A 72,089-nucleotide genomic window follows, 5' to 3' on the forward strand; every position below is an offset into this window, starting at 1 on the left:
TAGCCAAACATCAAGAAGTTACTTCAAATAAGCCAGAGACAGTGTAAGATGAATCATCACCAAGGATTGGTGCATACATCACTGACCCCAGAGATAAAGAGGCCACAGGCTCAGGAACTACAATCTTCAGTTGCAGGGGTTAATCAAGAAGATTCTGAGAGGAACAAAAGAACCATAATAGTAGTCCCTTCTTCCTTCCCTCAGTTCCCTGACACCAGAAAGATGTATTAAGCTTCCCCTACACCCAGATTCCATCTTGTGGAGGATAATGGTGAAGGAGTTCAACTCTAGAAGGCTAAAGGGATAAACTAAATTGAAAGAGACTGTTTAAATAGAGACCAACAAAATGCTCGTTAGAAAGTTAAAATTTCCTACCATCCTGTGTTGGTGGAAGAGAGATTAAATAAAAAATAATATAAATAAATATTCCAATTCTCTTTGTACATCTGAATATAGTGCATTAATTTTCAACCAATGTAAAATGAATAAATACTCCGTGACAAGCTAGCTTCTGGACTTGCCTGAGTCCATGTCCGACCAATAGTAATATTCCTGAAGACCCTGAGTTTTTTAACATCTTCTTTCCTCAAATTTGCATTATATTTGGACTGAATAGATAGGCATGAAGAAAGTCAGGCTGAACTCATCTATGCTTCCCCCATGGCGTCCTTCTGTTTAAATAACTCTAAATTTCCTCCATTGGAGTCACACATTTTTAATTAAAAAGCAAAACAAAACAAAAGCAGAGACACCACCTCCATAAGACAACTGAAAAAGCATGAGAGTTATAAAAGCACTCTGGAATTAGTGCAAGAGACCATAAGAATTTAAGCATTTGGAACCTGAGGTCCTTAGGTATCATAACAATAGTGTGAAGGAGGGCATCCTCCATGCCTAGTTTTAGCCTAAGGCCTCCAAACTTAGAGTGATGGGATCTTTTACTACATAGAGAAGCAAAAATAGAAGAATGTTTAGAATACAACTTACTTACTTCCATCGAATTATTCTAATCACTGTGGGTGCTTGTTAAAAATGTAGGTTCCTTAGTCACACATATTCAATCAAGATCCCCAAGGGAAATCTCTTGAGAATCTATATTTTTTAAAGTTTCTTGAATGATTTCCATCAATGGTCAGCTTTGGAAATCATTGACTTATTTCAAAATTTGAGTTATGACCAACTCTAACTAGAGGAACCAAAAAAACCGACTTTTTTTGTTTTTAATGCGGAAATATTTAAACCAACAAATCATTGCCAAGATTACTAAAATGTGCCCCATTTTCTCCTTGGAAACTTTAGAAGGGCTTTTATTGACATCATGGTAATTCCTTTGTTGTGTAAAGGAAAAATTGGGGTGTGGTTGGAATATAATATGTTTGGGTGAGTATCCAAAAATGTATATTCTGCAGAAAGGAAGCTTAAGAGTGCACTAACATTTTCAACATTGAAGTGATTATCATAAAAACATCTTTGTGGTTTATGAATAAGTCAACTACAACTTGTATTTTAAAACCCCAGAGCTGTTTTCTGAAATTTCCTTCTGAAGCTTAGGGTAAAACATATAACTCTGGAAAATGTGTATCATATGAAAGTATATTAACTACTTAATCTTACAAGTCAATCATTTTCTGGCAAATATAACTGATCAAGGATATTTGTAATGAAAGGTACATATTAAATTTCAGGACCAAGGCTTTCAAGACTAAAATAATGAGTACTTATACCATTTGCTGTCAGAAGTCAGTTTGTTTTTAGTGGAACTTATTTTATAATGAGTCAACATTATGTCATTTTCAAAACATGCCACATGATTTGGGTACTAAAAAACACACTTTAGGATTATTTAAGTCTTCAAAGTTTTCTAGTTTTATGAGGATATGCCTACTGTACTCCTAGAAAAGTGTTCATTTGCAAGCAGATTAAACCCAAAATGTTTTTAACCTCATATATTATCTACACATAGTTAAATCTTCAATTAATTTAGCTCTTTTGAAAATAAAGTGTTTTGAATCATTTTGAAGCATCATAAAATTAATCAGAAGAAAAAGGGATTTATTTTAACTTCGAATATATTTACAGACCTTCTATTGATGAATAATCCCCAGCCAAGGGGAGCCAGTTGACCACCAAAAGTATACGCTCCTCCATTTCTTTGTATCTTTTAAAAGCTTTTCCTCTGCCTGGAATTGTGTGAACTATTCTCTCCTTCGATAACTCCGGCTCATGCTTTACCGTAAGGCTTCATCTTGATTTTCACTTCCTAATGTAAAACCTTCAGTAAATCAGGGTTGGTTCCGGTGTTGCTGCTCAGTGAAACAGTAGTGTCTTGTTCTCCCTCCTGTAGAAGAAGTTGCCAGACAGTACCATAACCACATGTTTATTTGCATCTCTTCTACCAGATTTTGTGCTTCTTGAGGACAGGAGCCTGTTTAGTGCAACATCGTGTCTAAGCCTTTATAAACACTTGTCTGTGGACTGATGAATGAATGATTGGGTTCTCTTTTAAGAGGAAAATCAGAATGTTTTAAATTGTCTCACACTTAATTTTCAGTTAAAAAATAATTCTTTTTAATGATTAGCACCTGAGCCAACATCTGTTGCCGAACTTCTTTTCTTCCCCTTCTTCTTGTTCTTCTTCTTCTCTTCCCCATAGCCCCCCAGTACATAGTTGCATATTCTAGTTCTAAGTCCTTCTGGCTGGGCTGTGTGGGATGACACCTCAGCATGGCCTGATGAGCAGTGCCCTGTCCACACCCAGGATCCCAACCGGCGAAACCCGGGGCTGCCGAAGCAGAGCCTGTGAACCCAACCACTCAGCCACAGGGCTAGCCCCCTATTTTTCAGTTTTGTATTGATTTTAATTTGAATTGCATGTTGAGGAGTAGCTTCCTAAGATTTTTTTCAGTGCCTGCAGTCTTTAAAGTAATTAGATCCCAGCTACAAAGGTTAGAAGGGAACATTTTTATGCAGTTAATCCATTCCCTGATTATATTGCCATTGTGTGTACCAAGTTCTATCCATGTCCATTGCCACACCTCTTGTTCAAGCCACCATCTCAGTTTCTTGCCTGGACTAGTGCTGTTGTGGCCCATTTGGCCTTTCTGCTTCCTTTTGTCACTCTATTACTTATAAACAATCACTAGCACCCCAAAACACTTGAATGGAAATCCAAAATTCATAGTGTAGACTATTATGACCTACAAGCACTGATCATCATTACATGTCCAACTACAATTTACATGTCACTTAATCACCAGGCTTTTACTATGTGTCTTTTATTCAAAAGTTTTGAAACTTCTGTATTGCACACATTTTTCTCCACTTCCTCACCTTTTCCTACCCAGCTTAAATGTCAGTTTATTCAGGAGGGAGTCTTTCTCATGCTTGTATCCTCTTTCGCTGCATCCTATTATTTTATCTTATAATAGGATGGACTGTAATTTGTATTTGTTTTTGCATGTTGTTTAATGTAAATATTAGTATAAATATTAAGCATTTGTTAATATTAAACCTAGTTTCATATGTGTTAGCTTACAAAAGTCACCATATACTTAAAATGTTCTAAAGTACTTTAATGTATCAGCTTGTTAATCCTCTTAACATCACTGGGATGGAGGTAATTAACCCTATTTTAAAAATGTGGAAAGTGAGGTTTAAAGAGTTTACGTACAGTAATCGCCCCTTATCCACAGAGGATATGTTCCAAGACGCCCCCCCAGTGGGTGCCTGAAACCACAGATAGCACCTAACCCTATACATACGATGGTTTTTCCTATACATGCATACCTACGATAAAGTGTAATTTATAAATTAGGCAGAGAAAGAGATTAACAACACTAACTAATAGTAAAATAGAACAATTATAACAATATACTGTAATAAAAGTTACTGTAGATCTTAGCAACTTCAGTATATGAATTTTTTTCTTATTAAGTCAAGAATTTTCATATTTTCACTTAAAGGGAACACTTTACACTTTCTCTTTAGCATATCCAAATTGCCAGCATCACTACTTTTGCATTTTGGGGCCATTATTCAGTAAAATAAGGATTACTTGAACACGAGGACAGTGATACCATAACAGTCAATCTGATAACCAAGAGGCTACTAAGTGACTAACAGATGGGTAGTGTACACAGTGTCAATGTGCCGGACAAAGGGATGATTCACATCCGTGGCTGGATGGAATGGGAGGGCAAGAGATTTCATCATGCTCCTCAGAACGGCACTGAATTTAAACCTCAAGATTTGTTTGTCTCTGGAATTTTCCATTTAATATTTTCTGACTGTGGTTGACTGCAGGTAACTGAAAGCATGGAAATCAAACTACAGATAAGGGGGACCACTGTACACAGAGAGTTAGTTGCAGAGCAGACAATAGAAGAGACAGAAATGAAGGTTCCTACCTCAGAGAATTTCTGCCCCTATAAAACACCCAGCCTTCCATGTCCCCCTCTCTCACACATGCTGAAAGTGGTGGACCTCTATAACTGTAGTAATAGCTAACATTTATTGATTGTTTACTGTGTGCAGGGAATTGTTCTAAGAGGTTTACACACATTAACTTATTCGAGTTTATGATTAAAGCTTTTTGAGATAGATACCATGACCATTTCCATTTTAAAGATGAGCAAACTGAGGCAAAGTAAATGCTCAAGATCACACAACAGATACGTTGTAGAGCACTCTCAACTGCTAGAACGTATTTGGTAAACACGCACACACACACACACATGCTGGTTATTGGGGGGTAGAAGAAGGCAGGACGCCCGATGTTATCACTTTTCTATTTTGAGTTGGTATAGTACAATCTTGAGGTACTTTTTAATTTTCATATTTGAAATGATTGTTACCCTTCCTTTTTCACTCCACTTAAATCCAATTAAATATGTGTAATCATGATATACATGACACTAGACATCTGTAAAACCATAACATCTGGCAGACACGCTTCACATACAGTGACTTGTATCTGTCAGGAGAGCTTTCGAGGAAATGTCAGAGAAACTTCTAGGTTTGAGCTTTGAACTTTTTGAAACAAAACTATAATGCCATGGGCATATTTCTTGTGCTTTACCTGCTTTCATGAAAAACTAAGGGAAGTTTAATTCTTTCTTGCTTATCCTGTCAACAAAATTCAAATCCACATCATAGAAATATATTTTCTACCTTTGGTTGATTCATTGATTGAGATGAGATAATCTGAAGAAAACTAGATCTGAATAAAATATTACAATTCTCTAATGGTAAGGGTGGGATCATGTTGCACCATGATTCTGTCAACAGGGAGTTTTCAAAAGTTAATTAATTTACTATACAGATTCAGTTAAAAGCTAGGTATTCATGTACATACAAAAACTACTTAGATAAATGCTAAGGCGATCTATACTTAGATGTCAAAATACAACATTTTAAAAATGTCAGCTATTCCTCAGCTGATTTATAAAATCATTGTGATCTTATTTAAATACAATAGTATTACTTTTGGTATAACAAAATAAATATATGAAACTCCATCTAAAATTAGGCAAGGTGAGAATAACAAGCAATATTCTGAAAAAATATTTTGTTCACTCAAGAAATATATATGGAAGACCTGTGCCAAGTCTAAGGGAAAGATAAAATCCTTATTCTCTTGGAACTGACAGTCTGGAAAGTCAAAGTTACAAAATACACTCCTCAAAAATAAACAAACTAAAAATAATTCCAGAGAGTGGTAAATGGCAGGAAACTATAATATGTTAAAATGGTAGAGAATAACTAAAGGAGATCACTTCTGTCACGGATTACTTCTGTTCGTATGGTTACAAAGCTCATCTGAGGAAGCTGAGAACTAGGTGACACGAAGTCAACAATTAAAAGACCTAAGGCAACAGTTCTCAAAGTGTGGATCGTGAACATTTGAGTAGGTCCACAATGTAAAAGTCATTTTTATAATAACAATAAGATGTTATTTTCATTTTTCACTTCAATTCTCTGAGAACTGAAAAGCAGAGTTTTCCAGAGGCTACTTACATGATGATGCCATTGTATTGATGGCTAATAGAATACCTGCTTGGGTATTCTTGTGGTTTCTAGAATTTTCCATAGTGGTATGTTTAGAGTATAAATGTATTTTCAGGGATTGATTCATTTTGTTCTCAGTAACAATACTGTATTCCTGCTATCTTTGGTTACATCTGCTATTACTTCTATAACTTAGTTATTGTGCAATCAATCATCATTTTGTAATTCTCAAATTTTCCTTGTGTCTACACAAGTCAACAAAAATAGGTAATTATATTTTGTTGCCTTGTTTTGTATTAACATATTTTTAAGTTTTTCAAGAATGTTTCTAAATTTTGTGTAAAATTATTAGTATTTTGAATTCAATGTTTTATTCTATGATAAAATAAAATTATAGCATATTATTATATTTAAGGATGCATCATTGTCATAAACAAGGGAAATTCGAAGACTTTCTCAACCCACAACTGCACTGCACAAAACTGGCATGCTAGAGAGTTCTCTATGTCAAGGGAAGAAGGAATCTACTCCAAAGAAAGTGGGTGAAAATGGAAATAAACAACATAAATATGATGAAAGTCATGTATTCCTTGACTTTATGGATATTAATAACACAACTTATTTTGTCTTATACAACAGATCATTTCAAATTGTTTTATGGTACCAATTGAGTTGTTGCACCATTTTGAGACCAATCATTCAGAATTTAAAGAAAAATGAACTAAATATTTAACTGGAGATGCAACAGACTCTAAAAGTAAAAAATTATTTGTTGTATCTTTTCAAACTAGAAATGAAAAGCCACAGAACATTTTCCTGGATAAAGTACATTGCATGGACCGAGACGTACACACAAAAGTTGAAAGACTAAGATGATATTGCTAAATGCTTACTGGATGAAAAGTCTGTGAAAGAAATCATAGTGAGCCACTTACCAGTGATACAATAACTCATCAAAATACAAATTTATCCAAAACATGAAACTGACTTAATATTGCATCTGAACAATTGTCTTTTTTGCCTTAACAAATGGGCAAATCTATAGATGATTCTGGCTGAACTAGTCACTTTTTTTTTTTAATGGAGTACCATTTTTAATTAAACATAATTGACATACAAACTATGATTTGCCAGAATGGGATATTTGACAAATATATTCTCAAAAAACAAAATGCATCTTTCACTTTCAGGAAAACAACTGAAACTATCTGATAAAATTCAAACTATCAAGCAAAATATTAGAATTTTAGAAACCAGAGCAGAAAGTATTCCTTGGTATGATTTCAGGTTCCACATTACAATCAAATTTTAAGAAATGACCACTTTTTGAGGTTTTATGCTTTATTATTAAGGAAGAGTATTTAAAATTACCTTTAAAAAGCTATTAATATACTTTGTTTCCCAATTAAATAGCTGCATAAGATTTTCTTTATATGAATGAACTATAGCAACATATCACACTTGGCTGAACAAAGAAGCAGCTATAAGAATCCCTCTCTCATCTATTAAGCCATGTATTAAATAGATTTGCAAAATATAAGGTAATTCCACTTATCTCACTAAGCAGTTTTTGGAAAATATAGGTATTTTTCAGAAAAATATGTTATTTACGTTAACATGTAATGGATTCACTATTGTTATCTTAGTGAATTACTTAAGTACTTAAAATATTTCTTAGTTTTAATTTTAAATGTGGTAAATACTGATAAGTGTCCCCCACATATATCCTTGAGATCTTCAAAATATCAATAATTTTGAAGAATATAAAGCATCTTGTCAAGGCTGCTGGTTTGTGGGAAAAACATTTCAGTCCGAACAGCTGGTAAACGCTCTGAAGTAGGAACAGCCTCGGTTTATTCGAAGATGAGAGAAAAATTCAAAATGTCACAGGATAAGGGAGGAGAAGAAAGAAATGAGATGGCATTAGCAAGTTCAACCAAAGTCAGATCCTTTAAGGTCTCACAGACCAAAGGTAAGGAATGCAAAAGAAGTGGCACTACCAGACATGATTTAGGAAATAAAACTTCAACAATGAGATCACAGAAATTTTAGGCTTGATTATATCCAAGATTCATGAATGCTCAGTGAAAATATATTCTCATGTACTATTGGTTGGAGTGATAACAAGAAGAACACTTTTGAGACAATTAGACCATAACTGCAAAGTCTAAAAACGTGCATGCACTTTTCTCCAGAAATTCCATTTTTGGAATTTTCCTATTGCACTAGTGCACAAAGTTTGCTAAATAGAGTATTATTTGTCATAACAATTAAATAATCAAAACAACAAACAAAAAATGTTGAAACCACTGAATCCCTCACTGTTGATCAAAAACATAACTTTTGATACTTGCATACAAGGCTGAGCTCTGTGACTATACAAAATATTAATGAAAAATAAGATAAAAATATTAGGTAAAAAATGCAGGGTATATAAGACAGGAGAGAGAGACAGAGAAAGAAAAGGAAATGAAATTCTGTTGTGTGTATATGCCTGAAATTTTTGAAGTAATAAACAAAATCTGAAAAACGATTCCTTCTAGGGAGTGGGATTGGAAAGCCAGTTGGGTGAGGGATTATTTTATGTTGAACCTTATATCCTGGAATGCTGTTAAATGTTTCAGCGTGTTATACCATTCCTATATATTACTTTCATAATGCAAATGAACTAACCCAAAAATATAACAAATCCTATTGTTGATAATTCTAAAAATTTATTTTCATGTAAGATGCCAAGAGAAATGAAAGCAATTGTAGAAAGAGTTTAAAAATATGCATCCAGGCCTGGCCCAGAGGCATAGTGATTAAGTTTGCACTCTGCTGCAGTGGCCCATGGTTCGTGGGTTCAGATCCAGGGTGTGGACCTCACACCACTCATCAAGCCGTGCTGTGGCGGCATCCCACATACAAAATAGAGGAATATTGGCACAGATGTTAGCTCAGGGACAATCTTTCTCAAGCAAAAGGAGGAATATTGGCAACAGATGTTACCTATGGGCCAATCTTCTTCACCAAAATAAATATATATATATATATATATACATATCCATATGAGCATAAAGACTATGAAGATAAAAGATAGTTCCATGGTTTGTAAGAAACGCTAAAATTGAGAATGGCAATAAGATTGATTTGAGGGAGGAAAAAATTCAAATCCACTCCTACATTGTCTGATTGGAAAACAAACCACTTACTAAAAAGATATTTTCATTTAAAATGTGTCCATTGAGGTAAGCAGAGTAGACAGATTTAGTACAACCAATTTGAAGAACAAAATTCTATCATACGTTATAGTGCTTTTCAACTTATAAGAGAAAGCAAATGTTCACTGTAATGGGAAAAAATAACAACTGCATTATGGTACATCTATATAATAGAATTTCATCTAGTAAATAAAAATGACATTAGAGAATAATATTTAATGATATAGAACAGTGTCCACAACTTACTGTCATGTAGAAAAGGATACAAAACTATCTGCACAATGTTGTAATATTTTTGTGAAAACCAAAGTGTCTATGAGTTTGTGTGTGTACACTCACAGTCTAAGATAAAACAATTAAACATGATTATCTCTGGGTTAGAATAGTTACTTTCATCTTTTCTCATGTAATTATTCTCCAAATGTACTAAAATTCTTATTTTCTTCTTTTCCTCTCCTTTTTCCAAATGTGGTAAAACAAACTACTTTTATGAAATTTCTATTAAGAAAAAGGTTGAGTTTGAAATCCCAATGTACAGAATGATAAAAGTAGAACTTTCTCCTCTACTAATAGGGAATTGTCACATTTCATCATATTCGATGCTTTCAGATGACTTCACATACAAAGATGCACAGTCATACATCACTATCTACAAAGTGCAGGGAAAGGTGAAATGCCATCTGTCCACCATGTGGAAAGGGAAAACAATGTTACAGGTGGTTTGGATGGAGTACTGACAACACACTAGCTTTAGCTCTTTATAGGAGAGAAAAAGACCTACAACAGAACTTGGGGAATTTGTTTCATAGCACCCATCAATTAAATGATCTCTGAGATTCATTCCAAATCAGTGGTTCTATGACTCTATGAATAATAACTAAAAACAGCTATAAGACGTTAAGTATTTCAATGTATCAATCACTTATATTATGCCAAGCCTTATACCAATGGCATTATACACACCGTGTCCTTTGATGCTCTTAAGTTTTCCTATAGACATCAACACATCCACTTGGAAGATGAAGACACTAAAGCTATCAAGATTACATAATTTTTTCATTTTTACTCCTGGTAGCTTGCTTGAAAAAATTTCCAATCTTTCCACAAAGTCTGGGCTCTTTACTACTTTCTTATTCCAGGATCTACTTTTCAGAGTTCACCAGCTAGGGTGGATCAAGCAAGATCTGCCATCAAAATAGTTAGGACAAAGGAAATAGTCAAGATCTGGTGAGCCTGGGGTTTTGAGAAGTCCAAGATTGATTCAGAATGAGTTGGGTGAAATAGTCATAGTGTTCCTCATCATCTTGGTTGGTCTCAAGTGACAGAGGAAATCTAACTGTTGGGATGAGGGGACAGCTCAATTATTTTAACACGAATATGAATGAAATCTCCAACATCCATTGCCACAAATAAACTGAATCTCCATTTGCCAGGGTGGAAAGCTCATACCTTACCCAGAATGTCTAGCATGGATGTGAGCGTGTACACGCATGTGAGTGTGTGATATACAAGGAAAGAAACTATTGCTTAGATAATTTGTGGCCTTTTTAAAAAGATTGCCTAGTTAATATTTCAGTTTTCTCTCAACTGGCAATGATATTGCCTGTAAAATATTTTGAACTGCTTCAATTAGGTACCCTTATCGCGGTTCCATCCTGTTCACCCTCTTCCCAATGGGTGCAGATGTTCATGATTTTGTTCTTCCATTTTCTTGTTAGGTGACTTTTAGCAAATTATTTAGATTTTTCTCAGTCTCTCCATTTCTACTTCTGAAAATGTGATAATAATACTTACATGGATTATAAAGCATGAAATTTAAAGTTAGAAATATGTGAAAACTCTGAGAATAAATCATGGGATAAAGTAGACACCCTCTGAACATCAATTTCATTTCTTTCTAATGGGCCCAAGAAACATGATTTACAATGTATTACATTAGCCAATTGTGGGTCTCACAGAACTGATTATATTAAATAAATGTATAGGTTAACAATATCATCTTCACAAGGAGCTAAATCCAATGTAATGCATTTAAACTCCACTACAGACGCTACAACACATTTATTGGTTTATAAAGAAAAATTCTACTAGTAGATAGCTAGAAGTTTTCCCAAAAAATCTCAGGTTATAGAATTTGACCCTCTCAAAGTTAACGCTTAGAATTGTTTTAACTATCCTAGAACAAACCACTTTGTTCTATTTGTCTTTCTCTTTTTTTTTCTTCGAAGTTTATTTTTTTCCTCTATTACAAAACTAAAGCCTTTCTATAATGTTCTTAAAATGATAATAATAAAATGTCATACTGTGAATCACCTTACAATTCTGAGTTACTTAAGGAAGACTATCTTTTGTTTTCAAACAGTTCTATGACAAAAATAAGGTGTTTATTCTAATACTAATTTTTAAGACAAATGCATTAGAGTCACAGAAATTAAATAACTTTCCAAAGGTCTCATAGCTAAAAAGTGACATATTTAAGTTATTTTAAAAGGGAGAGATCTTACAATGTGGCAACTTATATTAAAATATCTGGTACTAAGAGTTCTTTTAAACATGAGGAAATGAAAATTCTGGAGGAAAAAGATCCTGTAAATACAGCTGATACAATCACAATGGAAATAGGCAAGGAATTGAGTAGATCTTTCACTTGCTAGAAGCATGCATCAGAAACTGACAATAATAGATAAATCAAACAAGCCTTTGGGCGATTACAGCTTTGCATAACTTTTAGTTTTTTTAAAAAAAAATATATTGCTAGCATGCAATGACAGTATAAAAGATTATTGCCTTGTGATATTTTTAGTACACATTTTTTTTCATGTTCTTTTATGCTTTTTGGCATTAAGCTATAGAATACTATCCCCAAGTAAGGTTTTGGATGAATTCCTAAATTAAATCCACAAAATAAGAAACAGGCAGGACATAGCTGATTGGTTCCAGACCTGAATAGCATAAAATGAGTCCCCTTAACATAATAAGCAAACCAGAAATGTTGATATTTATCACTTGTATCAGAGAGTAAATGAAGCATTTTTCATATTTTAGAAACTAGTGTAGTTACCTTCCTGGCCAAAATTAAGTTATTCCAAGTAAATCAATATAGATTTCAAGAGTAGTGGGCAAAAAGGATTCAATTCCTCTAGACCCTGCTTTGTATTTGTATTTTCCTGAAATTATTTGATCTATGATTTATTAAACCTCTATGTGAACACGATAGTTGGTTGAGAGAATCACATTTAATTGTTGCCACAGCTACAGAAGGAAAGAGCTTTGTAAGAGAAATGTTCTCACTGTAGAAACCTCCTTCGCAGCAGGACTCAGTTCTTGGTTAAAAGCTATGGTATTTGAGCTTGTTAAGCACGTATCTCCCATTCCATAGGGAATGAGCCGGGCAGCCTTTGCTCACGACGTCCACCTGCACTTCGTTAGAGAGCAGAGTGTTCACATGCCACACCACAAGATCCCCACAATGACATAACTCCATTCAGAGACTGGCGTGACTGGGCTGGATTTTCCCCCCTTCAGCTCTTGTATCACTAAGAATCTGGCAGCCAGTTCCGTCCTGACAGAGTTTACAGCATATATTGGTGGATTCTTGTCCATAGTGCATCTGCTTTAAGAATTAACGAAAGCAGTGTCAAGACAGTAAGGTAAGTGCTGTTTTAACTATAGCACTGGGGATGCTGTTTGGGACAGTGTTTATTGTAACAGGAACAGAAAATATTCCAGAGCAACTTTACCAACTGCGAGTCAACAGCAAATCCAGTTTTGAGCATTTACTTTCACATTTTGCTTAATATGCATTCTATGATTTATGGATTTGAGATAAATTTTATACAGTATATACTGTATTGCTTGGCAAAGGAAGTTATAAAAAGTTTCAAGCTTGGAATGAGAAAATATTTAAACTAGACAGTGAAATAGTGTAGCAATTAAAATGTTTGTTATTTTTATGCTAATTAGTTATAGAGAGATGTTAGTATTGTTCAAACCTACTTTTGGAACAAAGAAAAGCCACTTCCATCAGTATTCAAAATATTTTGCAACAAGTATATTGTTATCTTTTGTTACAACTTGTCATAAACATTTTATGTTGTAAAATGTGAGCTAAAATACATAGGCACTTATGGATTATTTATTTCTACTTTGTTACTTTTAAAGAGTTTTTTGGATGTGTATCTTAAGGAACATGTTTTAAAGAAATTCTGGGAAACATGATTTACTTTTTGCAAAAAGCATTTCCTCCATAGCCACAGGTATTTGAAAAAACTGAGGGGAAAGTAGAGTGTGATTTTCCTTCACAATGGAGTCACTATATGGTTACAAACTCTCTGAATTCAGAGCCTGTGTTTTTACTCGGCCAAAAAATATGGAAACATTTTTTCATCACTATTCAATACACGTATTATAGTTACCATGACTATTTTGGTTTATACTTTATTTGAAATAAGGTGGAAGCTTATTAATGAAGCAAGACAAATCATTTACATCCTGTAACTTATAAAGAATCTTATAATTACGTTAGTACTGTGTAATTGTTCTCATGGCTAAGTCCTGTCAACTGAATTAAATGATTCCATCATAATCTTAGGGAATAATTTACTATAAATCTGGCTACATGTTACATTATGTCAGCTATCAAAGTGATTCTAACAACTTTTTGAGTGTGTTTCATCTGCTAAAATAAAGTACTTCATAATCCTAAATTAAAGCAAAGAAAAGTATGTTTAAAATTCTGGATACTAAAAAATCCTACTTATCTCAAACTACCTAGGTCCAAAAACTTGTAGCGCATTTCTCACAGGAAGATATATTATTTTATGGTTATCTATTGGAATGTGGATCCTGCTTCACATGAATGAGCTCCTTCCCAGAGTTACCAACTTCTCCTCAGCCATAACTCTTCACTCTACAAAAGTCCAATTCTTATATCTTATTTCTCTTTACCTTGATTGCTGACCCATACTTCCCCAAGCAACTGAAATGTACTTTACTGAGCCTCACCTTAGAAATGTGTTTCACTGTTATAAATTGTTTTTAATTTATCTAGTCTCAGTTTTATCCTTTCCTACATGGCTCCTAATGCCACTGTTACATACAGACCTCCCTCAGTTCCCATCTCTCTCCCACTTCCATTCTGTGAGATCACTAAAATCCAGAGAAGTGAATCATGCCATCTTAAATTTTGGCATGAAGGGAGTAGAAAACTTCTGAGTTATTGAGAGAAAAGAGAACTTTAATTCAAAACTTGGAAAAGAATCTTTCTCTGCCAGTTAGATCTCTTTCTAGGTTTAAACATTTTTAGAATTTGTGACATTTCCCTGACTAATAAGCAGTAGTTTTGCTAAAACTAATAGACTAAGTATTAATTGCAGAACACAGTTTTGTAATGTGCTTTAAAGTATGGAATGTTAAACCAAAAATGGAATAATATGCACACGCACCTCCACAAAGAATTCTGATCCCCTTTCTCAGAACCAACAACAATAACCAGATGTTTTTAAAGGAATGTCAACCCCCCTGCTCTGCCCTCCCCCAACACACACACATAAGAACAGCTTTCCTCCAGGCAAAACCACAGATTGCCCATGTTCCCAGGAAGGGTCTTCTTAATGAGACATTTTAATGATATTGAATGATAAGGTAGTGGGTACAGTTGACAACTGTCTTCTCATTTTTATTTCTTCTGGTTTTGAAGAGTGTTCTGAAAGCAATGTTTTACCATGGTGGTCAATGGGCACCACCCAGAAACCTCTTGTAGGAAGGCATTTAATTAAGGAAAGACCTAGAAAGACTGACGGGAACAATAAGGCCTGACTCACCCAGAAGGGGGCGTATGTATATGCAATCTAATCTGAAACTTGTTCACCACCCCACAAGTTGTAAATCTACATCCTTATCCTCACACTTGAATAAAAATTAAGACATTGTTAGATGCACTAAAAAAGCACTATAAAATAGTAAAATACACCTTTGCTGGTGCATTGAACATTGCAAATCAAATATCCTTTACCTGAAACTATACTATCTTATAATAATATGTTTCCACTTTATTTAGGATTCAAAGCATTTCCCAAAAATGAATCCAGGTGCGTTTATTTTCCTCTTGGCATTGATCAGTGGTACCAGCGGCTACTACTACGACGATTATGATTACAGTATCCCCCTATCGATTTATGGGCGATCATCACCAAACTGTGCACCAGAATGTAACTGCCCTGAAAGCTATCCAACAGCCATGTATTGCGATGAACTGAAACTGAAAAGTGTGCCAATGGTGCCTCCTGGAATTAAGTACCTTTACCTTCGGAATAACCAGATTGACCATATTGATGAAAAGGCCTTTGAAAATGTAACCGATCTACAGTGGCTCATTCTAGATCATAACCTCCTAGAAAATTCCAAGATAAAAGGAAGAGTTTTCTCTAAATTGAAACAACTGAAGAAGCTGCACATAAATCACAACAATCTGACAGAGTCTGTGGGCCCACTTCCCAAATCTCTGGTGGACCTGCAGCTTACTCACAACAAGATCACGAAGCTCGGCTCCTTTGATGGACTGGTAAACCTGACCATGGTCCATCTTCAACACAATCAACTGAAAGAGGATGCCATTTCAGCTGCTTTTAGAGGTCTTAAGTCCCTTGAGTACCTTGACTTGAGCTTCAATCAGATGAGCAAACTGCCTACAGGTCTCCCCGTCTCTCTTCTGACTCTCTATTTAGACAACAATAAGATCAGCAACATCCCTGATGAGTATTTCAAGCGTTTTAATGGACTGCAGTATCTACGTTTATCTCATAATGAGCTAGCTGATGGTGGAATACCTGGAAATTCTTTTAATGTCTCCTCTCTGCTTGAGCTGGATCTCTCCTATAACAAGCTTAAAAACATACCGACTGTCAATGAAAACCTTGAAAATTATTACCTGGAGGTCAATGAACTTGAAAGTAAGTAGAAAGCTGTGCCTGTGTTTCATTGCTATTTCCTCAAGTTTTAAATGCCTAAGCTGTGTAACACAAATATTGCATCTGTCTCTGTTTTTAAAAAAAGAAAAAAAAAACAATGAAAATGCCAATAAAATATCCCTCCAATTCAAAGATGGAAGAATTCTAGCTCAGTTATTTATCCAATATCTGGCCTTTCTTTGGAGTATCCAGATAAGAAACCATTGAGATCATAGAATTTAAACACTAATTTCTTCAAATTTAATATTCAAGGCTAATTAATCCTGCTGAGTTATCTCTTGCCATTTATCTGTTACTATTTGCCTCCTTCATGACTTAGATTTGTGTTCTACATTTTTTCCTTGGCAAGATCTAGCTGAGGGAGGAATAAATAAGTCCAGAAGAGGCACAGCTAGGAGAGGCTTCAAATCGCCCTTCTGCTTGTCCTCAGAGCAGCCTGTCTGTACTCATGGTCTTCTCTGACATGATTACTTGGGACTCAACATATTACTATCATGATCATCGTCTCTCTTTGTTCCCTGGTATGGTGTGCATGCTCTTTACTGTGTTCTTATGAGGACTGAGAATGATTAAGGAGGGAAGGAATATGATGAGGGTTTGGAACATTTTTGTAATAGCATTACAGAGCCCATTTTCTTATATACAAGCCTTTGCCTCATTTGATTTTGCCACAGCTTCTCCTTCCTTTCTCTTGTTGCCATAGTTTATTTCCATTTATCTTCTGAGTGGGAGTTTGATCCGATCCACTTGGGCTGTTTATGCACTCATCTGGTCTTCTGGGACATTTTCAATTTAAGCTATACAAATTCAGGTGGGAAACTGACATATCCCATTCCCCACCTTACTGTTTAATAAAGGTTGGCAGAAGAGAAAACCTATTATTCATGGATAAAGTTTGTTAAATCAAAAATCAATTGGGAAGCACTGATTCACACATAAAACAATTCTATCTGAAAAATAGTCTATTGAAATTGAACATTTTTATACCATGAAAGTCGGTTCACTTGTTATAGGATAAGGATATTGACATACGTATCAGAAAAATTACAATGTGCCTTGTTAATATGATACTTTGTAATTCTACAACAATTTTATGTAGCAGAATTGGGGTGTTCTCATGAAGCAGTCCATGATTGCCAACTCTGAAATGCCACCTGTTCTTTCTCGTATCTGGAAAGCTTGTTTGTCATACAATACACAGTAAAGCTATCAGAGCTGAACTCTTACAGTCCTTTCCAGTGGAAAATTCACTATGTGGCAATATACGGTCCCACATTATAAACATTTGTGGTTAAGAGGAAGGATACTCAGGCCAAAACGTTAACCAGATTTAAGGTGTGAGAAGGCGAAGAAATCCATTAGATTTGGTGGGTGGAGGTTAGCCGAGAGCGAGACTACCTCCTACTCTGAGACAAGAAAGGGGAGAGATACAGACATAGGAGCATTTGGAGGTGTAAAGACCAGTTTTCATTGCATGAGTAAAAGAAGGAAGAGCCAATGAAGGAGATGGGAAAGGTAGTCTATGGGACAAATGCCAACAGCCACTCAGTGCCAAGCTGAGATTTGAAACCACCGTGCCTAGCACATGTGGTCATTTGAAAACGAGTTGTTACTTTTCTTCCTTCCTTATCCTTGATATTTAGGTATATACATTTTAGGTATTCTTGTCATTTGACTTTGCATGTATGTCTTCAATATGGCTTATTTTGCCACATAATAATTATGCATATCAATTGTCTGCATTCTTTTAAGATAAAAGGAGCCTCTTAATATTTTTCTAATACTAGGAAATATATAGCCAAAAAATATTTCTCGTATTTCAAACTTGCAACTGTAAGCATTAGCCTAATTGTAGATGTTCCTAATGTAATTTGGAAAAAAGAAAAAAATTAAAAGGAGGCCAATAATTATTTATTACATATTATGTGCTAGCACTTTGTGAAGTGCTTTACATATTTTAGTTTAATCTTCATGCAAAACAGTGTGATAGATATGTTATATCTAACAAACAGATCAAATAAATGTTCCACAGTCACTTGGATGGTAAATGGCAGAGGCAGAAAACTAATGTAGGCTTAAGCCCATGTTTTTTCCACTGTTCCATCCATTCTCAGAGGTAGGTACCATAAGAAGAATCTCTGGAATTTGACTGACGAGTTATTTAAGACAACATCTTAAGGAAAGTGTGTTTAGGCTTTCACTCAAGTCACTGTTAAGTAGAATTTGAGAATGAAAGAAAATAACAACATAGAAGATCAGATAATGTTAATCTGAAATAGACTTGGGCAAAATAGACCATGTATACACATAGATCATGCCGTCTCGTAAATCTTAGTTTCTCTTAAGAACTAAATCAGTTTTTCATTTGTGGCAGCTTTTTGACCACAGAAAAAAGAACATGGGCTCAGATGGTGGACATTCCATGCTTTGGTTTTTGCTTTGTAGTTTTGAATCATTGCCATAGAGTGTGGTTGTTGGAAAACTCTTTAGAGTTTATCTAGTTAACCTCTCTTATTTTAAGATGAAAAACTCCAGGGTGTTTATATTGGTGAGATTGTTCATACAACAGCACCAATCTGAGATTTCTTCAGGCTAGACTAAATATTTTGAAAGATTGCTTAGATAACATGATGCACTAATTGAATGTCTTTCTAAAATCAAATATTTCTAAATCAAGAACCTAAATAAGTTCTGTTCTTTGAAAAATTCCATTGAATGTCCCGATCTACCATGGGAATTCTTTACTAAATATTGCTGTGTCATTTGGTAGCCTGACATATACCTTTAGTAGCTTCAAATTCAAAGATACATCAAATAAGTGGGAAGAAGTCCTATTAGATATTATGGATTTGAGGAATTTTTTAAATGATTATCTCAAAGCCTGTGTACTCAAAAAAGAAATGATTAAAGTTTTCCATTCTTTAATTTACAGAGTTTGAAGTAAAGAGCTTCTGTAAGATCCTGGGACCTCTATCCTACTCCAAGATCAAGCATTTGCGTTTGGATGGCAATCGCCTCACCCATACTAGTCTGCCACCTGATATGTATGAATGTCTACGCGTAGCAAATGAAATCACTGTTACTTAATATCAACTAATTCCAATTATATTGAGGTGTATCCTGGAGCAACATTTTATGGTTATGTTTTTTTGTGTGTCAGTTTTCATAATATTTCATAATGTTTCATAATATTCATTTTTGTTGTTTATTACTTCCATGAATTTTAAATTCCGAGGGAAAATGTTTTGTAAACATTTTACTACTTTTTTTAAAAGAAAAGATGAAAGGCAGGCCTATTTCATCACAAGCACAGACACATACACACACACAGACAACAAACTTAATGCTGTATTTGTAAATTTAGTGTTTTCCACATCTCTACCGTCAAATGATGTACAAAGCCTTTTACTGGTTGTATGGAAGTCAGCCAAGTTTTGTAATTCCTTAATCTTAAGTTAATGTGCCAAAAAGCATGGACTACATACAAATGGGTGTTTACTGTCTTGAGCAAACCATCTCAATTTTTAAATGCTCAAATTTTAATGTTCAAATTTGTTTTGCTGAAAAATAGGTGGTAAATTTTGAGATCAATGATTATGCAAAGTACTAGACAAAATTCATTAAGCCGCATACACTTAAAGCAGTATTTTTAGTATTAAAAATTCATGTAGTTACCTAGTGAAACTTTTCTTTTCTAGAATTATTTCACTCTAAGTCCCATGTATGTTTCTTTTTGATTATTTGCATGTTATGTTTAACAAGCTAATAGCAAAATAAAACATAGCAAATGGCATCACTGTGTTTGACTTTTTGTGAAATTCCAATCTCTCATTTCTAAAATATATAAAATAATAGATTCGAATTCAAAAAAATATGTCTAGCCTGCAATAGTTTACTTATCTTAAGTAGAATTTTTAAATAAACTGTCTGCTTCTAGCATCCACATCCTAAGAGTTTCTAAACGTATCTTACAATAGTGTCCTTAAAAGTGTACAGATCCGATTCCCATTTGCAGGGTGGAGGGATTTCTCCTCTTGCCCCACCAAGCAATTCTCTGGACATCAACTGGGTGTCCTACAATTCAATTCAATTGTGACACTATCTACCTAGAGACAGCCTCAGATTCCATGGATGAAGGGTTCAGTCCTACAAGACTGCACCTCCCTCCACCCCCACTTTAGATGCCAGTCACAAGCTCGGGTAGTTTACCTGTACTTCTGACCAACTGGCTATGGATGAGAGGTTCCCAAGACCCCCTCCTTCAGTTCGGTTAATTTGTTAGAGCAGCTCACAGAACTCAGGAAACATATTTACTCACTAGAATACTGGTCTATTAAAAGGATATATGTCAGGAACAGCCAGACAGAAGTGAAGTATAGTGCAAGGTATGAGGGAAGGGCACTGAGCTTCCATGCCCTCTTCAAGAGCTCCAGTCTCCCCAAATCTCCACTTGTTCATCAATTTGGAAGCTCTCCGAACCTTTCCCTTTCGGGTTTTTATAGAAGCTTCATTACAAACACGTGATGGGTTAAATCACTGGCCACTACAATTGAACTCATCTGCAGCCCCTCTGGCTTCGCTGGAGGTGAGGAGGAGAGAATGAAAGTTCCAACCCTCTAATTACTCAGTTAATTCTCCCGGCAACCAGCTCCCATCCTTAGGTTACCTAAGGGCTCTCCAAAAGTTACCTCATCAACATAAAAAAGACATATTTGTCAGTCTTGTCACAGGAAATTCCAAAGGTTTTAGAAGCTGTGAGCCAGGAACCATGGACAAAGAGCAAATATATATGAGAAATGTAATTTGGTCATCTGAGTGACCAAATATGTATTTCTAATAAATCACAATATTGTAGTTCTTAAATCTCACACTTTGCTTGGGTATTTGCCATTATTCTCATTTCTGTGGGTTTACTAGTTCATACGCAATGATGTTCTATTAAATAAGAAGCTGCCGTGAGATCTCATCAATCACTGCTTGATTCTTAAGCAAAATGGTGGATAACTCCCAGGATTGAAAATGTTGAAGATATATAAATGTTTCTGAAAATGAGACTTTAAAAATCAATTTATTTTGAAGTCAATATATTAGTAACAGTTTATAATCCAGTAACAACAGGTTTCAGCTTTCTGTATTGTGGATATCTATGATTCTATACAATGGGAAATAGTAGGGTATATAATTTATAAAACTAACTTCTACCTTATCAAGTTAACAATACAGCATACGTGCAGAGCCAAATGTTGTGCAATCAAAACTATACTCATCCCTTATGAGTGCATATATAGTATCAAATCTGCCTAAAAGAAAGAAAGTGTTACTGAGCCCTAAGCTACTGGTGACCTGCAAGTGGGTCTTTTTGCCTAGAGCCACTCTTGCTAATAAAATGAGGATAGCAGAGCAGAAATGTTATTCATTCATCCACGAATGGAGGCAGTAGAGCTCATGCTCTAAAACACCTTCTCCTGGAAGGGAAGGTGAGCAGTGTCTTTATGGGATGTGAAGGGCAAGGAGTCTCCTCGTCATCTCTGGGGCAGGGGCGTTTGGGGCATGCACAGATCTTTCCTTCTTGCCCATGACACCTTTGCACACAGTTCCTTTTGCATACAGCACCCCATCACCATTCTGGACCTTTCTGGTTTGGACCCTTTCTGTGGTTTGGCCATGTGGCAACGTTCTGCCTTGGTTCCTGTAAGCAAGTACAACTTGAAAACAAAGCACTAGACATGGAAATTGATTTGGGGTCTTCCCTAGGTGACTGAAGCATCTCTCTAAAGCATAATGTGTTTTAACAGAGCATTTTTAGTGAACTCTATCCTATGATAAAATGAGCTATCATCAAAAGCCCATTATCAATTAAGACTAAGTTGACTGGCAGATGTGGAGGTGTACATTATGTTAAGTACACTGTGTAATTTTTATTGTCTTGTCTTTTCTACATAAAGGTAAGTTCCTTGAGCTGTGATAGTACTTTCAGGTCATTTCTTGGTATGAGCTTAAAATCTATTTTCTCTCATTGAAACTATAACACAGAAGAAATGGAAATAAAATTTCCTTGCCCTATCTATACCAATTCACCATCAATCTCTTGGTAGCTACTCTGAGGTAGGTAGTAGAGAATGTGCCATAAATTCTCTTTTAGAAAGAATGTTACAGACTTGAGTGAGCTTTGTCTCTATATCACTTAGGGAAAACATCTTGTTAGCTGACAGCCTACATGTGTAAAAGCCTTTGATTTCTCTCTTTCTAAAGTCATATGTTGTTCTTAAGCCTAAAAAGCAAAACTGTAACTTTTAAAAGAGCAACTCCTTTTGTAGTCATGGTTAGTTGACAAGGACCAAATGAAGCACAAAGTGACACTTTCTTGCAGAAGCATCTGGGGAAGACACTGGTTAGATCCTGTTTTGTCACAGCTCCCCTTTCTAGAAGCCAGACTCCATTTCTCCAGAGCAGAGCTGGAGAAGAGAAGCTTCCTGCTTGCTCCTTCACTCATTGTGACAGCCCCAAGGAGGAAAGAATATTGGAGACTATCTTTATCTACTCTTCCTCATCCCCCCACTTCCACCCCACTTAGGGTAGTGTTTTTCAACATTTCAGTGTATAATTGGCATGTTGAAATGCTTTTCTAAATGCAGATTACCAGACATAACGTCCCAGATATACAGACTCAGTAAGTTATGCAATGCAGGATTCCACATTTTTAAAGAACTTTCATGGCTATCCTTATACTGGTGGTCAGTGATACATATCTTTAGAAACACTGACTTAGTGGGACCAAATCATTGAAATTCCAAATAGATAAAAAGCAGAGGAGACCTTTTCTCTAGGGAAGCAGAACAGAAAGAAGCCAGTTTTTTGCAATATACATACATGAGAGTGAATATTATTTTTCCCATATTCTAATTGATTTAAGCACTCTAACCCTCAGTTTCTTCATCGCTAAGCAAGGAATAAAAATGCTAACTTCATAGGGCCGGACCCGTGGCTTGATAGTTAAGTTTGTATGCTCCACTTCGGTGGCCCAGGGTTCGCCGGCCCAGATCCTGGGCGAGGACCTATACACTGCTCATCAAGCCATGGTGTGGCAGGTGTCCCACATATAAAATAGAGGAAGATAAGCACAGATGTTAGCTCAGGGCTAATTTTCCTCAAAGAAAAAACTTCATGAAGATGTCATGAGACACTTCTGCCCCTCACCTACCTTGAGAGCTGCTTTATAGATATTTCTTATGTACTAGGCTCCTTTCTCTCCAGAGTGGCCCAACTGGTACTCTATCAGGAGAGATATCTTAGGATTTACTTTGATTAAATTTTTAAGAAGGCACCTAGGAGAAATCGTCACCAATATGGTGAATTTAAAACAGGAAGTTCTCTCTACTGTCTCACTAACAACAATGATTCTGACTTTGTCTCTTAGCTAAACAACCCCATGAATGGATTAAAGCAATGATGCTTATGGATTTTTTTTTTCCTAAGACTGATTGATGGGAGACTTAACTGTAGACGCTACTTGAGGAAAAAATGGAAAAATGAGAAAAGCCCATCTTTATTCTCAACACCTCCATTGAAAATCAGGGCTAGGTCGTGTCTTTATGGTGAAGGAGAACTGTGATGTTCTCAGGCTTTGAGAGGAATTATCATGCCCTAATAAGTACGAAAAATACAGATGGATGATAGACCACTAAATGAGTCAGAGGAATGTTGATTTCTTAGTTAAAAGTTTCCCAGCTGGTAATAGCTGTTTTCAGAAATACTGGAGAGTTTAAAAGGTTGGTTTCACAAAAGATTATGAATTTTTTTCCTTGTGATCTTTTAAGTTTGGGGTTCTGTTTTTTCTATGGCTGTAATTTTATCATAATGATGGCCTTGGATTTTTCCTTGGTTGAATTTTGCAATCATCCTAAATACGTGCTTAGCATTTTACTTACAAGTAAAAGAAAGTGCTCATTCGATTTGAAGTGAACTCTAAAGCAACTTTACTAACTAGAACCAAAAATGTATTTAAAATACAATGTTAAAAAACTTAAAGTAGATATGCCATATGTATATGAAATAAATAAAAATACGTTTTTAAAATATCTCATTAGTTATATTTATTTATTCACTCATGCATTCAGGAGATTTTATTTCTTAATAAGGTATAAGAAATTGAACTACAATACAGGTAGGGAAAATTACAAATCTAGACCATATAAAATGTGTGAGTTCCCATGCATCTTCATCTCACTTTGATAGCCCCAAGCTTCCACTTCTACTGTGTAGTAGCTCCTCTTTCACATATTGCTTGGCCCAGAGAGTATCACCTACATGTGTGTCTTGTCCCTTTAAAATATACCTGCCATTCCACAAAAGGAAATATTTTCTATGTTTTAAAAATATTCGGGCCAGCCCTGGTGGCCTAGAGGTTAAGTTCTGCACACTTCTCTTTGGTGGCCCGGGTTCAGTTCCCAGGCACGGATCTATGCCACTCCTCTGTCAGAGGCCATGCTGTAGCAGTGGCTCACACACAAAATAGAGGAAGATTGGCAACAGATGTTAGCTCAGGGCAAATCTTCCTCAGCAAAAACAATATATTCAAGAACTTTAGCTGCCTTACTTATGGATTGTGCCTCAAATAAACCCCTCTATCTCCCCACTGCCACTGCTTTATTTTAAGATTTGCTCAATTTTCATCTATATTTCTGAAGGTTCTCATGTTTTGCCTAACTTCGTTATCCACAAAGTTACTGGAGTGAGTTTTCTAATATATAAACCTGGCCCTTTGTTATTTATCTGCTTAAAACTATTTAATGATAAACCATCATTTTCAGGATGAGACCCAGGCTCCACAATGCAGCATTCAAAACATCCCAGGATATCAAAGACCCTTTATGATCTAGTCCTTTGTTGTCTCTAGAGCCTCATCTCTTACCAGGCCTTGCCAGACCCCACCATACACCGTATTAAATCACTTGATACTGCAACCATACTTACCAATTTTCAGCTGATTTTGCTCTGTGTCTATGAAAACTCTTTGCTTCCTTTCCTCCTGGAGTCTCTTTATGCCCCTGCACTTGGAAACACCTACATGTCTTTCAAGACTCACCTTAAGCTACTCTGTTGCTTTGCCATAAATCCCTTTGAACCTCCTCAGATAGAATTAATATCCTTTATCATAAAAAGAAAATCCTTTATCATAAAAATCAAAATTCTTTATCAAAGTTCTGAGCTAGAATTAACAACTCCCTCTGTTGTGCCTCTGTCTGTAACTTTTCCATTAATGCATTCAACAAATTTTTTATTGAGCTTCTACTAAACCCCAGGAATGGCTTAGATGTTAGGGATTCAGTAGCGAACAAGACCAACAAGGTCCTCTCCTAAGAAAGTTGACATTTGTAAGGAATTCAAACAATAAGCAGACAAGCACATACTTTGTGACATGACGTCATGTAGTGATAAGTGTTATGACAAAAAATAAACTACCTGAAAGGATCAGAGGGAGTGGTGATTTTTGATTAGGTGATGAGGAAAGACTTTCTGAGGAAGAAACCTATATTTATTTAAATTTTGTTATCTATTAGATACTTCTGGAAATGCTCTTTATGTATAACTTTAGTTCAAATAACAGCTACATAGTACACTCCTACTTATCAGGGAGAAAAAACAGGACGTAAGGTCAGACATGTTTTAAGTGTTGTAACCCTCCTTTGAGAACAGATCTCTACTGTCGGAGTGCATGTTCTAACTCTGTAAGTCCCAGGGGAGCTATGGCATTAAGAGGTGCTTAGATGTGTTTCCATGTGCATCTGTAAATTCCCTCTTCCCAGCTCTGAGAAAATACAGGGCCTAGTGGTAAGCTCTGAGGAAGTGGGTGTTGAATAGAGTTACTGGAATCAAGCTGTGGTGGGCAAAAGCAAATCACAATGGTCAATCTTGAGCCAGGCCTTTTCTGGCAAGCTCCAGTACAACTGCTTCTGTTTTGGTGTCTTTAACTTTACATAAAACCTCTCAATTTACTTTATTCATGGGGATCATCCACTTCTCTCTAGTAAATCTATTTTTAACAGTGTTCTCTGCTTCAAAACTTGGGATATAGGATATAGGAATACTAACCTATTTTCTCACATCCAATCTCTCAACAAATTTTCTGGCTAGATCCTCAAAATATGTCACAAATCTGACTGTTTGCCACTGCTAGTCCAATCCACCGCCATCTCTCTTCTGGACTAATGCAATAGTCTTCTAATGGATTTCAAACTGGACTCAAAGGTGGAATCTTACAGTTTACTCTCAAATAACAGCCAGGAAGAGCCTTGAAAAACGTAAATCAGATTATGTCCTACCCCAAGGTACTTACCTGGAATACCTTCTCATCACACTTAAAATTTGAAGCCCTTATCATGACCTTCAAGGTGATGTTTCCTTATCACTCTTCTTGCCCACTCCTCTCCAACACACTGGTCGCCTTGTTCCTTGAACATGCCAAATATATTCTTGGCTCAGGTTTCTTGCCTTTGTCTCTGCAGTGCCCCAGCTATAGATACAGTGTATTTCCTAACTTAATCTGATCTCTGTTCAAAGTCATCTGCTTTGAGTGGCTTTCACGAATCACCCCATATAAAAAAGCACACTTGGTCACTCTGTTCTTCACCCTGCTTTATTTATTTATTTACTTTAATATTCGTTAGAAAATGACATTATATTAAGCACAATATATGTATGTATGTATTCATATCCCCACAATTAAAATTACACTCCACAAAGGCAATGTGCTTCTTTCCTTCAAGCTTTCTTCCTAGTGCTCAGGAGAATGCCATACATAACAGGTTTTCAATAAATTTATGTTGAATGAATGAAAAATCTTCTATTTGTATGGCACTCTCACCTATAGGCGTTCATTGAACATTTCTCACTGTCCAGTGTGGATTATCATAATTTTAAAACTGAAACTGAGAGGATGAAGCTCTCTGCTAGCATGACATAGCTATTAAAATGCAGAGATGAGGCTCACTTGTAAGAATTTTGCTCTTGTTGTTCTTATCATTAAAGCTTTTCACAACATCAGTGCTCCTGTGACTAACAATTTGTTATACAAAATGGATTAATATAATTAGAGAATTAGCATTCTTCTCAAGTTCAAATAGAGCATTTATAAAAATTGATATATACTTGACCACAAACCCAAATTTGTTTCAACAAATTTCCATTCGCAATTCATAAATTATATCAGAAGTTGAAAAAATAATAAAAATATAATTCACATATATTTGGAAATTCATAAAACAAATCTAAAACACTTATTGGTCAAAGAAGTAATCAGAATAGAAATCTAAAATTATAGTAAAATAATAGTGAAAATATTGCATATCAAAATGAGTTTAAATCTGTGATATTAGTAATTCAAGTATAATTTATACCCTTTGATCCTGTTACTGAATTGGAAATTAATTTAATAAATATTCAATTTAGATGAAAATGATTTCCTTTAAAATATGGAATAAAGAAAAGATATTCAATATCACTACCTCTGCTCAACAGATTATTGGCAGAACTGCGCAACACATTAGAAAAAGAAAAAGAAATGGAATGCATTAAGAAGTAAAAGAGGAGAATACAGCTCCAAAGTTTTGCAAATCATGTAATTTTATACATAGAAAACATAAAAGATTCTACAGCCACATTATTAGAAATAACGAGAGAAAGTGCCACTTATTTATTTATTGCGTCTCAGATCCAACGCCATATCTTTATAGTCTCTGTTGCTGGACATTGGTCTCCATGAACTACAGTTCCTAGATGTTTTTGTCTGCAGAGGCCTGCCAGGGGAGACACTAGAGAGAAACTGACATGTACAAGAAGCAGAAAAGACTTTTGGTGTAGTTATTTTGGGAACTTGACAACTGATTCTAAAACTTATGTGGAAAGGCAAAGGACCAAAAATAGCCAAGACATATCTGATGAAAAATGATGGAAGACTTGTCCAACTATAAGAAAATGTAAAGTTATAATAATTAAGATAATGTAGTACTGGCCAAAAATAGGAAAATTGACCAATAGTATAGAATAGAAAATGTATCAGCATATTCACATTTATATGGAAATTTGATATATGAGACACCATTGCATATCACTAAGGAGAGTAGAAACTAGTCAGTAAAAATAACAGGAAAAATTGGTAACCCACAAGGAAAAAAGATAAACTTGGATTTTTCATTTCATATACAAAAACCAATTCCAAATAGATTAAAAACTTAAATGTCAAACACCAAACTTTAAAAAGTTTAGAAGAAAAGAAAAATGAATATATTTCTGATGTGGGGTCAGGAATGTTTTCTTAAGACAAATCATTAAGGACGAGATTGATGAAATTAACTATGCTATTATTAAGACCTTCTATTCATCAAAAAATATTGTAAAAGGAAGTGAATGCAAAGACAAATCAAGATAAGATAATTACAACATAAGTAACCTATCAAGGATTAACAACAAGAATATATAAAGAACCTCTCCAAATCAATAAGAAAAAGGCAGACATTCCAATTTTGAAATGGGCAAAAATCCTGAAAAAGGGTTTGACAGAAAATACTGTGACTCCACCTCCCCCCCAAAAACATGAAGGGATGTGCAACTCATTGTAAATTAGGGAAACATAAGTTAAAAACCACAAAAAGACATTATTTTTGCTTATTCAATTGTCAAAAATTGTTTGACAATTTAAAGGATTGGAGATGTAACCATTCTTATTTATTAATGGTATGAATGTAAATTAGTACAACTCTTAAATAAATAATTTGGTATTATTTTAGAAACTTAAAATTTCATATAACTTATAACCCAGTAATTCCCTTTCTACAGTGTTTCTGAAATCTTAAGGTGCATAAAAATAGAATAGAGATCTTGGTAAATTGCAAAGTTTCAGGCATGAGCGGAAATTCCATGTTTTTGCTAAGCTCCCAGGTGATGCTGCTGGTCAGGTCACAATTTTGAGTAGCAAGACAAACCCAACACAAACTTTGCATATATGCAAAGGGAGACGTGTATAAAATATCCATAACAGTTCTTTAAAAAATAGCAAAAGACAGGCAATAACCCAAATTTGCATCAATAGAAAAATTAATAAAATGTACTGTCCAATGGAATATTATATTATAGTAAAAATGTATGAACTATGTCTAAACACAATATCATGGATTTAATCTTAGTAAAAAAACATTGAATGGAAAAGTAAATCTTGAGTGATCTCGTCAAGATGGCAGTGTAGGCAGACTCTGAATTCACCTCCTCCCACAAACACAATAAGGTGACAACTATTTTTGGAAAAATTATACTGGAGAGAAAAGTGAAAACCACATGAAAAGAACCCCACAAGATGGGACAGTCCTGACTGAGGTGGGAGAGGCAGAAATTCCTTTTGGAGTGGAAAAAGCCACCTTGGTGAGCAGCAGAGCTTCCCATCCAGCCAGGTGGGAGCCATCCTAAGGTACGCAGCCCTCTCTGGAGAAGTGGGGACCTTATCTTGGGCATTTAACTACTATAAACATTCTTTACATTCAGCACAACTGAGATGAGTGTCCTATGATCTGGCTTCCCTGACTATTAACTGCAGCAGGGAATAGCCCCAAAAAGCTGTTGGAGGAAAGCCAAAAAAACCTGACTCTTAAAGGGCCCATGCACAAATTCACCCATCTTGGAGAGCAAGCTAAAATCACCAAAAAGACAGCTGCAAAGTTCTTTGGTGAAAAGAGACTCATCTGGTAGGCTCTGGGTGCATCTTAGTGAGAGGTGAGACCTCTCCAGAGACTGAAATTTGGTGGCAGTCATTGTTGTGTCCTAGTACAGGAATACTGACACAGACACTGGCAAATGCCATTGAAGTTCTTCCTCTGGCCTGATAGCTAAGGGGTCTGCCACACCTACTAGAGTGCAGATTTAATCCAGTTCAGCCAGGGCAGGCAGCCTGCCATAAAGACTGGCTCCACCCAATAGCAAGCCCTCAGGCTACTTGTTGGACTGCATAGACTGGGTACCTTGATCCTCTATAGGCAAGGGAGTGTCTCCACATCTATAGGGCAGGGACTGTGTGAGGACAAGGTGAACTGTGGGGGAGTTGGTGGAGAGGTGGGGGCCTCTTCAGTGGAGCAACTAGGTATGCTCCAGCGGGCCAGGAAGTATGCACAGAACAGGGCTGCATTGATGGTGTGTGTGGACCTGTGGGGGGGTGGGGCTTATCAGTGGATGAAGACCTGTGCTTCACAATCAGCCACAAAGAGGACTGACTGTACCTTCCAAAGCCTGAAACAATTGGGTGCTCCCATGCCTAGAGCCAGCCCCACTCAGCTACAATCCTAAGAGATCTGAAAACAGCCTTACAGGCCTGAGGCCTGCAGCAACTGTAAGCCCCTGAGTCTAGCAACCAGCTATACTGGGTACATACTCAATTAACAGGAAAACTGCAACAGGAGTGTGCTATTAGACCTTGCATCCAACAGTGCTGGGGCTCCCCAAATCCAATTTACAATCAGCCAGCCAGGGAGAGAATGACTTAACTCCCTGGGTACCTGCAGTAAGAGCAACCCTGCCACAGCAGAAGGACACAAGTAGCCCAAACAGGGGTCACTCCTGGATCATTTGGACTAGTGATGAGAGAGAAGCACACTGCTGAGCCTCAAGGCCATCTCTTACATAACGCCACTTCTCCCAGCTCAGGAGACATAGACTCACCTAATACATAGATATAAGCACAGATAAAGATGCATAATGAGGAGGCAAAGGAATATATTCCAAGCAAGGGAATAGGGCAAAACCCAGAAAAAGAACTAAATGAAACAGAAGTAAGCAATTTACCTGACAAAGAGTTCAACCAAAAACTCATAGGGATGCTTACAGATATTGGGAGAAGACTGGATGAACACAGCGAGAACACTAACAAAGAATTGGAAAATATAAAAAAAAAAGTTAGAAATGAAGACTCAATATTGGAAATGAAAAATTCACTAGAGTGACTCAATAGCAGAGCAGATGATACAGAAGAACCGATCAACAAGTTGGATGAAAGACTAGAGGAAATCACCCACACAGAACAGATAAAAGAAAAAAAGAATTAGACAGAATGAGAACAGTCTAAGGGAACTCTGGGACAATATCAAGTGCACTATCATTCGTATTATAGGGGTCCCAGAAGGAACAGAGAAAGACAAAGGGGCAGAGAATCTACTTAAAGAAATAATAGCTGAAAACTTTCCTAACCTAAGGAAGGAAACAGACACCTAAGTACAGGAAGCACAGAGAGCACAAAGCAAGATGAACACCAAGAGACCCACACCAAGACACACTATAATTAAAATGTCTAAAATTAAAGATAAAGAGAGAATCCTAAAAGTGGCAAGAGAAAGGCAACAAGTGGCATACACAAAGGAAAGCCCATAAGGGTATTGGCAGACTTCTCAGCCAAAACCCTACAGGCTAGAAGAGAGGGGCATGACATATTTAAAGTGCTGAAAGGAAAAAACCTCAAGCCAAGAATACTCTATCCCACAAGGTTATCATTCAGAATGGGAGGAGAGCTAAAGAGCTTCACAGACAAGCAAAAATTAAAGGAGTTTATCACCAAGAAGCCAGTTCTACAAGAAATGCTGAAGTGACTTATTTAAGTGGGAAAGAGAAGACCACAAATAGAGATAAGAAAATTATCGCCCCCCCCCCAAAAAAAAACGCCAGGAAATAAAATCACAAGTAAAGGCAAAAATACAATAAAGGTAGCAGATGAACCACATATGAAGATGATACAGAGGTTAAAGGCAAAAGTACTAAAATTATGTATTACAATGATAAGAGGGTGATGGATAGACACACACAAAACAGGAGATTAGATATGATTTCAAAAACATAAAATGTGGGAAGAGGGGAGTAAAAGATAGAGCTTTTAGAAAGAGGTCAAGCTAAAGAGAGCATCAACTCAATATAGATTGCAATATACGTAGAGTATTATAGAGAAACCTTAGAGCAATCACAAACCAAAAACCTATAATAAGTAAACAAATAAGTAAGAGGAAAGAAATCAAGCATATTACTAAAGAAAGCCATCAAACCACAAGGGAAAAGAGCAAGAGAAGAAGAAAGGAACAGAGAAGAACTACTAAAACACCTAGAAAAAAAAGCAGCAAAATGGAAAGAAATACATTTTTATCAATAGCTACTTTAAATGTCTATGGACTAAATTCTCCAATCAAAAGACATAGGGTGGTCAATTGGATAAAAAAAAAACAAGACCTGTATATATGCTACATACAAGAGACACACTTCAGAACTAAAGACACTCACAAACTGATAGTGAAAGGATGGAAAGAGATACTCCATGCAAATGACAAAGGAAAGAAAGCGGGAGTAGCAATACTTATATGAGACAAAATAGACTTATAACAAAACTGTATCAAGAGATAAAGAAGGACACTACATTTATCCCTTTATCATTTATTTATTACTTATTGTACCCTTTATCATTATAAAGGGAACAATCCAACAAGAGGACATGACAGTTGTATGTAACTATGCACCCAACATAGGAGCACCTAAATATATAAAGCGACTATTAACAGACATGAAAGGAGAAATAGACAGTAACACAACAATAGTAGGGGATTTTAACACTCCACTTCCACCAATGCATAGATCATCCAAAGAGAAGATCAATAAGGAAACATTGGCATTAAATGACACATTAGATCAGATGGACTTAGTACATATATATAGAACACTCCATCCAAAAACCACAGAATACACATTCTTTTCAAATGCACATGGAACATTCTCTAGGATTGATCACATATTAGGCCACAAAACAAGTTTCAATAAATTTAAGAAGATCAAAATAATACCAAGCACCTTTTACGACCACAAAGGTATGAAACTAGAAATCAACTACAGGAAGAAAATCAGAAAAGTCACAAAAACGCGGACATTAAACAAAATGCTACTGAACAACGATTGGCTCAATGAAGAAATCAAAGGAGAAATCAAAAAATACCTAGAGACAAATGAAAATGAAAATATGACATGCCAAAATCTATGGGATATGGCAAAAGCAGTTGTAAGAGGAAAGTTTATAGCAATTCAGGCCTATCTCAACAAACAAGGAAAATCCCAAATAAACATTCTAACTGTGCACCTAAAGGAAGTGGAAAAAGCAGAACAAACAAAGCCTCAAATAAGCAGAAGGAAGGAAATAATAAAAATCAGAGCAGAAATAAATGAAATAGAGACTAGAAAAATAATAGAAATAATTAATGACATCAAGAGCTAGTTCTTTGAAAAGATAAACAAAATTGACAAACCTTTAGCTAGATTCACCAAGAAAAAAATAGAGAAGGCTCAAATAAGTAAAATCAGAAAGGGGAGAAGTTACAACAGACACCTCAGAAATACAAAAAATTATAAGAGAATATCATGAAAAGCTATATGCCAAAGAATTGGATAATCTAGAAGAAACGGATAAATTCTTAGAATCATACAAGCTTCCAAAACTGGATCAAGAAGAAGTAGAGAATTTGAATAGACCAATCACCAGTAAGGAGATCAAAACAGCAATCAAAAACCTCCCAAAAAATAAAGGTCCAGGACTAGATGGCTTCCGTGGTGAATTCTACCAAACATTCAAAGAAGATGTAATACCTATCCTTCTCAAACACTTCCAAAAAATCAAAGAGGATGGGAGGCTTCCTAACTTATTCTACGAAGCCAACATTATCCTGATACCAAACCTAAACAAAGACAACACAAAAAAAGAAAATTACAGGCCAATATCACTGATGAACATTGATGCAAAAATCCTCAACAAAATACTAGCAAATTGAATACAACAATACATTAAAGAGATCATATATAATGATCATGTGGGTTTTATTCCAGGGATGCAGGGATGGTTCAACATCCACAAATCAATCAACGTGATACAACACATTAACAAAATGAGGAACAAAAATCACACGATCATCTCAATAGATGCAGAGAAAGCATTTGACAAGATACAGCATCCATGTATGATAAAAACTCTAAATAAAATGGGGATAGAAGGAAAATATCTCAACATAATAAAGGCCATATATGACAAACTCACATCTAATATCATTCTCAATGAAGAAAAGCTGAAAGCTATCCCTCTAAGAATAGAAACCAGACAAGGATGCACCCTGTCACCACTCTTATTTAACATAGTTTTGGAGGTCCTAGCCAGAGCAATCAGGCAAGAAAAATAAATAAAATGGATCCACTTGGAAAAGAAGAAGTGAAACTGTCACTATTTGTAGATGATGTGATTTTATATATAGAAAACCCTAAAGAGTCCACTAAAAAACTTATAGAAATAATAAATGAACACAGTCAAGTTGCAGGATACAAAATCAACATGCAAAAATCGTTTGCGTTTCTATACACTAACAACAAAGTAGCAGAAAGATAAATTAAGGATAGAATCCCATTTACAACTGCAACAAAATGAATAAAATATCTAGGAATAAACTTAACCAAAGAGGTGAAGGATTTGCACACTGAAAACTATAAAACATTGTTGAAAGAAATTGTAGAGGACACGAAGAAATGGAAAGATATTCTGTGCTCTTGGATTGAAAGAATTAATATAGTTAAAATGTCCATACTTCCTAAAGCAATCTATAGATTCAATCCAATCCATATCAAAGTTCCAACAATATTTTTCACAGAAATAGAACAAAGAATCCTAAAATTTATATGGAACAACAATAGACCCCAAATAGCTAAAGGAATCCTGAGGAAAAAAAACAAAGCTGGAGGTATCACACTCCCTAATTTCAAAATATACTGCAGAGCTATAGTAACCAAAACAGCATGGTACTTATACAAAAATAGATACACAGATCAATGGAACAGAATCATGAGCCCAGAAATAAACCCACACATATATGGACAGCTGATTTTTGACAAGGGAGCCAAGAGCATACAATGGAGAAAGGAGAGTCTCTTCAATAAATGCTGTTGGGAAAACTGGACAACCACATGTAAAAGAATGAAAGTAGACGATCATTCTTACACCATGCACAAAAATCAACTCAAAATGGATTAAAGACTTAAATGTAAGACCTGAAACCGTGAGACTTCTAGAAGAAAACATAGGCAGCACGCTCTTTGACATTAGTCTTAGCATGATATTTTCAATTACCATGTCTGACCGGGCAAGGGAAACAAAAGAAAAAAATAAACAAATGGGACTACATCAAACTAAAAATCTCCTGCACAGCAGAGGAAACCATCAACAAAACAAAGGAACGACCTGGCAATTGGGAGAAGATATTTGCAAACCATATATCTGATAAGGGGTTAATATCTAAAAGATACAAAGAACTCATACGTCTCAACAACAAAAAAACCAGCAACCCAATTAAAAAATGGGCAAAAGATCTAAACACAGATTTCTCCAAAGAAGATATATGGATGGCCAACAGGTACATGAAAACATGTTCAACATCATTAACTATCAGGGAAATGCAAATCAAAACTACAATGAGGTATCACCTCACTCCAGTCAGAATGGCTATAATTAACAAGACAGGAAACAAGTGTTGGAGAGGATGTGGAGAGAAGGGAACCCTTGTACACTGCTGGTGGGAGTGCAAACTGGTGCAGCCACTATGCAAAGTAGTGTGCAGTATCCTCAGAAACTTAAGAATACATCTACCATATGATCCAGCTATTCCACTGCTGGGTATTTATCCAAAGAACTTGAAAACATAAATGCACAATGACTCATGCACCCCTATTTTCATTACAGCATTATTCACAATAGCCAAGATTTGGAAGTAACCTAGGTAACTATAAAGGGACAAACGGATAAAGAAGATGTGGTATATATACATAATGGAATACTACTTAGCCATAAGAAATGATGAAATCTGGCCATTTGTGACAATGTGGATAGACCTTGAGGGTATTATGCTAAGTGAAATAAGTCAGAGGGAGAAAGTCAAATACCGTATGATCTCACTCATAAGTAGAAGATAAAAACGACAAACAAACACCTAGCAACAGAGGTTGGATTGATGGTTACCAGAGGGGAAGGGGGAGGGAGAAGGGCAAAAGGGGTGACTAAGCACAAATGTGTGGTGATGGATTATCATTAGTCTTTGGGTGGTGAACATGATGTAATCTACACAGAATTCGAAATATATTATGATGTACATCTGAAAGTTATATAATGTTATAATCCAATGTTACTGCTTTAGAAACAAAAATTAAAATTAAAAAATGAACAAATAAAATGGAAAAAAGGAAAAGCATTTAACAAGAAAAAAACAAAATTGTAATCATACTAAAAGAAAAAATAAATCTTTTTATAAAGTTCAAATTAAGTAAAATGAGACAATATTTTGTTTATGCATAAACATATGTGATACAATTATGAATTAAACAAAAGCAAAACATGATAAACATAAAATTCAGATCAAGGGTTTTCATAGTAGGAATGGTCAGCAGAAGGATAGCATGAGGACAAGGAAATAAGCATATAGAAGTTACTAGTAACATTCTACTTTTGGGAATAAATGTGGTACCCATGGGTGCGATTATGTCATAAAAAAGTTGAATTTCAAAAATGCATCAAAATCAAGAGAAAATAATATCTAATAGCATATTTTTCAGTACTTCACACATATTTTAACAGTTTTTACCTTTTCAGCATCCCTTGCATTAGATGTATCATCAAATCATAAATGAAGAAACTGAGGAAGAAAGAGGTGAGGTAACTTGCCCAGAGTTGTACAACTAATAAATGGCATCTAGAGATTTCTCAAGACAAAAAGGACAACTTTCTTCTCCTCTTACTCTTGTACCTCAAATCCAGTTCATCAGCAATTTCTAATGAATACACCACGAAAATGTATCCCAAATTTGTCCATTTCTCCCCATCTCCACTTTTATCTTTCTAGTGCAAGCTTCAGATAATCTGGCCTGAACGACCTCTATGCTTCTAACTAGTCTTTCTGCTCCCTCTCTTACTCCCTGTTATGGATTGAATCTTGCCCCCCAAATATTCATATGTTGAATTACTAACCCCAAGAACCTCAGAATAACCGTATCTGGGGGTCTCTGTAAAAATAGGGTCCAAAGTCTGTATTCTCATCCACTTGCAAGACTGTCCCTTCAGGTTTCCAGAATTAGTTCTTGGGTGAGTTGTTTTGCTTCATGGACCAATATATCATCAAAAAATTTCTGCTGGGGAAAACCCAAAGAAGCTTTCATTTTGAAGTCTCTGATGGACTAGTAGAGCCTTTGGCTTGAAATAACCTAATTCAAAGATTGTCTGGTATTCTATCCACCTTTGGATGTCATATGGGTTCCCATCGTACATCAGTTTGGTTTTAAATATTGCTGTGAAAAGATGAGAGAGAAGACTAGAGAGATCATTTCTTTTGCTCAGTATATTTGGCCAGTGTTAATTCTTTTGAGTAGTTCTATTCCCCAGACAAATATATAGACTGAAAATCTGGGCTATTCTTATGAGACCTGAGCATTTTGTTGATAGGAACATGGCTTTTCTTCTCCTTGGTTAGTTAAACTGAAGCTTTCCAAGATTTTGCAGCCATTTTTTAGATTTGTCAACTCACTGGCAAAAATAAATTTCCATCTGGCTTCCCATTTCTAGTCCTTGGCATTTTCCCAGAAAAACTCTGGGATAAAGATTTCATTTCACATTTTTTTGATAGTTTTTAGTCTTGAGTGCAATCCTCTTAATTCTACATTTATTATTAAGTTCTATTGGTTTAAGAAAACAATGATATTTATTTGTCTAAGATGGAAAACACAAGTACTATGACTTTATGGCTATTAGGATGTATAAAGAGAAGTTCAAATGCCTTAGCCTTGAAAATGTCAAGAAATTGTCCAAATTATTAACAAAGACTTGCTTAAAGAACAATTTTTTTTTTTTAATTTGAGGAACAGGAAATTCAATGCCATTGGCTAAACTTTTTGGTCATGGCTTAAATATCACAATTTAGATCATTTCAGTGCGAGACACTGCCTAGGAAATAGACATCTAAGATTTTAGCAGGAAAGATTGCCATCAAGACCAATAAATCATCACATTTTCTGAAGATGATGCACCCACTTAAATTATTTTCCAGATGTAGATTTTAAAAGGTCGTTGGGGGAGAGTTTCTTGATGATTATAATCTTGAGAACTACCTGTTTTAGTTATTACTGAGGTGGGAGTTTCCTCAGCTATTGTCAGTGTTGTCTTAGCTATTTCTAGGATTGTACTTTCCCTCCTAAAAAAAAAAAAAAACCTTTCACTGTGTTCTTTCTATTTACCTCATTCCACCATCTGAGTTATTAAGCTAAAAAGGTAAGAGCATTAAAAAAAAAAAAAAAACCTAAAAGTAAGCCTAACAAATGCCAGAAAGTAACTCTAGAGCAATTTTAGCTTATCTTTTTGCAATAGATATATTTTTAAATATTCTCAGTTTCAAACAGGCCTACCATTCTGAGTTTGCCTTTATCTCCAGCCTTTCTTTACCCTTTCCCAGACATAAGAAACAAGTGGAATTAGATTTCACTTAGACTTTGAAAATACAATTGGAGATACACTGTAGTGTTATTTGTAACCATGATAGATGTCGCTATACTCAGTACCAGAGAAGTCTTTCATTTTCGTACTTTTTTCTGAACTGTATCTAATTCTCTCTTCAGAGATGAAATATCAGGCAGCGGTCTGCCAGGTTCCAAATAATTCCTTTACTCTAGGAGTAAAATGCCGTCTTTGTTTCTCAAGTAAGCCCATCCAGCACCTTCTGGGCTGAATCATTAGACACGCAAATTCCAATAGCATGAGTCCAAGAGCTCCCTCCCTGAGAGGATGAGGATGTTTAGTTTAAGATAAAAGAATTCTCTCTCACTTGCACCTTTTTCATCTCAAGTTTAGAGTGAGGACAAAGCCAGAAGTTTTGCTTATTCATCTGGAATGACTTCCTCCTCACTCCCTTCCTCCTTCTTCTTTTTCTTCCTCTTCTTCTTCACCTAGGAACATAGAGCCTAAGCTGCGACAACAAATATAAACAACATTAATAAATAATTTCATTTATACAAGCAACCTAAATAGGCTCTTTAAAAAAAAAAAATCTTCAGCAGTTTTACTCCAAACCCTCATGTAATTATTTCCTTAATACACACAAGAGTTCCATGAGGTAAATCCTAACCTCATTTTAGAAACCAGGAATTTGAAGCTCAGGAAAGTTATCTTAGCCAGCTAAATTTCACACAGATGGTAAGTTCTGCTGCTGAGACTTCAGCCCAGATCTGTCTCATCCTAAAGACTATGAACCGTTCTGTAGACACTCATACTCATTTTTGAAAAGAAGGAAATGAAGCAGGGTTTCCTGGCCAAGCAGATGGTTTCATGCAACAGAAGGAGCACTCATTGGGGAATAAAGAGACCTGGGTTACAGTTGTGGTTATGTCACTGAGTATCTGGCTGAGTGATTACTTCTTTGATCTTTGGCTATCCTCATGTATAAGTCAAGAAGACTGGACTAAATGAGCCACAGTCCTTTGAGCTCTAAGATTCTGTGCTTTTTAACTGATTCAAGGCCACAGAGCCATACTTAGAGATCACCAGGGGTGCCTTACTGAGTATTCTAACTATTGGGCCCCCTTGATGAGCAGGAAACAGAGAGACAGGTAATCCAGGAAATTGTAGAGAGCAGGGCTAGACATACACTATCCTGCAAAGAAAGTAAAGCTGGCCTTTGACTCACCCTAGGTTGTCACCTGTTTCACCATCTCTCTACAACCTATGGTCTCCAGACTGTCCACTTAATCTCTAGTAGCCTTATCCTTCCTGAAGGCTGCTCAGAGACACTAAGAGGGACACCTTAGTCAGAAAATAACCTCCTAGGCTCTTCTCCATTTTTGTACTCTTAAGAAGAAACAGGTTACTTAATTTTGTAAATACAAATGGGTTCCTCTCTTTCCTTAATTCAAAGTCTTAGTCCATATTACTTTCCCTTTTCCAATGACCTTACCCCTACAGAATCTCCTCACCCCCATAAAATACTTCATTGGCTTCACCTGGTCATAGTTGATTTTATTATGACCTGAGATGAGTCAATAATTTTCTCTCCCCTAGGAATATGAAAATTCCAAGGAGACAGAGAGATGAATGTGGTCATCCCAAGGCAATGAACTAAATATGAAGTCCGTCAACTCCTGGGGCAAAGCCCATGAGCATCTCTTTGGTAGTTTCCTTCTAAAACTGTGAAGTACTTGTTATTTTTGTTTTTGGTGTTTGTTACATATTTACTTGTTTGTTTTCTCTTCCTTACTTATGCAAGTAAACTGGTATCTTTCTAATGAATCTTCCTCTATGTTTACATTATCCAGAGTTGATTTTGGTTGTAACTCAAAGACTCTAAATTGATTCAGGATGGTTTGCCTCCTTCAGATCCTTATAAAATATCACCTTGCTCAGACTCCTTTATTAACTTTTGAAACATATCCTATCCCACTCTCCCACACTTGTCACTTCCTAACACATACATTTTACTTATTTACATTCTCTTATTATTGTTTTACCCTTAATAGAATAAAAGTTCCTTGGAGGCAGATCTTTTAGTCTTTTGTCTCCAATGTTCACTCTTCAGGGCCTAGAATAGCTCCTGGCACATACAAGTCATTTAGTGAATATTTATTCGATGCGTGGATGTTCATGGGACTAAAGTGATGGGGTATGGTTTATCTCTCTCACTCAGGAGTTTGAATCTTCTAATAAACTCTCCTCTCTTCTCTTTTCTTCCCTTCTCTTTCTCTGTCTCTCCCTCTTTCTTTCTCTGTCTCTGTCTCCTTTCTACAAAGCCATTTTTGCTTGTTAGTTTGCATTTTTGCTGACTGACAGATTTGTAGGATGACACGGGGTAAACTTTTCCTTGCCAGAAAGGAAGGGCTACACGTAGGGCTCACCATTCTCACCTTTATAATAATATAGATTAGAAAAATAAAGATTTGGGTGTTGGCCTGGGGAAAACTCGGGCTGCCTTCAGTGTTGTTGGCTTCTGATGTCTGACTCTAATCTAGGAAAAGGGCTTCTTCCAGGTGGACCAATGTTGTCATGGAGTAACATTGAGGAGAAACAAAGTCTTAAAGAAATTTTGTTTGTATGGCCTTGATTTTGTGCATTTATTGACCAGATGCCTGTGGTGGAAACGAGGAGTGGAATGCAGGACATGATAGAGATGTGGCGAGCCCTTTGTCTTGGCCATCACTCAATATCTTTTACTCCTTGCATATGGGATATTGAAAAGTTAAGAGAATAAACAAATGTCAAGGAATTACAATAAACAGAAATAGCTTGCTGGAGGCCAGATTCCTTATTCCACGTGTAATCCATCAGGATTTCTCACATTATTGAAAAAAGGCACACTAGAAGTTTCATCCAAAGAAATAAAATGTTTCCTGTAAATTAAATATGCACGAATTCTAGAAGATGACATAAAACTTTTTTCTTTTGTTTGGGAGATCCTCTGTAATGATTTTTTTTTTTCTTAAGTTGCTCTGGATTTATTTCAAGAATTTTAAGTCAAAGAAAAACATATAATTCTAAAGGAATAAGAATTTAGTTAACACAAAATCTTAAAAATAAGCTGAGAAGTTACTGATCAGTTATAGCACTATTGCACATGATTCCTTTGACATTTATCTTTTTTTTAACTTGGGTCACATTAGTTTATAACATTATATAAATTTCAGGTGTACATTATTATATTTCAACTTTTGTATAGAGAACATCATGTTCACCACTAAAAGTCTAGTTGCCATCCATCACCATATAAATGTGCCCCTTCACCCTTTTTGCTCTCCCCCTGCCCCCTTCCCCTCTGCCAACCAGCAATCGTTCTCTTTATGTATGTGTGTGTTTGTTTGTTTATCTACCACATATGAGCGAAGTCATTTGGTAACTGTCTTTCTCCGTCAGATTTATTTCACCCAGCATGACACTCTCAAGGCCCATCATTTTCCTTGTGTTTCCATCTGCCATTTCAGTTTGGTGGTTTTCTGTGATGTGGTTCTCGGTTTCCTCTTTTTTATGTTTTACAACTCTGTTCTAAGTTTTTGTTTTGTGGTTACCATGAAGTTTGTATAAAAGATCTCATAGATGAGACAGTCTTTTTTTTGCTGATAGCCTCTTATCTCCATTTGCCCATGCAGGTTCTGTCCTTTTCTGCCTCTTCTGTGTTTCTCTTGTCACAAATTCTCCTTCTTTGTATTGTGGGTTTGTTACTAAATTGAAGTGGTTACAGTCATTTTTAATGCTTTCTTTCCCTTTAGGCTTTGTGTTATAATTGCTGACTAACTTATTCTGATATAGAGTCTCAATTTTCTGATTCTATTTATTATCTTGTTCAAAGCTTTGTATACTTTTGCCTTTTCGTTTCAGGTAGGAGGGCTCCTTTCAACACTTCTTGTAAGGCAGACCTAGTGGCAATGACTTCCCCCAGCTTTTGTTTATCTGGAAAAGCCTTTATTTTTCCTTCATATCTGGAGGATAACTGCTGGATGGAGTATTCTTGGCTGACATTGTTTTCATCTTTCAATATTTTGACTATATCATTCCACTCTCTCCTAGCCTGTAGAGTTTCTGCTGAGAAACCCTCTGACAGCCTAATGGGGCTTCCTTTGAGAATTATTTTCTTCTCTCTGGCCACTCTTAATATTCTTTCTTTGTTGTGGACTTTTGACAGTTTTGTACAACATGCCATTGAGAAGGTCTTTCTGTGTTGAGATAATCATGTGTCTTATTAGCTTCATGTACTTGTATATCCAGTTCTTTCCCCAGGTTTGGGAAGTTCTCAGCTATTATTTCTTTAAATAAGCTCTCTGCTCCTTTCTCCCTCTCTTCTCCTTCTGGGATACCCATTATTGTTATGTTGCTTTTCTAATTGAGTCAGGTATTTCTTGTAGAATTTGTCCGTTTTAAAATAAAAATCTTAGTTCTCTCTCCTCTTCCACCTGGATCATTTCCAGATTTTTATCTTTGAGCTTGCTAATTCTCCCTTCCATATTGTCTGCTCGCTTTCCAATGCTTTCTACTTTATTCTTTATCTCATTTATTATGTTCCTCCTCTCGAGAATTTCTGTTCGGTTTCTTTTTAGAGTTTCAATCTCTTTGGTGAAGTACTCCTGTTCATTAATTTTTTTCTTTCTTTTTTTTTTTTTTTGAGGAAGATTAGCCCTGAGCTAACTGCTGCCAGTCCTCCTCTTTTTGCCGAGGAAGCCTGGCCCTGAGCTAACATCCGTGCCCATTTTCCTTTACTTTATATGTGGGATGCTTACCACAGCATGGCATGCCAAGCGTTGCCATGTCCACACCTGGGATCTGAACGAGCGAATCCTGGGCCACCAAGAAGCAGAACACGTGAACTTAACTGCTGCCCCACCAGGCTGGCCCCTTCTGTTCATTAATTTTATTCTTGAGCTCATTGAACTGTCTTTCTGAGTTTTCTTGTAACTTGCTGAATTTCTTCATGGCAGCTAGTTTGAATTGTCTATCAGATCATAATCTTCTGTGACTTCAAGTTTGGCTTCTGGAGAGTTGTCATTTTCTTTTTGTGCTACCATGTTACTGTATCAACTGTATCATCTTCATGATGCTTGATGAACTGATCCTCTGCTGGCACATTGTAGTAAACACCTTTCTTATTTGGGTCAGGCTTTGTTTACTTTGATTCTGAGCTGCTGATGATTTTATTTGAGATCCTGCACTTTTCACCCTCCACTACCTCTGCTAGAGGCGTCATCAGTGCTCCCATTGTACTGCTTGTGCTTCTGAGGTTGGATGCCTTGCTGCTTACACTGTCACTACACTTGTGGGCGTTGCTACTGGGGTCATCAGGCTGTGAGCACTTCTGCTGATTCCAGGGTCACCAGTTCCCTTACTGCAGTGAAGGGGACAGAGAGAGTGGGGCAGGAGCTGGGGTCACAGGTACTTCCACCACATCCAGGTTTGTTGGGTCTGCAGGCACTGCTGCTATGAATGGAGGGGCCAAAGTTGCAGGTGTCTCTGAAACTGCGGGGACTGGGATGATGGGCTCTGCTGTCACTGTGACCTGGCTTTCCATGGGTTCCCCATGGGCCTGGGTGCTGCTGCTGCCTGCACTGCTGCTCCTAGGTTATCTGAGTGTGATGGCAATACCACTGCCATGGGCACTGGGTTCAGGGATGTCACCATTGCTTGGGGCCTAGGGTCTTGTAGGCAGCCCCTACTGCTGGCAGAGCTTGTGTAGAGGGCGCCACTGCTGGGGGCTGGGTATCAGGCACTGCTGTGGCTCCTGAAGCCTCACATCACAGGCACCACCTGCCACTGCTGAAGGAGGGAGAAGAACTGAGCTGTGAATGCAGCTGCAGTTCTATAGCCTCTGGTCTTCGGTGCTAGCCAATTCCTGGAGTCTCAGGTCACGGGCACCACCGCTACCAGGGCTGTCCACACCTTGGATGCATCCTCACTGCTGGAAGGGCTGGTGTCTGAGGTGCTACCATTGGGGGAGAGGGAGTGGGTTGGGTCACAAGTATCAGCAGGGTTCCCAGAGTCTCCCATTGTGGGCCACAGTGATTCCTGGTGCCTCTAAGAACATGGGCTGCCTGGATTCCTGGGGTCTCTGTGGGTGTTACCACAGTTCCTGCAACCTCTTGTCTTAGGAGCTGCTGCCATTGCTACACTTGTTCCACTGACTTCCAGGGGTCAAATCCACCCACGTTCAGATGTATAGATGCCTGGATCTCTCAGGCATTCTGGTATGCTGGGCAAATGGTTGTTGATCTATGGATTACCTACTGGTTGTAACTTAGAGGGGAGAGACAAAGAGAGCAAGTCACTCCACCATGATGTTCACTTTTTTCTTTCTTACAGGAATCACAATAGAATCAGTAAATTGTGAAATCAAATAAGATGTGTTTCCCTTTCCTGAAAGCTAAACTGTAACTGAAGAGGAGGAAAATGTAACACCTGCAAAATCTCTTCTAAAAGACTTCCTTTTTGGAGATTAGCCTTGGCTTGCTTTTTATGTTTTTGACTTGAGAGCAAAGAAAACTTTGTGACTTAGCATCTTAGATGATTAGGTAGGAGAAATATGAGAAGTAAGTTTAAATGTTACCAAGGGCCCATTGTTTCTTACAAGTATTTTTCTGATCTCAGGAGCATTTCTTATCATTAGTTTACTCCTTCTGAACTGAAATCTTTGCTTTCTTAGCTCTACCTCCCCATTCTGCATCCCAGCACTCCCTCTACTCCCCGTGGACTTGATCCTTGTAGAATCTTCCTAGAAGGTGGAAATACTGTTGGAAGAAATTTGATAGAAACATGAAAAGTGTTTGAAATCATCTACTTAGATTGTAAAACGTGACACAGTTCTAATTGTTCTCAGATAATGTAAAGATTGCACATTTTTGATCAAGATCAACATTATTGACAAAGATAAACTTTGAGTGTCATCTCATGAAAAAACCTACAACAGCCAAGAAATTTGAGTCCTTGTCATCACCTACTCCAAAACATAAAAGAAAGAAGAGTTTGCCTTTTATAATAAACTCCAAAGTTGCTCAATGCAAGCTGCTTTGTTTACTACTCTCTAGCTCTGTCCAACTCATATTTCATGCCCTCGATAACCTCTTCTTGGCTAAAAACAGATTAACCAAAGACAGTATCTGGTGAGGTGTTCCTTAGCAATAATTCTAGCACCACTCCCTTAAAGACCCAGTCTGACGACTCACTGCTCTTAATACATCACACTTTCCCACACCTGTGTCCAAATTGCTTTAGGGGGGCTGCAAATACCATTTGTTCTGTAAAGTCCTTGTTGTCTGCCACCATGAAATCAAATCACTCGCTCTTTCCATGAAAGTCTTCCTTCCCTCTCTCCCTCTCTATTTCTTTCTTTTTTCCTTCATCTGAGCCCTGACATTACAGCTATCGCAAGCCGCACACTCCTTTGTATCTTGCGTTAAGCTTATTTACACACCTCTTAACCACTCATTTAGAGTTCTGTAGAAGAGGAATTTACCTCCATTTATTCAAATGATTACTGAGGATCACACTTTTGCCAAGAAGTGTGCTAGGCTTGGGGGGCAAAAAGTGGCTCCCCACCTGTAACTGAAGTCTGCTGAATGTGCCAAAGCATCTGTTGTACTAGACCAGTTGGGAAAAGAGTAAAGTTTCCTTTTTCTATGCCCAGGGAATAAGTTCATGCTAACAAATAAATTAGGAAAATGAATTAACAGTAAAGACTAATTAATGCCATTTGCACTGACGTTCATAAGTTTCCCAAGAGATAGATGCAATACCTAGAAATAGGGATGCTGTCAACACTAGAACTGACAGTTTGTCTACATCACACCCCACCCAGCCCAAGGGGCTTTTAAAGTGGATTGCTATGATAGATTCCATCTGGGGAAAATGGAAAGAAAATGATGCAGGTTTTTCATTTCAGTCCCTACATTGGCATAGCAGCCAACTGGCAGAGTGTTAATCCAATGTTTCTCCATTTTTATCTCCCTTCTCATAGGCTATGGAAAGTTCTAAATTTTAAAGGGCAACAAGACTATATTTCGGAGGTGACAGAGTGAAATTCTGTGTTGTTCTCTCCACTTCAAGCTGAAGTAACTTCTTAACAATAGATTATGATATAGCTAAAAAACTGCCTGGGTTTGAATACCTCTGCCATCGGTCTTGCTCTCCTAGGAAGTACAAGGGAAAAGAAAATGGTTGAGGGTAAGTATTACAATTTAAGAAAAAAATATAAGTACATTTGCTCAGAGTGTTACGCATGGGCAATCTGAATCGGCATACCCTGGAGACACGATAAAAGTGCAGCTTCCTGGGCTCCATCTCAAACCTACTGAATCAGAATCTCTGAAACTAGGGCTTAGGAACATCACATTTTTGACAAACTCCCTGGATAATTCTAAATTTTAAGAGTCCTTTAGGTAAGAGTATTGAAAGGATAGTGAAAGAATCTAGAAAGAATTTCATTTAAAAATGTGTTTCTTTTTTATCTTTTTGGATTATTTATAGAAGATATTATTTTTAAAATCTGAATTTAGATCATTGTTCTTCTAAGAATTTAGAAATGGGTAGGGAGTATATTTAAAATTACTTTAGGACACTTTCCTTAATATTCGTAGAATGAATATGTTAAAAGCAATGCAATTAGTTGGCCATTAAAGAACTTAAAATCATAAGAATTCACATACTCTTGCATAAAGTTTGTGAATTTCAGCTAAAATCCTAGAAATGAGTGTAGGGAGTGAGTTGTCAACTTATGAGGCCAATAGGTTGGAGGCTTTTTGAGCAGTTGAAAATGAATTTAACAGTGAAAATATTCATTGTCCATTGGCTGAAAATACTATGTGGAATTAAATTGTTTGGCTTGGGAGAAATCTGTGAAATGTATAGTGGATTATGTGGCCAGTTCTTTTTAAATTTCCAATATTTCAAACAAAATCTGTAATTCTCTACCTAAGGGAAAAAATACTTGGTGGCAAGTACTCCTGGCTAAATCACTTTAGATTCCAATAGCTTTGCTTTACTTTACAAGAATTCTTTTCTATAAAATGTGTATGCTTGCTCAATTTTCCCCTTGTTTTTTTTCTCTCTAACAATTCTCTTTATCTAAATACCAAGCAGATGTAAAAATAGCTTTGACTATAACGGAAAATATACAATGGTGAAAATAGGAACAAAATCGTGTCATTTTGGTTATGGATCTCTTTCTAAACAAAATGCTTGAGCTCACTACAAAATTTCAGCTAAATGTGAAGAAAATATTTTGTAGTTTGGGGAGGCAAGCAAAAAGATATCTTGAGAAATTCAATGTCTATCCATCCTTCAGTTAAGGTGTGAAGCTTGATTTCAGTGTGCAAAGACTGTATCAAAGGGCTTCAGATAGAAATTTGATACTGTGCTATCTCATGTGGCCCAAGTGATCATGTGTCCCCAGGCAGAACTGGAAAATGTAAGCTTTTATATAATTTTAATTTCATACTGGTCTTTCCCTTCTGGTTTAGCAAGGTAAATCCATCTTTAGGAATAGCAATGCCTCTCACTCTCTTTCTCTTATACACACGCACACACACACACACACACACAGACTGAAATGTTAAGGATAAAAGAAATAAGATTTTCAGAATCAACAGACAGTTAAAATGATGTGATAGATATCATTCCATGGATCTTCATAGTATAAAACTCAAATAGGAGAAAACACAACTATTCAAATTGGATTTGGGGAAAAGTTTTGGTTATGTGACATTTCACTTACAAAGTCTAAGAACTGTCTCAGGGAAGATTTCTTCCAAGCTCTTTTAACACCGTAGCACACAATTTTTATTTATGCCTGTAATTATTTCAAAATAGTTTGAAATACAAATTATGGCACAGAGACTTTGAGTGGGTTTATTAGAGTGAAAGAGTTTTTGGGAGACTAGATAACTGGCAAATGGATGAGGAAGTAGTTTGACACCTGAGTTCTTAGGGATTCTGGATAGACTATCTCTTCTATATCACTCATATCTTTTATAGCACTTAGCAAGGTATATCATGGCTATGTGTGAATGATTGTTAACTTGAGCGGATATTGATCTAGAACTGAAATACTGTGACATTCCTCTGCTTGAAAACGTGCTCCCATGGCCACACACTGAAAACCTTTCCCCATTATTATTCTCGATTCAAATCTTTCATGCTGTTTTTCTCCACGAAATAACAGCTTATGTTAAGGTCATCAGTTATTGCCATCAAATTCTAAATTAATTGCAAACAAAGTAAGTGACGAAAGACAATGACCATTTCAAAAGCTTTATCTTCCTTAAACTTGCTGAAGCATTGAACACCGATAGGTAATTGGTATTAAAATATCAATAAATTAAAATTCCTTTTTTTCTTGACCCTCACTCACACAAGTTCTTTTTTCTGTTTGTTCTTTGGTTTGTGTAAATACTACTTCATTTGTATTTTCACCGGGAACAAAAAGTTAATTACACTGTATACGAAATTGTAAAAACCAGTTTGATCCTGAGAGGCAAAAAGCAGTGATAAGATATTTTTAAATGTAAAAAAATAGTTAATAACTTTTCCCTCATGCTACTAGCAAGTGTCTTTGAAAAAAAAATTGGATAAAGAACAAAAGGCATCAAACTGAGGCTTTCACAATACATTTGCAATCATTTTATTGCTGCTTCCCTGATTTAGCAGAGAGAGGGCGGAGAAAAGTTGGCTGTATTACCGACAGTGCAGTTTATTTCTTCAGATTCAATAAATGAAATTCACAGTGCTTTCTGGAATCTCCATTACTATACACTGGCACAAACTCAGAATAACAAACACATATTTTATTTGGTTTTACTCGAGAATTACACATCAGAAAAGTAGGTTTGTGTTACACTTCCTCAGCACTTCAGTCGTCGTGGCCTTACTCTAGCATCAAACATCTTTTCTTTATAGTTTCCTAGATAACTTCTCTCTTGATGCCTCAATTAGGAATTATATCCTTTTAATAGAAAAAGAAAAGAAAAAGCATTTTATCCAAAATTATGAATATGGAAAATATGGAAGTGGTCTCTAGCCAGGAACATGCATTACCATTCCAACAAGAAAATGAAAAGAACATTGTTATACAACATCTTAGCCGTTTCTCAAAGAAGATCTCCTAAAGAAAACGTCAGGTTCTCGATCAGAAGTAGCGGACAAGATGTACACATTGTAAAGTTGAATCATAAAAATAAATTGCTGGTTAAAAAAATAAGAAACAATGAGCTGTAACCAGTAACATTTATATAAATTAAAAATGCATTCATACAAAGAATACACATTTTACAGGAACAAATAAAACAAAAAGGTTTGTGTTAGTCATGTTAAAAGTATTGTGCATGAGGAAAGGCACAATAAAGGTGAATGGTAAAAAATACAAAATATCAGTAAAACACAAGAGGCCTTTATGGACAATTAACACAATCATTACATTTGAAGTCTGGCTAAATAAACAAACAGAATGCCAATTTCCTGATTTCATTAAGATGTGTTTGAGGGACATTTCGTGACCCAGTTTTTCATTCCGACTCCAGTTAGATCTCTTGGTTCTAGCATTCTGACTCTCCAATTCCTTCTGACAGGAGTGATATTAAAAGCTAACCTTTGATGATTGCCTATGTTCTAAATATTTTACTTCTTGAATTTTGCCTAATCTTCAGAACCACCAATGAGTTCAGTGTCATCATTGCCTCTCTTTTACTAATGAATAAGATTAGGTGAACCATTGAAAATCACAGCTAATTAGGCATGTGACTTGAGCCCCACCTGGCCACCATACTCCAGCTCCCATTGAAATCTTGGGTATAATTGAAGTCAGTGTTAAAATTTAATTACATACTATCTTTAGTTGTCCTATTAAAAAAACCTAATTTTACTTTCTAAAGAGGCAACTACTATAACGATGTTTCTATTTAAAACTATTTCGTTCCAATAAATTTAAATTTTGAGGAAAATATATGAAAGCCCTATTCAGAGATGATTTTTATTCTAAAAGTTTTAAGAAGTTGAAGTGTTTGGCAAAAAAGGGAAAAATCTATCCATAGGGAAATAATTAACTACAGTATCCAACCCCACAGAGTAGTTATAATCAGTGAAACAAAATTCCTATTGAAATAAAGGATAAATAAGCTAATTATTAATAATACAGAAGAACCTCTTTTTCAGCAGTTTCACTTTCTGTGGTTTTAGTTATCTGTGGTCAACCAAGTTCGGAAAATATTAAATGGAAAATTCCATAAATAAATAATTCATAAATTTTAAATTGCATGCCGTTCTGAGTAGCATGATGAAATCTCGTACTGTCCTGCTCCATTCTGCCCAGAATCATCCCTTTGTCCAGCGTAGCCATGCTACCCACCCATTAGTCACTTAGTAGCCATACCCATCAGATCAACTGTCTTGCGTCACAACCTAGTATCATAGTTCTTGTGTTCAAGTAATCCTTATTTTACTTAATAATGGCCTCCAAAGTGCAAGAGTAATGATACTGGCAATTTGGATATGCGAAAGAGAAGTTATTGTTGTTAATCTCTTACTGTGCCTAATTTATAAATTAAATTTTATCGTAAGTATGTATGTATAGAAAAATCACAGAATATATGTGTAGGGTTGGGTACTATCTGTGGTTTTAGGTATCCACTGGGGGTCTTGAGATATATCTCCCATGGAGAAGGGAGGAGTACTATATTAAATAAGTTTTCTTCATAGCCAATACTCACAGTGGAGAAAAGAGTTAAGAATTAGAGGTTTAAAATTCAAGGGAACAGGGGCTGGCCCCGTGGCTGAGTGGATAAGTTCTCGTGCTCTGCTGCAGGCAGCCCAGTGTTTCATTGATTTGAGTCCTGGGTGCGGACATGGCACTGCTCATTGAGCCATGCTGAGGCGGCATCCCACATGCCACAACTGGAAGGACCCACAAGAAAGAATATACAACTATGTACTGGGGGCTTTTGGGAGAAAAAGGGAAAAAAAAATCTTCAAAAAACAAAATTCAAGGGAACAGGTCACTTAAAATTATTTTATTGGGGAGTTAAAGGTTGACTAAGAGGGCTATGAGAGCTATTGACCAAATTTAATTCCTCTTCCTCATCACACAATCATCTATTGAGCGCCCATGATATGCCAGCACAATGCTAGTCAAGGAAACAAAAAGCAAGAAAAAATTGCCTGGTTTTAAGAGGCTTATACCCTAAAAGACAGATATAGAAACAACCACAGGTTGTTTTAGTTGGAACTGAGTCTATGTTGGTACGGTAGTTTCTTACAGGATCGTGGACTTTTTCTATCGGTGAGGGACAGGAGATATGAATGTCTTCCCAGAGGAAGTAGTGCTGCATTTGAGTGTGTGTTCTATGGACAGACGGGTGGTAAGAATTCTGGTAAAGGAAGCCTCACAAGCAAGGCTTGGACTAAAGATAGACGGTTCAGAAAACTGCAAACTCTGGGTAAGGCTACAGCAGAGTGCCTGTGGCTGCAGGATGGGGGTCTCATTAAGAGACACTCCTTGGGTAAGCAAGGGACAAACCATGGAGAAGACTCTTATGACAGAAAAAGTCTAGTTTATGCTTTTAACTAGGCAATTATATATTCCTAGGCAAAAGACAGTCACTTCTCCATCTGTCCCAGCTCTGAACTCTTTTCCTATATGTAGAGAGCTGCTCTTGATTGTAATCTTAGTGGGGTTCAGTAGCCCTAAGTATCTATTCTGTCTCTATTCTTGTAAAGGCAGGGTGCAGCTTGTGACAGGCTTAGCAGAGTAGATGCTTGTTCTTGCTTGGAATTCATCTGCAATGGCCACCAGTGAAGGCCCCCAGTGAAGACTGTCTGTGGGACCCTCTGGTTCCAGTGATGTTTAGCAGCAAATGCAATGGCTTCCTGGCTAGATTATTTCTATCTATTTTTTTAGGAGTCTCATTATCTTTGGTCTGTTTTCCAAGCTCAGTCTTTCAGCATCTTCTCATTTATGTGCTTCTACCTATCACCTTCAAGGCAACCCTGTTTTTTGGTTAAAACACGCAGAGTTGCTATTTGTTGCTTATAGCTTAGGAGTCTGGCACACAAAGACATCAATAGCAGAAATCCATTATTGACATCAGATTGCTGAGAAATGTGGGGAACTTATGATTGGTTATTTGCTAGCCTAGGTAAAAGGGAGTCAAAACCATGAAATTATTCAGGGAGGAGAGACTGGAAGACAATGACCCACAAAAATGGGACATATCATCTGTAGTTACCTGAAAATGACACATCTCCCGAGGGTGAGGCTTTGAAAGATCATATAGCTATTGTTATAAGAAAGTATGAAGGGCATAAAACAGGATTTAAGGGCAGAGTGGCTGCTTCTAAAAGCCCACAGAACATCTGGAAAAGAAAGAATTGCAGGCTCAACTCCCCAAATTCTCTGCTCAAGTTTAATACTTGAAATATAGATGCTTTATAAAATTATTTTTAAAACATAAAGATGTTATTTCTTTCCATCGCAGGATGAGACAGCTAAAACAAAATGCATTCTGAATGGGAATTAATGCACTATTCATCTTGTTTCTTTCTAAAAAGTTAGAGCATTGATCTGGAAACAAAGAGCCCCCCATGAATTGGAATAGGGATTATACAATAAGATCCAGATGAGTGGGAGTGCCTTTGAACCCCAAGCCCACTGAACCCCCTTTCCTCCCTGATGGAGCCCCACTTTCCTTGACTTGTAAAGCAATTCCTACCTGTTTGAAGATGCTGCTACTTCCTCAACACAGGGCATTAATTTTAAGAGAAATTTCATTCTTTTTGTTAATGCTCCATTCCCCTTAATCTTCAGTAATTCCCCATGTATAATAAAACGTATCAACTGGAAGGTGAAAGCTAGGGATGAAAATATTACTCTAAACAAACTAAAGGAATTTCCTCACTTTGGCCAGCTTGGCTAAACATGAGGGAAGATAGATAGATTCTCAGGGTACTCAATCAAGGAGGGAGAATGATAATATTAGAACAGGCTGAATTTAGTTATATGAGTGTACTTCCAGAGATTTTAGATTCATTACATAAGTGTAAGCAGTTGGGAGTCTGTCTGTTATTTTGCTGAAAAACTTACCACAAAACGGAACTCAGTGGAAGCGTACATTAAATGAAGTTCATTCCTTGGTATATTATGGAGGCACAAATCAAAACTTCTAAAAAATAGAACTCTGTATCTTTTCACAAAATGCAACTCTCATATTCTATGATAAAATGGATTTGTCATGTATAATCCATCCATTCATCTTCATCAAGCATTGAGAAATACATTGGGGATAGGAGTATCAGTATCTTTAAAAAGACTTCAGTGATGCCTGTAGTTTGCTGGTGGAAGGCATAGCAGTGAAATTTGATTCCTTGGTTTCTATGAGCGAGGGCAAATCTGGAGTAGAAAAGATCAAGTAGTGTCTGTTCACTGCCAATGAGTAAAACAGATATATTTTCCATTACTAGACATCGGGATAAACACAAAATTAGAATGGTCTGATCCAAAAAGAACTTAATAATGGCCAATTAAGAATCAGATTTCCAGGAATGAAAGAGATGTGAAGTACTCTGTGAAGCTATTTTATTTTTAAAACAAAAACCCTGCAGAACTGCTCATCAGAGCCTTGGATGAGCCAATATGACAGATAATGCAGAATTTCTGCCTTTTACTGAATTTCTAAATCTTATTTAAATCATGGACCTAAGCTACCAGAATGAAAGAGAGGGTATCTTATCTTCAAAAAGTACTGCACCTTGGGGCCAGCCCAGTGGCACAGCGGTTAAGTCCGCACATTCCACTTCAGTGGCCCAGGCTTCGCCAATTCGGATCCCAGGTGTGGACATGGCACTGCTTGGCAAACCATGCTGTGTCAGGCGTCCCACATATAAAGTAGAGGAAGATGGGCATGGATGTTAGCTCAGGGCCAGTCTTCGTCAGCAAAAAGAGGAGGATTGGCAGCAGTTAGCTCAGGGTTAATCTTCCTCAAAAACAAAAGAAAGAAAGAAAAGTACTGTACCTTGATTGATGTCACAAGTGTGTGCTACTATTTTTTTTTTTTTTTTACCTAGGCTTCCCCTAAAAGAACCAGAGGTCATTACCAGAGTAATGTGCCCCGAGGAAGAAAACATAATTTTGAAACAAAGCTAATTCCTGGGGGCATAGGGCACTTCTGCAGTCCAGTAGTGAGGGTTTTTTGATGTTTCGATGACAAGTGGAGAAGTTTACTTTTATCCAGCCTATATCTTTTGCATATTTATTTCCCAAGTTCTTGGATGTATAGTTGGAACAGATGACCTCAGACACTGACAGTTTTCTCGCACTGGCTCTGTAACCCGTGAAAGAAAGACCATACTGTTTGGAAAGACCAAGCCAAACATTGCAGAGCTCTCCACCCCTACAAAAATATTAAATGAATAACAATACTATTTCAATAAAAGAGTCAGAAATATTAGCGCCACCTTCAATGACTTAAAAGTGCAGGGCTAATGATTCTCAGCACATTCTCATTTAAATCTAGCGTTTAGTGGTGGAAAGATAGTTTTAGAGGACAAAAATGGATTTTCCAAAGTTTAATTAGATGGCAACTACTGTTGTAACGGCTGTTCCATATGTAATCCAAATCATTATAGCTCTTAGTACCTTGTATGAAGCAACTGATCTGAATTATGTCTTTTTCCTCTATTCCAATTAACAAAATTACAAAAGCAGTCTGTTTTCTTTCACCAAACAGGAACAACAATATAATCATGCCCTACTGTTCCGGGATTGTGTTAACTCCTTGGCTTTGTACCACGTTTTAGTCTGCAGAAATACCATCTCACAAAACATCATGGCATACAATCTAGAGGGTAAACTTTATTAGCTAGATACATTGGTTAGACACTTGAATGCCAGAACGTGGAAGGCAAGCATAATGGAAGACCATAGGGTTGCCAAGTCATTGACTTATTACTGGGATTTAGAGGTCTGAGGAAAGTTGGACTACATCTCCAAACTGAAGACAATTTTGTGAACCATGTATCCACTACCACTAACAACATGGATAAGCTCTGAATTTTGAAGGCCAAATATTACTCCACGTGAGTTCAGTACTGAGAAGTGTAAGATAGAGAAATCTTCACAGATAGTTGAGGTCACAGTGATCCTGCTATTTATCACTTAGATTAAATATTATTTAGAGAGTGTAAGACAGGTCAGGTCGTTATAAGGAACATGTAGTAAGCCTTACTAAGAGAATTAAACCCCTAGCTTGCCAAAGCAAGATTATGTTCTATTGAGTAAATAATTATTATCCTTTTGAGAAACTAAACCCAAGGAGAGGCTGAACAACAATTTGACATTTGCTGCCCATGAACTCAGTATTGTCTGATTTATCTAGCCTAATCTGAATTGCCCAACAGTGCTTATTTAGCAAGTACATGATACAAATGGGAATGGGTTCAAATAGGTCCTAGTCCTGTGGCATAGCACTGCTGTCCCTCCCTTCAGTCACACTTATGATCTCACAAGGGCTTTCTCTATGACCAGCTGACTGAGAAGAGTATAAATACAATCAAACTATAATTGATGCTATATGATATGAGGGAGCCAACTGAGAGTGGACTGCTGCAACAATATAGCTCTGATGGGCAAGACCTGGAAGGGCAGTTTGATAAGAAGCTAAGGATAACAAGCATACAGAATTATGATTCAATGAATCTCCTCAAGATTACCAGAGACATTATGAATCTGGTAGTATTTTCTCAGCATTCTGACGAAATGTTGTCATGGAGGAGACCTCTTCCGAAGTGCTACAGAGATGAGCTTTAAGCTAATTGGCTTTCAGACCGCTCACCTCCTGTTATCTTAGCATTCTCTGAAGGCCAGTGGTGCTAAAGTTAACTTGGTAGAAACAGAAAGGGCTTAAAAGCTGGAAGAAAGTGACTCTAGAGCAGAGTGGCTCTGGGTAGTTGGTAACAGAGCTCACCCAAGAATCTCAGAGCTGTTTTTATTTTTATTTTTTGATGAGATAATGAAAGTCTTCTGGTAGTCTTGGAGCAACGGGTACCAGAGAGAGTCATAGGTATCAAAGTTGAATCAAAACATAAATCGCTTATAAGTGACAGGGTTTATTGCTAGTTTCAGTTCAGTTTTGGACAACATAGCCTCAGGATGCACCAGGTGCAAAGGCTAAACTATGAATAGAAGGTTATTTGCTATCTATTCACAAGAGAAAAACCTGCGTGCTAGCAGTATTGATAAAAAATCATAGCTATGAAAATACACTGACTAAGCATTGACTTTTTCAATTTATACCCAACACACACACACGTGTCTGTACATACGCATATGTTTAAATATATATATGTGGAGAGAGAGGGAAAGAATACCAGGTCATTAGCCAACAAGTGCTATCGATTCTCATGGGTCTTCCAATAAGATTATTAGTGCTTTCTTCTTAAGCATCAAAGTTCAGCAAAGCATCATTACATATGTGAGGAAAACCTCCAATATGAAACACCTCTAATAGCCCAAATCAAACCAGGAAAAAAGAAATCAAAGAAAATAAAATTATTGCAGGGAGCAAAAATAACTCACAATACTACAAAGATCTTATAGTTTTTCATCTCCTTTTGAATGCAATAAGAGAAGTTAGCAGTTACATAAAACAAAAGAATGCTTTAGAAAAGGAACAACCAGAGGACAGATTCCCAAAGTGAATATATGATATATGATATAGAAATGTTAAAGGTCAGGAGAGAAAATTAAGGAAATCTGTCAGAAAGCATAAAAATGTTTTGAGGGGGGAAGTAGAAAAGAAGAGCTAAGAGAATTAGACAGCCTCACCAGGGGGTGCCCTATCGAAGATTCACAAAAAGAGGAAGTAGAAAAAATTGACTGAATACATGGACATCAAGTTCCAGATTGAAAGGACTTGTGGGGTACCTGGTGGGTGAGTCAAATACATCTCTATGTTGTAAAAGTTCAGAAACTTAAGATCAAAAGGAAATCCCAAAAGTTTTCAGAGAGCAAAAAGAAAAGGTCACATTCTGAAAACTGAAAATCACGATTTTATCATGCTTTTTAATTTCAACTCCAAAAGCAACAAGACAATCGCTTATTCAAATACCTTCAAAATTTGAAAGGAACATTATTTCAGATTAGAATTCTATCCAGTCAAAGTATCAGTTAAGTGGGTGGGCTGAATGAACACATTTTTATACATGTGAGTTCACACACAAAAAAGTATCTCAGATGCACAGGAAGTGATCCAAGGCTGCACTCTGCCAAGACTGTGGAGTTAACCAAGAAAGAACAGAACACAAGATCCAGGAAGTAACAAGGGATCTAGCACAGGAGATGAGCAAAAGAAGTCCAGGACACGACAATCCCAGAGGCTCAGAGAACAAAGGTTGTATTATCCGTAATATACTTTAAAAGATAGTACTTCAGCAGAGACAGTGCGATTTTTGTGTGTTTTAATTTACATCTTAGTAAACTTAGTTAATGCTGAAAGAAACATAATGAAGATTCAGCACGAATTTTTTTAGTGCCTGTTGCAAATAATTGCCTCTTAGGTAAGATACAACTGTGCTTACTTTCATCAAACATAACACCTCTGTGTAGGTTGAAAAGGAGGAATCCTGTAGCCGTCATTAACTATCAGACAACTGAAATGTGTCACAAAAAACCTGAAGATTATAGTCTGCCAGATTTGCTTAGGTTGGCTTGCAACAGCAAGCAAACTAGATTGAAGCAGGAGAATATAGAATTTCAGGGAAAATACCTCCCAGGAGAAAAAAGTGTACCTAATATGTCTAATTTTACTTGTCAACAATTTTATCACGTCCTAAGTGCTTTAGAAAATTAACTCATTTAATTTTTACAACAGCCCTATGAGGGGGTATTATTGCTATTACTGTTATTATTATTCTCATTATTATTATCCTTAATTTACAGGTGAGGAGACTAAGGCAAAGATAAATAATTGTTCAAGGTCTCACAGTTAGTAAATGGCAGAAATTTACTCAAACCCAAGCAAATCTGGCTTTTAACCAGCACACTCTGTTGCCCCTACTCACTGAGTGCAATAAGTTTTTCAAAGTAATTTTACAATTCTGTTTGAGATTTTAGAACATATTAGTGAAATAGTTGTATATGTATATAGAACATACTACATATAGTTACATTATATGATTATAGCAAATAAACGTGGTACAACGAAGGAATTAAAATAATTTTGCAATGATTATTTTAGCAGTAAATAATATTTATACTGCATAATTTAACTTTTTTCACTATGAAATTGTATGCAGACAATATTTACTTAATCAAAGTTGGTGATATTCATGTATTAGGAGTTACTGAAGGGAATCATGGCTTCAGGTGGGGTAAGGAGTGGGACTGGGAAAATGTGCTCAATCCTTATCTGACAAGAAAATACTTGATGTTTAAAATTAAGAAGTCAAACAAGAGAATACAAACAAGACTATTAAAGTAAATACTAAAGGAAATCCATGATAAAGTTGAAAGTAATGGCCTCTTGGGAATAGGACTTATGTTGTGTGTGGGGTTGGGGATTGTTATCTTCATTATCAGTTTTGTAGTAGTTTTGACCTTTAAAATGTATCATTACTAATACAGTAATTAATGTTATTATAATAATATTTAATATATTAAATGTATTATTTTGACAAAGTTTTTCAATAATATATGTATATGCTTATGTGTCAGTTATATACTTTAGTGGATTTCTTTCATATTTTTAAATTTTTTGACAGAGTTTAGTCACACAAAGCTAAAATCAATCTATTAAGAGAAAATTATTTCTCCTAGCAAAAGTCCAGTCAACTGTACGAAAACAAAGCTCCTGGGATCACAGAAGTAGTCCAACATTGCTAACATAGATGTGGAGACACACACGCCAACAAAGTTGAAATCCTGCTAGAGTTTCACATCTTTTATACCCTCACACATTGCCTTCTCTTTTAAAATGTCAATGGTTTTCAGGAAAGCCGAGATGCCGACTGTCACACTTTCTGCTGAAAGAAATTTCTGGGCCTCATTCTCCTCATAGGTAAAAGGAAGGAGTTTGAAGAGACGATTTGTGAGCTCTCCTTGAGCTTTAGCTTTTTTCTCTATGAAATTTTCCTACACTCATCTGACATGTTCACCTTCTTCGTCTCATGTAATTTTCAAACACCACTTTGTAGTAGTCACAGCAGATGCAGTATGGGTAGACATAGGCGTATAGTGGTTAAATAGCCTGTGCGCACTCAAACAACTGGTAAGTTGCAAAAGGAAAACTGTTCTTTCATTTTACTTTATATTATTTTTACCATATATATAAGGCTCTCCAATAGGTTTCTATTTACATAGTTTATCTGATAAAAAAACTCATGGCCATCAAAGAGGTACATCTGCCTTGTGTATTTATTTGTTCATTCACTCAATCAGAAAATATTTACTAAATACCTACTATGTCCAAAGCCCCATGGGCTTCTAAAATATCAACCTGTCATTAGAGAGACAATGCCAAATCCACATCACTACACCTTAGGCTTCTGCTGTCTCTCTTAGCAGAGTCAGATCAGACTGGGCAGAATCTTTCATTAATTCTTGAAACGACTAACATGACTCAGACATTCTCACAACCTTCTTAATTTAATTTACTGAACTTGCACTTAAGCAATTCCAATAAAGGGTTTAAGTCCTCGTCCTCCAGGCATCACTCATCAAACGAGGGTAGATTGGATCGTTACAGGAAAAATCAAGATATAGACAGACAGAGATTATACCAACAGTGGAAAACAACGATACCAAATCTAGCAAGCATGGTAGATGTTCATTTTTATTTATATCACGTCTTTCAGGATCCTTAAAATGCGATTGCTATCATATGCTCACAAAATGAGAGGGAAGAGTTAAGAATGATTTCCAGATTTCTGGTTTAGGAGACTGAATAAGATGATGGTGTCACTTGAAAGTATAAAATGACGAGAACAGTTAGAAGTACAGAGAGAGAGTGAGTTTCATTTTAGGTATATGTCTTTGAGGCATGCAACAGGAAATTTCTACAAAGTAGGAATATACACACACCGGAGTCCAGGTTTTCTTCCAGAGGCTGGGCTGGAGAGACAGACTCAGGAGTCATCATCCCAGAGGAGTGGTTAAAACCTCAGTCTCTCACAGGACCTGTGCATAGAGCGAGAACAACACAGAACACAGGACAGAATCTCAAAGGGCTCTAAAGGTTAAAAGCATTTTTTAAAAGATGTTGGAGGAAACAGAGAGCTTCAGGATATAGACAGAAAGAAGTCAATAGAAAAGGGGAGGCAAAAACTAGGAGAGAATCATGTCAGAGAAACTAAGAGAAACATTTAAGAAAAAGGATAGGTCAGAATTGTCAAAAGACAAGTCAAGTGAGCTAAACACTAAAAGACTTCAATAGATTAGTAAATGCGACAATGATTGCTGAGTCTTGTCAGAGCAATTTTAGGAAGGTGGAGGGATCAGAAGCCATATTTTGGTGGGTGGATCATGGGCGGAATGGCGAACAGGAGATGAAGACTTGAGGTGGCCAGGGTACTGCTCTGATGTTCCCACAATGAACACGTAGCAACATTTGTGTAATAGAATTAAGAAATGACTGAAATAAGTGGCTAAAAAAAGAAAATTAAGAAATAGGAGAGTAGCTGAAGGGAGCCACACAGATTTGAAGATCATCTGTTGTTTATATCCTGAGTGTTTAGAAAAAGAAGAGAAAACAAAAAAATGCAGAAGAGAGAGATCATTGTTGTGAGAAAGCAAACAACACTTGCTTTTTTTCTTAAACTATGATATGAGTGTTCCTGTAAAGCTACTAAGGGATCATATCTAAATCAGCTCCTGGTCTATAAAAGCCAGCCAGTGGCGTAGCAGTTAAATTCATGTGTTTCACTGCAGCAGCCCAGGGTTCCCTGGTTCAGATTCCTGGCGCAGGCCTAGCACTGCTTATCAAGCCATGATGTGGCAGCCGTCCCACATATAAAATAGAGGAAGATAGGCACAGACATTAGCTCAGGGCCAATCTTCCTCAGCAAAAAAGGGAGGATTGGAGGCAGATGTTAGCTCAGGGCTAATCTTCCTCAAAATAAAACAAAATAAAAATATAAAAGCTCTCTTAAACGCAAATGAATTTTCGAGTTGAGAGTGTAACGACAATATCCAGTGCCCCCTCCTCTTCCCTCTGTTCTATCTTTGGTAATGCTTCTTCTTTTTTTCTTTTTTAACATCATGCCCATCTTCCTCTACTTTATATGTGGGACACCTACCACAGCATGGCGTGCCAAGCAGTGCCGTGTCTGCACCCGGGATCCGAACTGGCAAAGCCCAGGCCCTAAAGTGGAACATGCGCACTTAACCTCTGCACCACCGGGCCTGCCCCTTGGTAATACTTCTGTGAGCACTGTTCAACGAGTCATATCAATTAAACTTCTTGATCCCAGAATAAGACAGATTTTGAAAAACAAAATGATTACAATCAATCAACAGAATAATGTCTGAAAGTGAGATTATTTTTACATCTTTACTCAAAAGGCACAATAATTACTTTTTCAAATATAAGACGTAGAAGACACATTATCTTAGACTTATATGTTAAAGTAAAAAAATTAGCAGTGCAACAGAATGCCTTGTAATGGACTAAATGCAAAACATCTGTTATAATGAGAAAAAAAATCTCATTTTAATAACTACTTGGAATAAAGCTCCCAGTCAAAAATAGAGGCACAAAAATCAATTTTGTTAAAAAAAAGCGTAACACCATATTTAGTGCCAACATAAGGTATAGCTTCCCAGATTTCATTTTTAAATTCTTCAAATATATTTTTCAATCTCTTTTCCCCTTAATCAAATACATTATATCTAAATAGAATTCTGGCATCTGTTTTATATGAGAAATGAACTAAATATTTCCCTATAAACAGAGGACATTGACCTTTATTTCTTTGTATTCAATTTTTTAAAAACAGATCATCTGGAGTAAAACACTTTAAAATCTTTTTTTTTATATACTTGAAATCAAAACCACCTTCAGCTTCCTTCTGGTAGATGAGTTTTAGGTATCAGTACATTAGAACATTTTTGGAACTGTGAATTCAGAGTGAAAATTGCCCTGAACTTTTGCTATAGGTTTTTGAGATTAAGTCAATTTCCTGTGTTGGGCTGCCTAGGTACTGAGATGCTGTGGTTGTTGGAGGAGTTAAAGTTGGAACCACGGATGCATTTATATTAGGGTGGATTCATAAAAATACGACAGTGGAGCCTGGGACAATCCATTACTGTGATTGAGCAGGGACCAATAGAAAGGGAGGAAGAAGATCCAAGAAGATTGAGGTAAGCGGTCTTCTGAAGCCCTGTCAAAGTGGAAACAATAGATCAAAAGGTGCTCATGGTGACTGGGCAGAGTAGGTTTTATTTTTTCTCATACACAGGAGGCTTGACAGCATAATCGCATTAGTCAAACTGTTTTTTTTTTTTTTCTTAACCGATTTTTAGCAAACTTCAGATCCAGATACAGGACTCAACGGTATATTCCTGGACAGCAAGGTAAACTATTTTGCACTTTTAAAAACTCTTAAAGTTAAGATTGCAAAGTTCTGATTCATCAGAGGCAGGGTTACAGCTTCAATAGCTAAAGCAAATCCCTATTCTGAAAAAAAGAATGTTTTAACGTGTCTCAATTGGAAGGTGACCAGAGCAGAATTCTGCAATCGTAGGAAATTTGACAGCTTGCGGAAACAGCTCTGCACTTGTCATTTCCCTCAATTTAGCGGCACAATTGAAAGATCAGCATTTCATAAATGACACTAATTTGATCGTTTTCTAAGGGATCAGTAAAATTTATTCCGTCTTTATTATCTAGTGGTTGAACTAAATGTACATTGATCAGAAAGCTGCTGTTATATATATGTATTTTCTTTCCTGTTAGAATAGTTCATTGTACCTGTAACCTTGTTGATTCAATGGGGAGGGTTTATGTCTTATACGTATCGTGTATCAGCAAGTTTAACCTGTTCTTTCTTAGCAGCCATACTGAAAATATGGAGCTCTACTTGTATCCTAAACGTGTTGCTTCTTATCAACCATAGAAATGCCATAGTTGAATATATTACCTACCTAATTGTGATACATACTTATATATAGAGAGAGTTTATAATCTAAATTTCTTGGCTGAATAACTTTATTGTGTACCTATAATATTAGAAGTCTTTCCCTATATCCCCAAATAAAACTTACCTGAGAAGCTGAGCAACAGAGAAAGAGATTAATCACACACTTTTCTTCAGATCTTAGAACCTTCCTTCACAACAAACTGCTAAAATGTTCTTTGATCTCTCTGTTTCTTTGGCTCTAGGACCAAAGAGCCTGGGAAATCTCATCCAGATGGTTTGCTCATTTAGGAGTAAAAGTAAAAGCATATGCCTACTTCTTAGGAACAACACAGACTCTCCGTTTGAGTTATTAAAAGATCACTTTTTTGTACTCTTGCATTCAACTCTGAGTTTCAGTTAACGTCCTTGCATTAAATTGCTTGAAATGGAAAAGCACTTAGAGCTCCTAAAATTTGCTTTCCATTTCTCAGTTTTCATTGTGATTGGGTTAAAACCAGAAAGCTACACGTTGGTGAGTCAGTTTCAGTGTTTGCAAAATGCTTTGCTATAGAGATTACTAAATAGATGTGTATTAACTGATATCTATGAATAAAATTTTAACGTTTTTACCTTCCTTCCAAAAAAGTAATGTTTACTAACCATTTTGGTGCATACAATTATCTAAAGGTCAAGATCTCCAAACATTTAACAATTGTATCCTTTATTCTAGGTACTATAATGGCAACCACAATCCGTTTCATCATCTGGGTATTATTCATAACAGATACTGCATGGACTCGAAGTGTGAGACAGGTCTATGAGGTAAATGAGCCAGAGGATTGGACTATGCATGACTTCGATTGTCCCAGAGAGTGTTTCTGCCCCCCCAGTTTCCCTACTGCTTTATACTGTGAAAATCGAGGTCTCAAAGAAATCCCTGCTATTCCTTCAAGGATCTGGTATCTTTATCTTGAGAACAACCTGATAGAAACCATTCCTGAGAAGCCATTCGAGAATGCCACCCAGCTGAGATGGATAAATTTAAACAAGAACAAAATCACCAACTATGGAATTGAAAAAGGAGCCCTGAGCCAACTAAAGAAGCTGCTTTTCTTATTTCTGGAAGATAATGAGCTAGAGGAGGTACCTTCTCCATTGCCAAGAAGTTTAGAACAATTACAATTAGCTAGAAACAAGGTGTCCAGAATTCCTCAAGGGACCTTCAGCAATCTAGAGAATCTGACCCTTCTTGACCTGCAGCACAATAAATTATTAGACAATGCCTTTCAAAGAGACACCTTTAAGGGACTCAAGAACCTCATGCAGCTAAATATGGCCAAAAATGCCCTGAGGAACATGCCACCAAGATTACCAGCCAATACAATGCAACTATATTTAGACAACAATTCTATTGAAGGAATACCAGAGAATTATTTTAATGTGATTCCTAAAGTGGCCTTCCTGAGGCTAAACCACAACAAATTATCAGATGCAGGCCTCCCTTCAAGTGGTTTTAATGTGTCATCAATTCTAGATCTTCAACTGTCGCACAATCAGCTCACAAAGGTTCCCCGAATCAGTGCTCATCTGCAGCATCTTCACCTTGATCATAACAAAATTAAAAGTAAGTAACCATCAGTGTGTGTCTTTAACTAAAATGCGCATGGGCATTAAATTTACTCTATCTCTTCTTTGAAAGTAGCAATGGTGTTGGTTTTTTACCCCCAACTAATGTGCCCTTAGATGTGTTTTAGTTTATTTTCGATTTTCAGCATTGTTTTGTCTATTCACAGATAGTATTAATGAACCAAAAAGTTCAAATTGTCACTTGCTGATTAAAAAGTGGACTTTAATAATCTGCAGAAGGCTATTTCCTATTGGAGAAATTAAATGTCTCTATTTCCTTTTACTCCAAGGATATTCCAATATTTCTGAGTCACTAGGTAGATATATTTAACAAAGTGTACCAGGTACAAACAACCTCATGAATAGTAATAGAAGGAATATGATTTAGGAGGTATCAGGAAGGCACCTCTGTCCTAAAAACTGTAGGACAGCTGATGCCCAAGACCAGCCTCATTGGAGTCTCTGCTTTAGATCAGTGGGTTTCTCCAACTTCGGAGTGCATAGATTGATTGGTGACACCACCCCAGAGTTTCTAATTGAGTAGGACTGGATGGGGCCTGAGACTTTTCATTTCTAACAAGTTCCCAGGTGATGCTGAGACTGCTGCTCTGGGGACCATGCATTTGGGAACCAATACTGTAGTTTCAGGCTTTACTCAATTGAAATGGAAACAAATGCCCCTGGAGGTTGGCAACTCCTTAGGACTAATGGCAATCAACAAGGTAGAATACCTGCTCCATTTGGAAACTAACTTTGATAAGGGAGAGACAGATGAGTGCAAAGTGCATTGGAGGCAGAGGTACCAGCAAGAAAATTAGTGGGTACAGAAAGAAGAGGGTGGAGACATTCAAAGCAAACTTGGTATCTTCACAACTGAGACCAGGCTGAACCTGGTGTAGAAGTGGACAATATCTTGGTCCAGCCACAGGGGTATTGCTACCAGCCTGGCATCTATCCATGCATCCTTGACACCAGCACAAGCCCTTTAGGAGTATAATCTTGAGGATACTCCTCCTGAATAACCCTATAAAATACATTCCTAAAGTGAGAATCAGTCAGATGGTTTGTAGGAAAATAACACACATAATTGTCAGAAGGTTGTGCTGCCCAGTTATTACTCACTAAAGTTTCATTTAAGCAAATAATCACATAAACATCCTGTTTATAACAATAGCCTATTTTCCCACTGAGTACTCTTCAGTTATTCAAGGTACTTTTTGGTTTTTCTAACAGCCTACTTGAGCATAAAGTCCAAGAACTAACAAGGAGGCTGCTGCCACAGCAATTACTTTTCCACGGTGATGAGACATCTTGTTTAATCCTGTTGTCAAAAGCAAAAGATGCAGCAGAAAAAAAATGATAATAGCTGAATCTGTTTCACTGAAACAAATAGTACAACAACCAATATTGACCCAAACATATGCAATATTTTTCCTGATGAAAGTTCTGTGCTTTAACAGGTACATTCCTTATCTGGGAACAAAAGCCTCATGGACATTTGATGTGGGAAGTTAATTTAAAGGAATTCCACATAGATCCCTGTTTGAGAATTAGGGATTCCCCTGAGAATTTGAGAATAAGTGTGTTTAAGAGTGAGGTAGCAAAATTCAAAACACATTTGGGCACATATGCTGGACACTTAAATTCTGATACAAGGTACACAATAAAACTATTCTTCCTCTACTCACATTTTAGAGTTTTCAAAGTGTTTCCTCATATATTTCTATTTTTTAATTGTTTTTATATCTTAGTGTGCATCAGAGTCACCTGGAAGGCTTGTAAAACATAGGATGCTGGGACCTACTTCCAGAGTTCTGACACAGCAGGTCCAGGGTGAGCCTAATAATTTAGTTCCCAGCTAGTATTGATGCTGCCGGTCAAGGGACCAGACTTTGAGAACCACTAATTAATCCTCACAAGCACCTTGTGTGCTATTATTAGGGATTTCTGAAGGAAGAGAAACTGAGGCTCAAGTAGGTGAGGATATTTGCCTGAGGACAAAGAGTAAATGTAATAGCCCAGACCTCAGCCCAGCCATTCTCATTTTAAATGTTTTTTTTCCCACTCAGAAAGTATAATCATAGCACATTATTCTTCAATCCCCACAATGCAAGACTTTAGAAAACATTTTATCAGTAGAGGTACGCTAAGATAATAATATTAGAATAATTTTAATAGCAACAACATCAACAAAGAAAGATTGATTTGTTTGGTTCTTAATGTAGATACCAAGCACGGTCATTTCTATCTTCCAAAAATATAAATGTAAAATAAAAATTTTCCTGGCTAGAATTATTGGCTCACCATTATATCACGCTGTGTTATAATAACCGTTAAAATACTTAGTTCTTCTGGCCACATAATCTATTCTACTTGTTAATAAAGTGGTCTCCAAAAAACATACATTTTATATGAAGAGTTCTCAGAATTTACTGGACTGTGAACTTTTCTTATGAAAAATGATGGAAATATTTATTTCTTCTGAACAACTTAAGGGACTTTAAATTTGGCAAAAATGCTATCTATTCAAATAAGTCGCTTCTTGGTGCTCTTTAAGAAACACCAGAGTTAATTCGTGAAAATATAATTAAATAGAACACTTGTTTCTCATATTTCATTTATTGAGACATGCATTGATTATGGGGCATGAGGGTGATAACAATAATGAGATAGCACATCGAAAGGGAAATGACCTCTCCAGTAGACATGGGACCCAGTAGGAAAAGGACCAGGCTGGGACTCAGTCTGCCACTTGCCTGTTGAAATACCTTGTGTGCATTGCCTTACCTCTCTGGACCACTATTCCTGCAATGCTCAGGTTGAGAGAAAAAGAGGGTGTATGATGATAAAGTGATAATATATGTGGAGAAAAATAACTTGATGAGAACAAAACTGCTATATAAATATGAATTATTATTTTTAGCTGGTTGTATTCACAAAATGGCATAAGATCAGAGCAAAGCAACTTCTCAGTAAGCACAAAATCCTTCAATACAACATAAATCCGTATGCATCAATCGGACACAAAGGAAGGCCATTGCCAAAGTTAGGTGGGTCTTATCTTCTAAGGAAAGATCTCTTGCTCAAAACATCTTCAAAATGAGATTTAAAGGCACTATGCAGATTCATGGTTGAGATCAGCTAATACACATCTTTCTTTGAGTTTTGCTAGTTTAACAGGCCTTCTCTCCTGAATGCTCCTAAATCTCAGTATAGTCATGCATGCCAAGGGCTCTCATCCAAGGCAGGTGCATGATTTCTCACATCCTAACCATGTGAAAAGGCTGATGGGATGTTTCCTGGCTTGAATTCTTTGTAATTCAATTCTTGGCAAATGTTTCCTTTCCAATTAAACACACTCATGGATGGAGATTCAAGGTTGTTTTCTAACTATTATATATGCAAACTTATGTTAAATGTACTTTTTAAAAAACTATCATCATACACTATTAATGTGAAATTTGCATTTTAAGGTAATTTTCAAGCACTTTCTCTAGTGATAGACTGAGTTTCCACCTACACATCCACCTATCCATCCACCTACCCATTCTTTCAGTACCAGATCTGAACTGCTGTCTCCACCTCTAATACCCTAAGTACTACCTGTCTCACCCTATAGTAATCTAAGCATGGCTTATCTCACCTGCAAGCTTAGAAGACAAGTGATATCTCTTATTCACCTTTGTTTCCGCCACAGCTTTTAGTGATATGTCCTTTCTAGTGCTCTGTTCTAAATATCACTGAATTTGGAGTGAGATAACTATACACATGCTGCACATATCTTCAGGGTTACTCTTATAAAACAGATATTCACAATCCCCAACTTACACAAAAATAGTTCATGTCTCTGCCACTTTCATAGATCAGGCCACTAGGCCCTTCATTGGACCATTGCAATACTTCTTGGTCTCCCCATGCCTAGTGTCTTGTGTTCCAATTCATTCATTCATGCTTTCTTTGTCTCTGTAGATGTGAATGTCTCCGTAATATGTCCTACCACTACTACACTGCCTGCAGAGCAAGACATCTTCAGTTATGGACCTCATCTTCGCTATCTCCGTCTGGATGGAAATGAAATCAAACCACCAATCCCAATGGATTTAATGACCTGCTTCAGGCTCCTTCAAGCTGTCGTTATTTAAACACATCTTCAACAATCTAAAATTGGTTTAATGAGCTAATATTTCAGACATGAAATTTGGTTACCATTCATAAGTTTAAGTCAAAAACCACATTTCCAATTGTTCTTGGTCATCACTTTCATTTGTGCAGCTTAGTTTTTCTATCCAAAGATGCTTCCGCCACTTATATGTAGCATAGCCTGCTTTTCTTTAATTAATAAAACAGACACAGAGTTAAGATAGTTTATCAACTCAAAGATAGTTTTTTTGGTCTCTTTCACAGCTTACTAATACCAAATAAAGGAACTGCATTGTTATGCGATAGAAAACACGTATTTGTTTATGTTCAAAATTACTTATGCATATACTATATTTACAGTATAAATACAGTAATCTAATAGGAGGCAGTAAGATCTGAAGAAAATGAAAAAATGAGATATTTCTTTACCATAATTATAAAGAAATTATTAAATTCAGATTGCTAAGTAGCTTTTGTAGGTATAAGTTTGCTATTTAGTTCAAGAACGGATATGAAATGCATCAAATACTTTATAACAATAGAGTTCTAGTCATTTAATACCAAATAACAGAGCAACAGTCAGTTTTAGATCATTACTATTTCCTACAGCTGCTGTTCCTAGATATAGTGCAATGTACTCTAGCAACTAAACATCTTAAGTTTCACATTTATTATAACATATTTCTAACAGAATCTTAGTGTTTTAACACTTGAAATACACTTGAATTGCAAATTATTCAGCTCTTATATTTGCCAATGTTTTTTGGATTTTTTAAATAAAAAGAGTGAATGCTTTCTAATAAAACAGAAGTAGAATATTTATTTCTAATGCATTATTCGCAAGTTTCGTTAATAACATATTTTAATAAAAAGTGTTATTGTAACAGTTATGTCCATTTTTCTGACTTGAATATATGCACATATGTTTTCCCCTTACCTTATTTTTCCTTTCTTTCCAGTAAATATAAGAAAAAAATTATACTCTAATCAATTAACATAATACACCTGTTTCTCATGAGTTAGAAAGATAACCCAGGATTTCATTAAGTAACGAAGTGTGGTTTACTTTAGACTTCTGATTTTGTAAGACATATGCTATAAACAATAAATATTCCATAAAGATTAACACATAACTTCATATATTTTTTCCAGATAGTATTCCAAAAAACTTTATAAAATTTGATATATTTTCCTAGCACAAGATCATATAAATTTGTGAAACACTAGATTAAAGAAAGTCCAACATGATACTTTACTCCAAACCTTCTTAGAAACTTAATATGTTATTCTATAATGTGTATTCCCAAGAAGAGAATATAATGTGTGGTGTTGCTTACCTATTTTCACACCAAAGCTTATTTGTGGGTGGGAGGGAAAAACCAGTGAATGTGCTTTGAGTATAACTTTAAAAATGTTGGCTGAAGGCAAGAAATAAAATTACTATCATGTAAAAAAATTATATCATATATAATTATGTCATAAAAATATAGGTAATCAGATATCCCCATGCTGGGGACAAAGAATGTGTTGAGAGAAATATAATAATTTTAAATACTTGAAAACTTGCCATGTGAAAAGGGGATAAAATTTATTCCAGGAAGCTCCAAAGTGAAGAGTAGAACATACGGGTGAAATGTATAACGAGCCATGTTTTAGCTCCACCTAAAGAAGAATTTTCTAATAGTTATTCAGAATCACAGAACAATGGAAGCAACTTTTCTTGAAATAGAATTACCTACCACTGGAACTGTTCAAACAGAGAATGAAGAGACTGAGTGATGATTCAAGAGAAAGGATATAAAAAGGATTCCTATTCTGGAAGCACAGTTGTGAAATGTTCCTCTTAGACTTTTTCAACTCTAAAATTTCTAATTCTTCCTTCTTTCCTTTCTTCCTTCCTTCCTTCCATCTTTTTTTTTTTATTCCAGAAAATATATATTGAGTACCATATATATACCAGACTATACTATACATTGAGGATATAATAGTGCATACACTTTATACAATAGTGGATGAGACATAACTTAGCTGAGTAATCACAAAACTTAGGTAAAACTTTATCTGTGATAAGCGCTAATAACAGAGAGCTCTATGGTGCAAAAGAATTACTAATAATGATTTGATAGAAGAATTCCCTAGAGAAATAATGGTTAAGGAAATACATAAAAAATAATAGGTATTTGACAACACAGGTTGGGAGGGAAGACTATTCTAAGTAGCATTTAAAGACTATGTAGTCCCCAGGAACAATTTGGAAGTCACTGAAGAGTTTTAAGTCAGAAGGGATTAGATTCATTAAGGGTTAATATTGTGTGGCGGTAAAGAACATTAACACTGAAGCTAAAATTACTAAGTTCAAATCTCAGCTTCACCACCATGTGGTCCTGGGCAGAATCTTTAAATTCTCTCTGCCTCACTTTCTCCTCATTTATATGCGGACAATTAATAGCACCTACCTTA

At 36.4% G+C, this 72,089-nt stretch overlaps 2 protein-coding genes across 5 annotated transcripts; both read left to right on the forward strand.

Moving 5' to 3' along the window:
• Window positions 1-12,574: 12,574 nt before the first annotated feature.
• LUM (lumican) lies at window positions 12,575-19,970 on the forward strand. The gene is made up of 3 exons (XM_046646280.1): window positions 12,575-12,859; window positions 15,268-16,159; window positions 19,110-19,970. Exons 2-3 carry the CDS (start codon window positions 15,289-15,291, stop codon window positions 19,262-19,264), a joined length of 1,026 nt encoding a protein of 341 aa, XP_046502236.1. The 5' UTR covers window positions 12,575-12,859; window positions 15,268-15,288; the 3' UTR covers window positions 19,265-19,970.
• Window positions 19,971-46,844: 26,874 nt separating this feature from the next.
• On the forward strand, window positions 46,845-70,474 carry KERA (keratocan). 4 transcript variants are annotated; one of them, XM_046646379.1, is made up of 4 exons: window positions 46,845-46,934; window positions 63,268-63,318; window positions 64,594-65,487; window positions 69,459-70,474. In XM_046646379.1, exons 1-4 carry the CDS (start codon window positions 46,925-46,927, stop codon window positions 69,629-69,631), a joined length of 1,128 nt encoding a protein of 375 aa, XP_046502335.1. In that variant the 5' UTR covers window positions 46,845-46,924; the 3' UTR covers window positions 69,632-70,474. The 4 variants fall into 4 exon arrangements, with proteins under 4 accessions (XP_046502335.1, XP_046502337.1, XP_046502338.1 ...); XM_046646381.1 differs by lacking the exon at window positions 46,845-46,934 and adding an exon at window positions 58,123-58,141; XM_046646380.1 differs by lacking the exon at window positions 46,845-46,934 and adding an exon at window positions 62,995-63,105.
• The last annotated feature ends 1,615 nt before the right edge of the window (window positions 70,475-72,089 follow it).

Source organism: Equus quagga, chromosome 19 (genome assembly GCF_021613505.1).
Source record: "Equus quagga isolate Etosha38 chromosome 19, UCLA_HA_Equagga_1.0, whole genome shotgun sequence".
In the NCBI taxonomy this organism is placed as follows: domain Eukaryota; kingdom Metazoa; phylum Chordata; class Mammalia; order Perissodactyla; family Equidae; genus Equus; species Equus quagga.

Excerpts from the sequence above, each read along its gene's own strand:
- KERA (XM_046646379.1), top strand. Across the intron at positions 63,319-64,593 it reads GTATATTCCTGGACAGCAAG|GTACTATAATGGCAACCACA; the intron begins GTAAACTATTTT and ends CCTTTATTCTAG. Across the intron at positions 65,488-69,458 it reads TGATCATAACAAAATTAAAA|ATGTGAATGTCTCCGTAATA; the intron begins GTAAGTAACCAT and ends TTGTCTCTGTAG.
- LUM (XM_046646280.1), top strand. The coding sequence starts at position 15,289 with ATGAATCCAGGTGCGTTTATTTTCCTCTTGGCATTGATCAGTGGTACC. Across the intron at positions 16,160-19,109 it reads GGAGGTCAATGAACTTGAAA|AGTTTGAAGTAAAGAGCTTC; the intron begins GTAAGTAGAAAG and ends TTTAATTTACAG.